Here is a 70,299-nt window from a genome sequence, read left to right as displayed (position 1 = left end):
GTTTAAATAAAGGCTTTCAATTTGTGCCTGGAAATAATGCAACCAAAGGAAAAAGAACACAATCTTGACTTGAAATTCCAGTGTTTCGAGATGATATAAGAGCTGATTCTGTTGCTAAACGCTGGTATTGAAATTAAGACTGATGAGTAAGTATTAGAAGAAAATAACTTGGAGTTACATGCAATAGCATTTAATTGCATCATTTAAATTCTTCAGCATTTCAATTTTATATTCATTCAGGGTTTTCCATAATTAATTTGCAGATTTCCAGAATGCATTAGGATGAAACTTTTAAATGGCTGGATGGTTATTAATGGATGACATAAATATATTATTCATTGTTTTTGGTTGTCATGGTAAACAGCACCGAGTACTTCTGACTGAATATTAAATTAAACATCATCCCGTGAATTCAAAAGCAAAATGCATCCCAAGTAATAATTGGTTGAAATACAGAATACTCAAGGTGTCATCTTTTATGCAAAGCCCTTTCTTTAGGATTTTTCCTCCTGAGAAGCTGAGAGGCCTCAGGAGCAAAATGTAAACAACGATTATCTGCTGCTGTGGAATGCAACAGGTAAATCTGTGGGTGGTCTCATGTGGTTGTTTCTAATTAATGGCCAATCACAGTCAGCTGGCTCAGACTCTCTGTCCAAGACAGAAGCCTTTGTTATCATTCCTTTCTATTCTTAGCCAGCCTTCTGATGAAACCTTATCTTCTATTCTTTAAGTACAGTTTTAATGTAATATATATCATAAAACAATAAATCAAGCCTTCTGAAACATGGAGTCAGATCCTCGTCTTTTCCCTCATCCAAGAACCCCTGTGAACACGGTCACAATTTCATAATAAATACTCTGTAACAAAATGTTAAAAATGGCTAATATCACACTTTCCTTTTCCCTAGAAAATGGCAGGATCACCCAGGCAAAACTGAATTTCAAGCAGCCAACCTTTTCAAAGATGTCAACACCAGCAGATCTACTCCAGTCCAGAAATACATTCTCAAAGCTCTGATTACCTAAGCAATACTAAAACCTGCAGCCCAACTGAATGCTGCATTGGAGAATAATGGCATTGATACCAAAAAGCACCAGAGAACATGCGTGAGAAGATTGCCTCAGAGAAGCTCCACTGACTCAGGAACAAGCCATTTTTAAACCTCTTACATCACACAGTCTCTAATGAACAATCACCCTCTCACCGCCAGTTTTATGCCCTCACTTTTCTCCTTTAGAGGATGGCCAAATATTTCCCCAAGCTGCCACTTCTGGCCCATCAATCGATCCAGCAGTTTGGCATTGACACAACCAAGTTCAGCAGTGCTTGGAAGTTTCCTGTGTGATGATGGCCTGGGTGCTGTGGCTGCAGGGAAAGCCTTTCCCTCACGTGTGGCTGCACTGCTCGAGCAGCCTTCAGGGACACCCACAGCTAAAGCCAGAGAGCTGTTCCTTACATTCCTCATTTCTCTTCTTCTCCTCCTTTTGGCACCACCCCCTGCACTTCCCATGTCCACACTCCTGACCTACTCCACCTACAAGTGACTGTTATGGTTTCTGTGCACAGGAAATGGATTCAGCAGACCTAGAGTGCAATGCCACTGCCAATCTGCACAGGTAACACTGGAGGGATGAAATGGTTACACGTTAAGCTTTCACACAAAATTGTCTCACCAAGACTCTCCAAAAAGGCTTTCCTGAACTAGGGGATTCCAACATGGAATTCATGGACAGGGTTTCAAAAGGACATTACATATCTGTTAGTACACAGTAAGGTTTTTGACAGAACCAATAAACCGAGGTAGACCTACTTTGCAACACATGAATTTTAACCCAAGTTTTTGTTTTTTGTGAATGAAAAGCAGAGTATTAAACCCAGTTATCAGTATAAAATTGATCTAAAGGTTTTTCAGAACCTGAGAGAGTATTACAAATCTCATAAGATCTTTCCTCTACAGTTAGATGAAACTCATACTCTAGACCAGACAATTTCTTCTCTGGAAACTTTTCAAATCTAGCAAGAACCTTTGAAAACACACTGGAATTATGTAGAATGTTAGGTCAGCAACATGCAAGCAAAGAAAAACAAACAAACAAACAACCCAAACAACCCAAACCTTCTTTCCACACACACTCATAGACCACAGTAAACTTCTTTAAGAGTGAGGAATTACCACAGACTTTTAAAAATAAGCTTTTTGCTTTAAACTAGCAGCCTTCCCCTCTGTTCTGTGCTCATTAGGAATGCAAAGAAAACACATCTCACAGTTCCATCAGCACAGAGCTAAACTGAACTGGTTAAACGGCTGGGCAGAAGCTTCCCATGTTCCTACACTGGTATTTCCAGCTGTGTTTCCCATGTTTGGGACACATACAAGGAAAACGATGCCTTGAACGACAGGGAAGCTTTAGAGTTACTAAAAGCTTCCTTGTATCTGCTGTTAGACACAACGATCTATCAGTGTAGCACTGCAGCTCATTCTCCTGAACCTGGACCAGGAGCTCAGGGCAAAAGTGAAGAGACAGCACAAAAAAGAAAAGCACACATTTATTTGGAATTAGAGCAACACCTTGGGGTAAAATAACCTACTCCATCTATCATTAATACCTCAGCTGCTAGAAACAAGTGCCAGTTTTATATACCAAGATAGTACTTTCATTAATATCTGGGAAATCTAAGAGGTGCTGGGGAATGCTTAGGTCAGGAAATGACATCTGGCTGGGAATCATCATGAATAAAACTACCCCTTTAAAAAGTAAAGTTAGTTGGGTCTGAATGGAGAAAAATCACAAATGCAGAATATAATGGGTAAAACACTAACAGAGATGTTTGAGAAGCAATCAAAAGCAAGAGCACATTTTTAAATATGTGAAAAGCAGCCAGACTGAAGTAAAAAGGATTTGCTTGCAACACCATCAGAGAAAAATGGGACATGCAAACCAATTCCTTGTCTTTTACTAAAGATGAGAGCCTGTGAGACTGCAACAAAGCAACTCTGCCATGAAACTGCCACAGACTGCTGCAGGTTCAGACTGAAAATGGGGACAATTGGGGTTTAAGTAAGATGATTCGTAAACCATGTAGAAGAAATTTCCTAGAATCCTCCAGACTTCTAACTATAGAGCAGTCATTAAACATGCAGGAGATGGATAATAGACAGCACGTGTCAAAATGTATTGGTTAAATTACTTAGGAAAGCAAACATTGCATAAGATAGCATTTGGTGTTGGAGATGCTACGTTAGATTTAAAGCGGATTGTCAGTTTCTGCTTTTCCCCATTTCTTCAAGTTTTTAAAATAAAATTCATGCTTTATAAATATAACTTGCTTTACGAAAAACCCCACAGAATAAACACCTGCACACATTCTATAAATCAACCCATTTCTTTCCTAAGTTCCACACCAATGCTGCCATGGTATTTCTCTGTTCCATTTCAACAGTTTTCTACAACAAAGAAACCCATTCACACTTGTTCTAGCAGACTTTGCACAAGCAATGCAAATCATTGTTATCACTCTCTTCATATTTTCTCAGAGCTTACTTAGACTGAGAATCTAGTGATGCCAACTTGGTTTTAAACCACTTTTTTGTGCTGATTGGCCTTCTACCATTTGAGGAACAGTTCTTATATTCGAGAAATATTGGAAAAGATTCTCCTGAAATATTCTAAGAACACCTGAAAGGCCGTTCTGTTCGTTGTGTTTAACAAGGCTTTCTGAGGGTGTTTTATTTTGGTTTGGGGTCTGAGGGAGGCACCCCACGGAAGGGTTGGTTCACCCTCACCTCCGTCAGGACGGACCCGGCTCCCCCCGCAGGGCTCTGAGGAGGCTTTGGGGGCAAAACTCAAAAACAAACCAAAACAAAAATCCAAACACACAGAAAAAAAAAAACGCACAAAAAGATAGCAAAAAAAATTAACTTGCCATGCGCAGACACCCGGAAGTCTCCGCCGGTCCGTGTCCATCTGTTCGCCGACCCGGAGGCGAGGCTGAGGGCGGAAACGCTGCCCCCTCACGGCTTCCCGCCCGTTTTCAGGCCTCTGAGGGCGGGAAGAGCCCTCCCCTCACGGGTGCCCGCCCTCAGAAATCCTCAGCAGGGTGGGGACCTGTGGGGCGCAGCTGTTCCTCGTTCTTTTGAGGACTTCTGCGGGGGTGGGCGGCAGCTGTGAGCGGGCGGCGTTCCGTCCCTTTTAGAGGCTTTTTAGCTCCTTTGCTCAGTGCTGCTCGACTGTGAGGGTGTGGCTGGGGCCCCGTTCCTCACGCCTGCCGGAAGGTGCTGGCGGGCTCCGGCAGCTTGGTGGGTCTTTGTTCGCTGGGAACGCGTGCGGCTGGCAGGTGCTTCTTCCGTCCTGTTTCTCAGGAAAGTTATGTTTCGTGTTTTAAGAGGAGAACGTCTCTGAGGGGGTGTTTACGGCCCGCCCGTGCTGCTTCCCCTTGCGGCTCCTTTGCTTTTGGCTGTGGCGCGGGGTGAGGTGTGAGGTAATACTTTCCTTTCTGCTTGTGGTTTTATATATATGCCTATTATTTTTCAAGTACTTGTATATATATCTGTATATGCTGTACATGTGTAGATACATTTATGCTTGTCAGTCTCCGAGGCTGGCAAAAATACTCTGCTGAGCACTTTCAGGGAGGTGAGGGTTAACCCTGCTTGTGAACCTGATGTGTGAGGGATAATTGTTTCACTTATCTCATATACTTAATAACAAGCAGGAAAAATGTGTTTGTGCTGTGTAAGATGATCTAGATACATTTTTATGGTTTGAGTAATCTGCTGATCTAGTTACAAGGTAGTTAAATCATATTAGAGAACTGCACATTAAAAATCTCCTCCAGTAATGTAGCCCTTTGCCCATGAGGGTGAATGTATCTTCATTAAAAAATATTATGTTTCTTTTACACTCTACAGTGTAAACCAAGAAGCGTTATTTTGGTTATTTTGGCCACTCTGCAAAAGTAAACATAACTAAAATAATGTGTTTTACCGTGTTCAGTCTGGATTTAATATCTCCCTTGCTCCTTAAGTAAAAGTGAGGTAAAATGGCAAGAGCTTCTGTCTCTAGGATAGATCTATTATTAACTCTGCTCCTGATGTCCTTGATAGTGTTGCAAGCCTGAAGTTATCATTACTGGGTAGCAAGGGTATAAATGCTCTATGATATGCAGATACTCATTTCTTCCATCCACCAGCTCAAATCAAGGTTAACAACAGAGCCTCCTAGAGAATATGTTGCAGTGTATTATTTTGGGGCAGAAAGGGCTCTGAATGGGTAACAGCTTTAGACTTTGCTCCTTCTGAAAAATACAGCATTAGCTGCTATATTGTTTATTTGGTGGTGGACTAAATACTCTTTAAGGGCTCCTTCCAAACCAAACTACTCCATGATTTCCATCAGTGCTATGCTTGCAGTGGTGTAATCTTAACAGTGTATTTCTTTTTTTTTAGGGCTGAACCAGTGCTCACCAGGATAAAAGAAAACAGGAAAAGAGTAATTTCTCCATCATTCGATAACATTAAGTATGATAATTTTGAAATAGAGGAGTATCCCCTCTCAGCACAAGGCTTTGACTGGGAGCTGTGGTGCAGGTATCTGAACCCTCCTAAGTCCTGGTGGAAACTGGAGAACACAACTGCTCCAATAAGGTAATAAATAACTAAATTACAGTGTCTAAAAGCTCTCCTGGGTGTGACAGGGGGCAAGTGGGCTCAGCTGTGATAGGTTTTACTGACTGTAAACTTCAAATACTTAAATGTCCTTGATGCCTACACAGTCATCAAGAAAACTCCTGTTTTCAGTAGATGTTTTTAAAGGAAACTTTTGTTTTCAGTAGATCTTTTTAAACAGGTTTCCTGCCCAAGTGGAGTGGTAGGCAGGGCTGCTCAGCAGCACTCCGTTCTCCAAATGTCTTGCCTGCTAATTTAGTGCTTACGGGCCAGAAATGGAATTTTCTTTGCAGTTACATTGCATAAGCAGAGCTGACCTGACAGCTGTGTTCTTTATAGTGTTGTCACATAGGTGCACAGCTGTGCTGTGTCCCAGGAGTTAATGTCTGGTCAGTGACACTGTGAGCAAAGGCTGCATTGGGTCCTTGCTTTGGGACAGTCTGGGTCTGCACTTTGTTCCCATGTCCAGAGTGTTGTCAGACTGGTACAGAACAATCCCTTTGTCTCAGGGAGGGGAGTAGTACCCTCTGAACCCACTGAGCAGCTCTGCTGAGAGTACAGGCCTTGCTTGTAGACACACATTCATTCCAAGGAGGGCACTGGTACCTGTGCTCCAGCTCCCTGCAGAAAGGAAGTGTGAATGCTGTTCTTACCTCCTGAAAGCAGAACCTCAAACAGCACTGGCAGCTGTTTTTCATCCAGCAGCTATCTTGGCAGGCAGGCACTTTTCTCAGGTTCTGTCAGTTTAACACCCTCTGAACTGCACTGACCTATGAACAGAACCTAGAATTGGAAAGCAGGAGATAAAAATTAACAGGTTTGCCAAAGACAAACGTGAAAAGGGGTTAATTTCCACAGCATTAGAAATAGTTATTGCTGTTAATGAACTCTGTTGACACTATAAAAATGTTCCTGTGAAGACAGGTTGAGAGAGTTTGGGTTGTCCAGCCTGGAGAAGAAAAGGCTCCAGGGAGGTTTACAGCACCTTCCAGTACCTAAATGGTGATTCCAAGAAAACTGGTAAGGGACAGAAGTAGGTAGTGATAGGGCAAGAGGGAACAGCTCTAAACTGACAGAAGGCAGGGTTATGTTAGGTATTGAGATGAAATTCTCTCTGTGAGTGTGGTGAGGCACTGGAACAGGTTGCCAGGGAGGTTATGGATGTCCATTCATGGAGGTGTTCAAAGCCAGGCTGAATGGGGCTCTGAGCAACCTCATCTGTTTGAAGATGTACCTGCTCATGGCTGGGGTTTGGAATGAGATGATCTTTCAAGTCCTTTCCAGCCCAAGCCATTCTATGATCCTGTGATTAATTATACAGAGTAACCATTATGATTTTTAAAATTAAAAGTAGTGAAACACAAAGTAATGACTTTTCCATTTTACCCCCAAACTCTGTTCCACATGAGGACTGGGCAGTGCATGTACTTTATGAATTTCAGGTTTGTTCCCTAGCTCTTTCCCTGGCACATTTTTTAATTCAGTGCAATATGCTGCATGTGTGTGTTGGATAATTAAAACAAGCACACCAACAAACAAAGCCATGTGTCTTGATGGATGGTTTCTATCTGCCTCCATTATTCTTTTAGAATTATAGCAAAGGGAAGCAGGTGCACTGAGAAACACTTAAAAACAACAACAAAGGCAAAAGTACCTATCATAAATGAAGCATAAGTTTTGTATTGATGTTAACTGCTATTTTCTTCATTAATAAATACATCAAAGATGGTCTTTCATTGTTATAAAACGGGTACTATAGCACTTGGAGGCATATATAGATTTCTGTAGAACTGTAGAATTTGTGATTAAGACAGCCTATGATCTGTTTGAAAGCAGATGTGTCCACTAGCTGTAGCTTGAGTGTTCTCCATAAAAGCAGGGTGATTTCTTCTGTACTGCTAATTAATATCTTGTCATTACCAGAGTGCCAGCATAATAATCTGAAAAGACATATTTATTTCTTGCAATTGTGGATTATAAGGTAGGAGAAAAATGAAAAGGCTAAATGACTCTGTATCCTTCTCTACTCATAAGGTGAAATTGTACCCTCTGTGGCTGAACTCTTACCTGACTAAAATTTGCTCTGTGTAGCAAAAATTGGTTGGTTCCCACCATGACATAAGTAGAGTTTACTGATCCAGTAAAGCTATGTGATTTGTTTAGGTTTGGCTCAGGGTAATGGACTAATGTTATGCTGGTAAAGGCAGGCTTTGCTTGATTCTGTATTAAAAAAATGTATCTGGATGGTCCTATTCAAGAAATAATCTCTTTCTTTAGGTAAGCTTACAGACACAAGTTTTTAGCTCTAGCTGAACCTGGCTTCTGGCTAAACACACAGAACTGCACATCATTTGCAATTGTCACAGGCAAGAGCCTTGAGGACTTAGCAAGGACAGAGGCTACACTGGCTGGTGCCCCAGAAACAAAACTGGGGCACCTGGATCTCACACTACTAGCACTGAAATCCTTACTGCTCTGGTGAATATTTATGTCCAATAATTTGACTCTAATTTCCTTCAATGGTGCTCATTTCACTTTAGAATTAGGAATGTCAGAAGGCAAGGCTCAATAAAGCTCTTTGAGAAATACTTTCTTAAGAATCTGTTTTGCTGCATCATTTTACCTAGCAATGATAAATACAGTCTGTGCCTGAAAAATAAAATTCTTCATAATTTATCTGCTAATTTTGGTTGCTGATGATTTATTCTTCCAGAAGTCCTGCACTGCTTGGATGCTTCATAGTGGACAGAGAATACTTCCAAGAGATTGGATTGCTGGATGAAGGCATGGAAGTATACGGAGGAGAGAATGTGGAGCTTGGAATCAGGGTAAGGAAGGAAAACAATTAGCCCATACTGGTGGCTTACATTTAAAATATAGCTTACTTCTTATTGCAGAGGGGGAAAGCAGTCCAAACCATGGATGATGGCATGGAAAGGAGATCCACAGCTCTGCAGACATGTACATTTATTTGAGGAGAGAGGAGGGAAAAAAGAGCAATAGCTCTCTTCACAGAACTTAATCTGGGACAAGGGTAGATGTGTAGAATTTGGGATTGTTCTTTCAACAGAGTTTTGCAGAGTTGATAGCTAAATTTCCCTGCTTACCTGTGGTCCCAGACTCAGTAAGAACAGTTTCTCACAGGTGTGATGAGAAAAACCTTTCTAGATTACTTGGTTTATTTAAATTAGGAAAATCACTGTGGAGCAAAGTAGAATATAGGGACATTTATGCTGCCTTCCAGACAGAAGGGAATTAAGGTATTCATAATGTGAATATATTGTGAGTGCATATATTTTCTTTTTCCATTGTACACTCTTCACCTGTTTACTATAATGCAGTATTGTGTGTGATTTGTGTACTTCTTTCTGTATCTCTTCACAGTTTAACACCTTTCTGTTCTCTTTGAGAATCTCTCAGGTTTTTGATAAGAGTGGAATTCCTAGGTAGATAATGGTAGTGAAAAATGGGGTGGTGTGTTATAAAAATAAATTGTGAGCCCTGCTAGGAAAGGTAAGGGAGAGGTAACATTGTGTTTTGAGCCTTTTAGCTGCCAGAATATCAGCATACCGTTGTACAATAGCAAAAAAAGGGGAACTTACTGTAAGAATAGATAATTATCTCCTGAGACAGCAAGATAGAACACAAAATACTCATTTTTATTTCTGGCTTCTTGAAATTCTTTTTCTTCCGCCTGTTAGAGATAAAGAGGTTTTTCAGCCAGAGTGAAGCACAGACCCTCTTTCAGCTTTCTCTCTCCCTCTTTCACTTGTTTAAGGAAAGGGAGAGAGAAATGCAAGGCTGCTTCTTTTAATAACATTGTTCTTCTCACTGTAAGGGCCAGAGAGCTGCCTTCTGCTCCCAAAAACTTATTTTGCAGCTCAGTGTTGCAATGAGTTGAAAATTACCATCACTTTGATTTTTCTGTTCTTTTTCCAACTGACAAAACATTATTGTTTCCTCATGAGTGCAAGGAGTTGTCTCTGGGTTTGCATCATGAGATGTCTCCTGTCTGGGCTGCAGCACTTAGCCTTGGAGGAGTTGATGTTGGTATGTTGGTAGACAAGGCCAGAGAGACACAATCTCTGCATAATTGAAATTTTGGAGTATGCTGGATCACTGAAATAAGGCCTGACACTGCTCTGATTTCCTTATGGCTTTTTCTCTGTCTCCAGGGAAGCAGTGCCTGACCTACATAAAATACTCTCATCTGTAACAGATTGTAGTGTGCAAGGTAACATAATACGTGCTTCCTTATCTGAATTTATGCTGGCTTGGATCTGCCTGTATGAAAACAAATTCCAGAGCTGTAATAAATTACAGATTGTTTAACAGTTTATTAATGCTCTTCTGACAATCCTCAGTGTGTCTGAGATCATCCAAGGGTGAGACTCAGTGAGGGGAGACCTCAGTGTGGTCTTCAATATCCTCACCAGGGGAGGTGGAGGTGCAGGCACTGATCTCTTCACTCGCGTGGCCAGGGGCAGGACCCAAGGGAATGGCCTCCAGCTGTGTCACAGAAGGTTTAGGTTGGATATCAGGAAAAGGTTTTTCACTCACAGGGGTGGTTGGGCACTGGAACATCTCTACATTACTTGTGGTGCTTTCAGCTGTGGGGCTGCTGATGAATGCCTTAATCAAAATAGTCATTGTTCTACAAAAATGACATTGTAATTACAGTATTAGTGCAATAAATAATGTTTCCCTTTTAAAATGCTGCTCTCCAATCTGTGACTATGTAGGCTCACTGCACCTCCTCTTTCATTGTCGTTTTCCTTTTTTTTAAAGAAGTGTCTAGATTTTTTTAGTATTCTGCTGTGTGAAAAGCATTCTCATTCAGGATAATGGACAAGCAGACACTGTCTGTCCAAAATGGCCTGCTAGGGAAATTTTATGCAAATGCTTGTAAGAGCAAACATCTAGAGGAAGAACTGGAGAGTTTATTTTTGACTGCAGAAATAGCACATGTTAGAATCATTTGAGCTACCTGTTTATCTGAAACACAGTGGGTAGAACATGGTCCCATGTCCATCTATCACTGATTTTGTTCCAGAGGATGTAAAACTTCTGTGAGGAATTAGACCCTGACAAATGGAGACTTTTCCCACTATCCTCACCCAGGAGTTATGTTTGTCACCTCATCATCTGCACAAATATCTAGTTATTTATGTTATAGGAGTGCAAGAAAATCACCAACTATTGGAAACTGTATTTGAAGGATCCATTGCTGGCAAACCATTACAAGCCACAGAGAGCAGGACTTTGGAGGATTGTTCTCTTGATTCTGAATTTGCTTCAGAGCTGCTACTCAGCTCTGTTGGTCTCTGATTTGGAATACTGTTTTAACTTCTAAGATTTTTACCCTTGTCTATGGATTTGCAACAGCATTTGTAAAATACTAAACATGTATTATTAAATAAATATTAATAGAAATCTTTTGCCTTGAGCTAGAAGCTGGCAGATGAGTTCAAAACATGAATGGATTTGATTCTTAGAAGAAACTCTTTACTTTTCAACCAAATGTTTTCTTGTAAATCTGTTTATTTGCCTCATAAGACAAAAAAGGCAGGCTGGTTGATGCAGGACTTAATAGAATCCTCTTTGAGCAGTTCAATCATTTTAACTGGGGTTTAGAAAGATTCATTTACTGTCAAGAAGCATCATATTTATAAAATCAAGTTAGAATGAGTGGTGCTTCTTTTTTGTTCAATCATTCCCAATTGAATGGACTTAAGTGTGCTTTTAAATTACCAGGTTGCATTTGGAGGGCAGATTGGAATCACATTTTCATCCATGTGCCCAAGCAGGAACTGTGTTGGTAACTGCCTTAAAAGAATGTGAGTGTAAGGCTGGTGTTTCTCAGTGTCATTTGGGCTCAGCTTCTGGCTTGGGCCTGCACAAGCAGTTCTTGTGGCCGTGGAAGACCCTACAAATCCTCTGCCATCAGTTGCATTCATTCAGCCAGGTTCTGCTTTGCATGGTTCATGTCTGGTTTGCAGTAGGCTTCTTAAAGGCCTCTTCCAATTCCTACTGAAGTCAGAAGAAGATTTTCTATCAAAAGCAACCCTGTAGCAATTCTTTTGTCTTTTAAAGCAGCCTACATACTTGATAAAGCTCTGGAATATCTGTTACAAGAAGTTATTTGTGCCACTTTTAGGGATGCCCTAACAAATACTCCGTGATTTGCCTCAGGTCCCAGACTAAGTCATCATCAGAGTCCTGGGAATGCAAGCCCAGGCTTTGACTTAGAGTAATTCTGTGTGTCACAAAGACTTTGTGCTTGCAGATGAATTCGTGTTCACTAGGATATAATGGCCCTCTTAAGTGGGTAAGAGGAAAATTTATTAGAAGCTAAAAGCTCTTTAAGGGATTGGGTCTTGTTCCAACTAAATGCTATATCAGGACTTTACATCAGGTGACCCAGGAGGAAAATTGCATTTATAGTTAGACTGAGTGTGGCGCACTACTTTTGTGTAGTATATTTCTGTAGTGAAATTAATTGCTTCATTTCTTGCTAGTCGGGTGGTTTGTCTGCAGACCTTTTGTGAATCTCATGCTGTTTCTGATGGTGGAGAACTGGAGGAATGCAGTTAATGAATAGAGATGGAGAAATTAGTTACTTGAGCAAAAAATAGTCCTAGGGTTCTTTGGGGTATTTTCCATACATGAGGGTCCCTCTGTGGCAAAGCAAGCAGATGTGAAGTCTGTCATGGCTCTCTCTGATCTATTGTTTTGGAATTCCAGAAGTTAATATTTGTTTGTTAGTTTTGGGCTGGGTCTTTGGGTCTTACCTATCTTGTCTTTTCTTTAACCCCCTCCCCACAACATGCTTCTGGGATCGTGATTTTTCATTGCTTTTTTCATTGCTTCTTAGTTAAGTGAGTCTCTCCCATTTGGTGCCTAGAAACTGATGGCTGCTTACATGTTCCAGCCATTTCCAGTCCACAGTGTGTGTGTATCCTTATTGTTTCTCACCTGAGATCTTTCTTACAATATTGCCCTTGGGATAGTGTTCTTTTTGTTAATCACAGGCAAGTGAAGGTACTTACACTTGGCCCCAAATCTCCATATTTATGGGGAAACATTTCACCCTTTTTCCTCTTTACCTGGAAGTTTCCAGCAATTTTACCTGTCGGTGTTCCTAACACAGGCCATAAATGACACGAAACTGTGACTATATTGCATGTAAATAGATGTCTGACTTTATTAAGGAAAGCCTTTGCACAGCTGTCCTGGCCATGGCTGGGGTGGAGATAATTTTGTTCCTAGAAGCTGGTACAGTGCTGTGTTTTGGGTTTAGGATGAGGATAATGTTAAACTGCACCAACAGTGTTGAAGCTCAAGTGAAGTTTCACAGCACATAGGCTACACTGGGTTACATTTTCTCCTTCTCCTTGCCATGCTCTTGTTCTAGCTCCTGCAGCAGCTCACCAGTGCTTTGGCCCTGCCAGCACAGTGGTCTGCCCCACACTGCTGCCTCTGAACACCTCTGCTTCAGTAAACTTTTATTTTCTTTCAGATACAGGGTTAATTGTAATGCTAATCAGCTCGTGATTTGCCCTGCTGCCTCACAAACTGTTTTGTTAGGCAGATTGACGGGCTGGCGTGCCAGTGTGATAAATATGGCCAGGAGACTCCTTTAAAAAGGCCTTTATTACCCGAGGGGTTGCGCACAGCGCCGCTGCTCCCACAGCACGGTGCTGAGGAGGAGGAGGAGGAGGAGTGCAGCAGGAGGGTGCGTGCAGCTTTGTCTCTCGGCAGAGCTGGGGCTTCCACCCTCAAGAGAATCCTTAGGAAGATGATGTTGGCTTGTAGTCCAGGGGTATCACCCAAGCTGAGCACTATTAAAGTTATGGTGGCAGGACGGAATCCGGCTCTGGTCAAGGGTGGGTGATTTAGTGTGGTTCTGGGGGGTTAAAGTCAGAGTTCATGTGCTGGTTTGTTGTTTTGAGAGGGTTCATATAGTTCCCACAGCCTCTCATTTGAATTCAGTCCGGGTGCAAGGCCTGGGAGCAGGGGAGCAGGGGAAGTGGTTCCTGACAGGAATGGATACAAATCTAAGGTGAGATGGAAAGGGGCACAAATGCAGAGTATGACAGAGAGAGGTACAAATACAGGGTAAGATGGTAACATAGAACAACAGCAACTCAAGGCAAGTCCTAGAACTCTGACATTCGATGTTTAACAACAGACCAACACTTCAAATTAAGACCCTATCCATTTCATTAACATCAACTAGCAATTACTTCTCTAAAAAAGAGCTCTCATCTCCAGGGTTTCATTTCTCACACCAAGAGGTAGAAATGTCAGGAAAGGAACCAAGAAGATTGAAGGGATTTTTCACCCAACTGCTGTGTTGTGGGACTGTTTGCATGGAGAGGGAGTAGTGGGCTGTGCCATGTGTGCCTGGTGTCCCTTTCTGTCCTTGCTGCTGGGCCTACCTCCGTTGCACTCCACTGAGCAATGGAGATCTTCCCCAAATATGCCTCAGGAAAATTAATCAAGATGTTCCCCATTTTTGCACTTGCAGCTATCATCACTTCTTGTAGTCTTAAAGCCATGTTTTTAGCTTGTTTTCAGTAAGAAGGCCAATATCCTTTGCCACTAGGGAATGATTTGCTCTACAGAAAACATCCTCAGTACGTGATCACAAGTGCTGCCAACAGTACAAGGTTGGTGATGTGTAAAGGCAAAGGGCTGAGAAGTCCAAAAATAGAAATATCCTTAGTTGTTACTCTGAGATAACTTTTAAATACTGCTTTTTCATATAATGATTCTCTTTAAATTTTCGTTAAAGCTTTAAATAGAGAGAAGTTTATTTTGCTTTTATCCATTTTGTGAATTAAGAGGAGACTATTTCTAGATTGAAGCCTGAAAGAAAAAGATGGTAAAGATTGACCAAATGTTGCTTCTTACAAGATGTAGCCAATGCTTTTCATAGCTCACACTTTCACCAAGACAAAAAGAATTCCTTAGCAGTGCAAGTGTGGCATAAGCACTTGCCTAGCACCCTGTGTAACCAGCAGTGGCTTATCTGTGTGCACAGGATTATTCCTGAGGTTAATTTTGTTTTGCAAAGTACCTCACTGTGTCAACAATTTGAATCCCAAGATGACACAGACTAAAATTCTCTCTTTACAGGATTGTAATTCCAACAGGTTAAAAAAAGAAAGGCTCTATTGAGAACAAAACAAGTAATTGCCATGCCTCCAAATTCTGCCAGTCATGACACTACTGAGTTTTTTGGCTTGCTCTGGTTTCAGTCACTCCTACATTGGAATAATTGTTTTTCCCTCTGTTCTTATGAATGCCTCAGCAGGTAATCTGCAGCTACAGCATGTGTAATTATACATTACCAGTGAATCAGTTTTGTGGTTTTGCTGTTTCTGGGGAGAGAACATGTTATTAGCTGCTCCCACAGGAAAGAAAAGTATTACAGCAGCAGCTAACATGGGACATCACTATACCCTACAAGGAAGGATGAGGAGGCACTTGGAGATTTCTCACAAGTGTTTTTTCACCAACTGTGCATGTGTAGTTGCACATTACCAACTGGGAAGTAATACAGATATATTTATGTTTTATGAGAGGAAAGTGTTATTTATAGCGGTATGGGAAATAGTAAAACAGTTTAACTCAATATACACTTACACATCAATGGACTCAGGTGAGATGCAAGTTAATTAGTGCATTATTAGCCTCATGTTTAATGCTCTCCTGCACTTTCAAGTCATAGTGTAATTGCCATTGTACCTTCTTATATTCCAAGTCTTCACGGCCTAAGCTGGGAAGATTCCATATTTGTGGCTTTCCTCTAGAATTTAATTTCCTTGAGATATTTTAATATTGCAAGACTGATTTAGTAATCTAACAAAGATTAGAGGAAGACCAGTGAGGGAGAGCAAGGGGTTGTTGTGGTAGTGCAGAAGTGAGTAGATGACTGAGATGGGTTCACCAGGATGGATGCAGCATGTTCAGGTCACAGATGTGAAGGCCAGACACCTTTATGTGTGTGACAGCACCTTATGTTGTAAGGCAAGGCAGTGAGGCAAAAGACCAGCCTGGCTGAACAGGGAATTCTTCAGGAGCTCTTGCCTCAGTCTTTAATAGTACTGATAGAATTTGGGCTACTGTGCTGTGGAAAGGGACCTGGGGCTCCTGCCAATGGCAAACTGAATGTGGGTCAGCAGTGCCCTGCAGCCAGGAGGGCCAGGCCTGTCCTGAGGCCCAGCCAGGAGGGCCAGGCCTGTCCTGAGGCCCAGCCAGGAGGGCCAGGCCTGTCCTGAGGCACAGCCAGGAGAGCCAGGCCTGTCCTGAGGCACAGCCAGGAGGGCCAGGCCTGTCCTGAGGCACAGCCAGGAGGGCCTGCCCTGTCTGGGGACATCAGGTGTGAGGGTTTCCAGGATGAGGTGAGACATTCATCTGACTCTATATATTTTACAAGGTTGATTTATTATATTATGATGTTATGTTATATGATATGAAAATGATATATTAAAACTATACTAAAGAAAGAGAAAGACATCAGAAGGCTAGCAAAGAATGAATAATAAAAACCCATGACTGACTAGAGTCTTGACACAGCTGGCTGTGATTGGTCATTAATTAAAAACAATTCACATGGCAGCAATCAAAGATGCACTTGTTGGTAAGCAACCTCCAGACCCCATTCCAAGCAATCAGATAATTATTGTTTGCATTTCTTTTCTGAGGCTTCTCAGCTTCTCAAGAGAAAATCCTGGTGAAGGGATTTTTCATAAAATATAACCGTGACAACAGAGGTGGCTGGCACTGGAACAGGCTCCCCAGGGAAGTGGCCACCACAGCGAGTCTGACAGAGTTGAGGAAGTGTTTGGGCCATGCTCTCAGACACGTGGTGTGACTCTTGTGGTGTCCTGTGCAGGGCCAGTGATTGAACTTTGATGATCCTTGTGGGTCCCTCCCACCCCAGCATGTTGTATTCTATGATCAGGCTTTAGGCACAGGGCAAGATGAACAAGACTGATCAGGCTAAGTGTAGCTGTGGTAAGGAGAGAAAGGTAAAGCCATAAAAGATGGCCAGCACAGTACATTGCTCCATGAATACTAAACCAGTGGCAATCCTGTTTTTCAGTCTCCTTTTGTGCTTTTTAAGACAAAAAGTGATTTCTTTTACTTCCTGTTGCTAACATCAACTTGGCAACGCAGTGATTGATGTGTGGGTTCTTGACTGTGCCTGGCAATGAGATGGACACACTTGGCAGAGAACTGGATGGGGCCCTAAGTGACCCTTGCCATGTGTTACCTCCAAGTAACACAGGTGGAGAGTGGTTCCTGCAGTTCCAAGGAGCAGCACACCATGCATAGTTTAACAGTACACTCTAACAGTTTCACAGCTCATGAAGATACATGCAAAATTAATCCCTGCAGAACAAAACAATTGAAAAAGTACATAATGAAGCAATTAGCTAAAAGAGGAAGACAAGTAATGACCATTTAATTTGTGAAGAATCCTTACATGGATTAGGTTTTCAATAAGAGTGTTCTATGAAGGCACAATTAATGTAAAATGAGGCCTGTGAGGCAATTAATGATGACTTCAAAAGTTAGATTTAAGGGATAATTTACATATTAAAACTGAAGAGCAGCTCTAGTTATGTTAAAGTCTTTTATTTTTCTTTTAAAAAGCCTTTTAGATTGTGAGGGGGTGTTTTTGTAGGTTACTTAGAGTTTCACATTAATCTGTCAGCTTGGTTATGAAAAAAGGCTGTTCTTCCATACAAATAAATAAGTTTACCTGAAAGTAAGTATGACAGGATTGTGTGATGATCAGACATTATTAATAAAGGTTAACTGAATTCAGCGGAGATATTACCTAAATAAATATTAACATATTCCATCCAGTGGGTATAGTTTCTAGCTCTGCAGAGGCAGATACCCAGTAACAAATGTGCACGACAATCCAAAAACTTCCAGGGTGTGATGGAAAAGCCACTGATAGCAACTAGAAATATGAGCCTTGATTTCAGTGATCTTTGTGTCTGACACTCTCTCTGTCCTTTCTGCAGTCACCTGTCCAGATACCAAAATAAAAATGCAGATTCAAAATGATTATGGTATTAAATGCACATAGCTTATTCCTACTTGTCTGTAGAACATCAGGCTCATTACTTTTATCAGTAAACAATTAATGGTAATGACAAAGGATGACAAGATTTTACAATAAATTGTTCCCAAAAATATATTTCAAAGATACTGGTAACTAATTAGTTTGTATCCACAGTAGTAATTAATTTACACTGACTGTTTTTTTAACTCTGGGGCATCTTTAATGAGTACTTCTAATTTTGTAATCTGATAAAAGCAGCTCAGCCACGAGGGTTTGCAGGCACACTGCCTTCTCTGTGCAGACCTCAGGCCACAGAATGCACTTCTCAGAGTTACAGCCAAGCCTGCTCATCTGTTTCCAGCAACTGATATGTGTAATTAAGAAAACAATGCAACCCCCCTTTATGTTCTTACATCATGTTTTCTGTAGTGACAACATGCTGAAATGGAATATCCCTTCCTGTTAGTTAAAAATTTAAATAACCAACAATTTCCCTTTATGTTTTCTAGTCGTAATTTCAGGTAAGAGGTAAACGAGCTGCAAGAATCATCTGTAGGGTGTCCTAACAATCCCTTTGTAAGATCATCTTGACCTTTTAGCCTTGCTCGGTCACTACCTCAGTTTCTCCAAAAAAAAAAAATGTCTAACTAGATCATATACATGTCTAAAATAGTTCTCTGGGCCTGTCTAGAAAGTGCATTCTTCATGTTTAACAGTTTTCTAAGGCATCAGTTTTGTTTGCAGGAATGTTAATAACCTGAGTTGTGGATGCAGAGTGATCTTGTTATAGTTCTTAGAGTTTACTTCAGTCATAACCATCCATTCTGGAAATGTGCTCTGCCAGTTCCTTTATTACCCTGCTCTCCTCCTGTGGGGCATGACTAAACTATTGAGCTTTTCTCTGTTCAACCTCTTAAAACTTCCACTCACCTCACTTCAGCCAGCTCAAGCTTGTTACTGTTTCTGTGGGGTGAAAACAATGAAACTTCATTAAGGGGGCAAAACCTGGGCTTAGTCTAAACCATTAATGGTAACGTAATTAACTTGAGTGCAGCTCTGGCAGGTTACATCTGCCCTGGCAGTGCTACAGGAGGGTAAACTGGGCACACAGTCTTGCCCAGAACACCACCATTTGTTGTGGTTGTATTCAATCCCTGAATTGACTACTTACAGCATTCCATTTTTTTTTTAATTTTATTTTATTTATTACATGAAGCTCCGAAATCTTTCATCAGACCTGGCTTGTTCTGCTTTTCTGCTTTCTCTCTTATTTTACCAGAGTGTTCACAAAGGAGAACACTCACACATAAAACAGTTCACAACACCAACAATGAACAAATACCAGGAAAATCTGGGCACCAAAAAGATTCCCAAATACACCCAGCAGAATTTCCAGTTTCCCTTTTGTTACAGACAAATAGAATAGTTACAGTAAATGGCAGGGGCATTAATTTGGTGCTTCTGTCCACTCTTGTCTGTTGTGACTCTGCCACCACTGAGTTACCACAGACTTAAAACCTGGAGCACGATGTTTCCCTTTAATCTTTCTCATGGTCCTTCCAAGAAAAAGGTCTGATTGTAGCAAAATAAATTCTATTTGTGATTAGCAATCAGGCAGTCCTGGTATAATCCTGTGTTACCTTCCTGGGCTTACACGTAACCTGCCAATCTGAAAGGGGACATATCCCCTCCATCCTTCCCCTTCTTTCCTTTCTTCCAGAGAAACCTTCCACATATCTTTGTAGTCAAACAGAGTAGAAAGAATTTGTATAACATAATGAACTCATGTCTTTGGTCCCAGGTGTAATCCCCGAGGCCTTTGAGGGCCCTTCTTTGCTAGAAATACAGAGCAGCCAGTGTCTGTCCCTTGTCCTTGTCTCTTGTATCTGTGTGTATTGTCTTAGAAAATGTAAAATGAGAACAAATGCCTTGAAATGTGGCCATTCTGTTCTCTCTCATGCCTGTATCTGTCACCAGTTGCTAACAACTTTTTCTTTCTATAGTATCTATATATATATATCTTCTTTCTATAGTATCTGCTTCAAGTGTGGATTTTAGCATTTGTTTGCAGAAAACCTTAATGTATCTTTGTATCTGTCCTATAAAAGACGGAGATGCTCTGAACTCCTGTGCTGCTGTTCTCTTTTTTTACCTCTCCAGTGAGGTGTTATCCTCAGATGAAACAGTCTAATCAGAGCTGATGGCCATATTCAAGCCAGTCCCAGGGGCTCTATCGTCCTCTTTGAAGACCCTCAGAAACAGAAGGAAAAAGTCCCATGATGAGACAATAATCAGTTGTATTTGCATATTTCCTCTTAAATACTTAACCAATATTTAAGCAGTTAATTGTTAATTTAGACCAACTTTTAAAATGTTGTCTTGCTTCCTGCATGAAAGGAGATCCTTTCAAAGCCACCATGGGGTCAGCCTATTCAGCATATTTATCTTTGCCATTAGCTTTTGGGTGAAAGTGCTGCTTCTGTGTAGAGGCCACAAATGCTGTTTGTGCTTCCTGTTGCAGAATGTTCATTACACGAGCAGTCAGCAGCTCCACGTGGGTGTTCTGAGCCCCACCATCGACGACGATGACAACAGATGCCTGGTGGATGTCAGCAGCAGGCCCAGGCTCATTGAATGCAATTATGCCAAAGCCAAGAGAATGAAGCTTTACTGGCAATTTACTCAGGTAATTTTTGCCCAGCAGCCATTTCAGAAAGTTTTGAAGCTCTGTTTCTGTGTTGAAGTGTGAGTAATCTGTTTATTAGCAGAACAGAACCAGATTTATCCTCGCTTGCTTTGCACAGAGCCAGGAAGCTCTGTGCAGGTTTCGTTTTGATCCCAATGTCAGCTACCTCAGTAGGGTACAAAACTTGTATTATATTTTCTGAGTTCACCATGAATAACTCCTAAGGCACAGCACTGTTATGGGGAGTGGGAAAAAAAGGTTATTTCAGTGGAGTCAAATGCAAAGTAACCTATTTAGGAAAGAGGAACAGAAATCTGTTTGGTTTTCTTTTAGAAGTAGCTGTCACAAATGGTGGTAGTGGCTCATTGGTGCTAACAGCCTCATAATGAGCTAGTTCTGCAGTTTCTTTTGTAAAAAGGCTCAGGCTTTTACACATGAGTGTGAGAGAGGCAGAAAGAGGCTCGAGGAAAGGCTGGGAGGTGCTTTCACAGGGATGAGAATGCTGATAGGACACTAAGGCCAGGCCTGGTGTCTGCATTCCTAACTGATTTAGAAACATGAGGGAGAGTAAAGAATCCACACAAGTTCTGGGGCTGGAAAAGGTGCTCCAACACTTAGGGAGATCACTCTGGTTTAGCTAAGAGGAAACAGCAGGGTGACTCAAGGCATCTCAGTGCTTCCACAGTGGAACACTTCCAACCACTGGAACCTGTTTTGGCTTCAGGCTAACCTATACCCTGAGGACAAAACAGGTTCCAATGGTTGGAAGCCAAAGACAGTCAAATTCTGTTTTTCAAAGAAAGATGAGTTTTTCCCAAGGTAAGTTTAACACAGTGGAACTTTGCCATGTCCGGTGCTGGCAAGCAGATTTGTGGTGGTTAGTGGTGAAAAAGCCATTTTCAATAACTAGACACTATGATCAGAGTCCCAGGGAGCTCAGCCTAAATTCCGTGTTAGAATATGCAGATCAATTGAAATACTGGTGCAAATTCATTTCCTAATTTTCTTCACTTTGCACTCAATTTATTTCTTAGGCCCTAGAGACTGGTTTAATCATAAGCATATAATGATAATGCAAGTAGTTCAGTTTCTGGGTTAAAATGCATTAATCCTCCTTCTTATGAAGCATTCAGATTAGAAAACTTAGATTACTTAAATACAACACACACACAAACGAAATAAAATCATCATTCAGTATTTTTGTTTTCCAAGGGAGTTATTTCTCACAAATAATCTCATCTAAACCCCATAAACCTTTGGAAGTCTGTTAACATGTCTGGGAAAGAGATAAAAATCTTGGGTTTCCTAGTTGTGCTGAAAGGAGTTTCTCATTTATCTGGCTGAAGAAGAGTACCTAGGTATAACCTATGCTAAGGCTGGTAAATAGCAATGTGAAGTTGTGTTCCTCACATCACTTGTGCTATATTAGGACAATATTTTCATCCATGGAGAGAAAAAGAGAAAGAGCAAGGCAGTGAGGTGCTCCTAGGCATGAGCTGCAGCTGCAGGATGTGAATGTGTATAGGTTTGGACCCCTCACTGTCAGCAGGACATGGAGATGCTGGGAGGTGCCCAGAGCAGGGCAGCAGAGCTGGTGACAGGTCTGGAGCACGAGGCTGAGGGAGATGGGGATGTGGTGTTTGTGAGGGTCCCCAGGACGAGGTGAGAGATGAAAATCTGACTCCATGTTCCCAGAGGGCTGATTTATTATGATAGGCTATGCTGTTATTCTATTCTATTCTATTCTAGAATGCTATACTAAAACTATACTAAAGAAAGAGAAAGGATACATCAGAAGGCTTCACAAGAATGAATAATAATAAAAACTTGAGACTCCTCAGAGCCTCAGCACAGCTGGACCATGATTGGCCATTAAATTAAAACAATTCACGTGGAACCAATCAAACATTCACCTGTTGGTAAACAATGCCCAAGCCACATTCCAAAGCAGCAAACACAGGAGCAGCCATCAGATAATTATTGTTTTCCTTCCTCCCTGAGGCTTCTCAGCTTCCCAGGAGAAAATCCTGGGCAAAGAGGATTTTTCAGAAAATGCCATGGTGGCACGGGGGTGTATAGTCAGAAGAAAAGGAGGCTCCTGGGGCCCTCATTGCTCTTTGTGAGGGGAGGCTGTAGCCAGGTGGGTGTTGGTATCTTTTCTCAGAGCTAGGAGGAGAGGAAATGGCCTCGAGCTGTGCCAGAGGAGGTTTAGATTGGATATCAGGGAAGGGTTGTCAGGCAGGGGAATAGGCTGCCCAGGGAAGTGGTGCAGTCCCCATTCCTGGATATTGAAAAGACACCTAAAAGTGGCACTTAGGGACATGGTTTGGTTTGGTTATGAAATTGATAGTGTTGAATTAATAGTTGAACTCAATGATCTAAAAGGACACTTCTGTAATTCTATGTACCACAGTGATATTACTTTTATTAAAACCAAATAGGAAGGCAAAACCTAGGAATATACAATTTGCTGCATCACAGATCACAAAATTAATGAAGTGGATTATTTACCTAATCCAGAAGACTGTCCCAGGCAATGGGCAGTGCTTGCAGTTTCACAGAAATGAGCTGTTGTGAGCCAGCAATTCACTGTAAGTCCAGGAGGAGGATTTCCTTCTTGACCCCTGATTTGCTCTCTTGGAGAAGATTGAGGCTTGATTTGTCTGAATGATCATCTCAGCATGCCTAAAAAGAGCTATCAGCACTCTTAAAATTAACTCAGCCATCAGAAACATCTAGTCAGTCACTGAACACTGATGTCTGGGACAGGGAATTCAACAGGTTTCCTGTACTCTGATAAATCACCAATAGCTGTAGCAAATTTTTAACCTAACACTTATTTTTTCCTTAGAAGCTTTGTTCACCAGTTCCTCACTGCTATTCACAGGTATGCATCCTTTGGAATGCTAAAGGCAGGTCCCACTGATGTCCATTCCCCTACTAAGCAAAGTTCTGGTTTTATTTCATGTTACTGTATTTTGTAATTCCCCACCATCTGAACAGTCCATCGCACTTCAAAACAGCTTTGTTGCCTTCCTCTGTCTTACACTTTGAACATCTTGAAGCAGGCCTAGATCACAGCAGATAAATCAAGCCTGAGTTGTTTGCAGAAATAATTTATGTAATCTCAGAATGAAAAAGGTAACTTTTCTGAGAGTTTCACAAAATGCAGTGCTAAAACAAATAAAGCAAATGTCTCCAGCACTCCTGTTTTTTTCTTGGTTGTATCAAGGTATTGTCTCACTACAAAAGCAGCTGTTGCATGGCACAATAAATGAAAAGATAGGAAAGAATTCTGGGTTTAGTTAGAGAAGAATTACCCTGCAGAAAACATTGGGCAAAGCATTAACTTTGGATATTTTCCATAGGTTGAGTCTCACATATGACTCCAGAAGTGTTTAAAATGCAGGATTTGCCTATATCCAACTCTTCTACTAGAGGGAGTATAAAATGTAGCAGTTGTTGCTGTGAACTGACATAGTTTAGAAACACATCTTAAGTTCTAATTTAGTGCTTGAGTATCAGAGCTGGAGCACAGAGTAGCCAGTGAGCCCTGAATGTGGTGGGCTCTGCATATGGAGGTTTCTGAGTGCTGCCCAGTAGCATAAGCAGGCAGATTAGGGCAAGGGAGGACACAAAAGACAAGTGTGAACATCCTCTCCTTTAGTGATGAGGAAAATAAAATCAGAAATACCCATCTGTGAATCATCCCCCATCAGCATGCATCTCTGCAGCTTACTCCTTCAAGTTCCCAAACAGGCAGTTCTTGCTGAGTGCTGGTAGGGGTTGCTCAGGACAGCTGTGGTCAGAAAAGCCCAGCACAGCATCCGCAGCTGCAGGGCATGGAGCCAGTCCTTCCTTTTCACAAACGGCTTGCTAGGCAACCCTGGCTCTCAGAGCATCAACACAACCCAGCATCATCTGGGTTTGCTGCCCCAGAAAAACCAACAATGCATGCAGCTCTAAGTTCTGCATTTCCCATCATTATCAGGGCCATGTAGGGATAAAGGATTCCCTTTTTAATCTGCTTTCCACTCTGCCACAGCCACCCCCCAGCCCTGAGACAGTGTTCAGTAATTAATTACAAAAATCTCATCATACACCTAGAATAGCTGTTTCTGCGTGTTTTTCTAGCATGTCAGGAAGATTTCCTGGCCACTGCTGATTGAGTAATAATTCATGTTTACTTTCTGTAAAATATCTTAGTCTGGCTCATGTATTCTTCTCCAAAACTTCTGGTTTTGTAGTCTTATCCCAATTTTCTGTAGTGAAACACATTTCCAGCTGTGATATCCTGAAGAGCTTCTTGGTATTTCAGTAAAGGCTTGAATTTAATTATTTTCAGGTTATTATTTTTCTTAATCTTGCTATTACCAGGACTGCAACCTGTTATAAATCTGTGATAATTTTTTTTATATGTGGAGAAATGTTAGTGATAGGTAGAGATCCACGTGTTCCATTTCTGATTTTTATGCTGCATCTCTCTAATTTCTTTTCTATTCCAATTACATTCTCTGAATGAAGCTGCATTTCCTTGTACCAGGTTTAATTGCTTTTATTTTAAAACCTTAATTAACAGTATAGTGTATTTCTACATCCTGGAGAGAGTAAGCAAATCAGACCATCCAGTCTAGAGTAAAGAAAACAGAAAATGATTGCACAGATGTCTAGTTATTAAATCCTGCTCTGGACATGCAGATGAGGCTGCTTCATTTGATTTGTCACAGCTGCAGTATTAAAAATTTAGTGCAGCATTAGGAAAATGTAGCATTTATGATCATGTAAAACCTGAACACTCAGATGTCTTGGGAAAGGAATGAGACAAAATTGTGATGCAGACATTGAAGCTGTGTAACTGTTGAATGGTGTGCCTGATCCCTCTGTCAGAGGATGTTTCACAGTGTTTACACACTGAGTACCAGCAAGTGGATGCCAGTGCTTGGGTGGCTACCTGACAACAGAACTGGAGTGCAGGAGGAGGGAAAGAGTTTACATTTCCCTTAAGAAATGGTTTGGCTGATCCCTACTATAGCACTACTTAAGTTTACATTGTACATCATAATTAGTTTTGTTTAGTACTGGAAAAATGAATTCAGATTTTAAGTGAGTCTTGTAAAAATTCTCATGTGCTTAGCTACCCTTTAAACAAAGATTCAAATAGCTGAACAGATAACGATATATTTTTAATATATAAACCTGCTGTATATGATACTTCATATACATAAAAGCAGTTAAATGCACCTCATTTTCACAGTACTCATCTAAAATATATTAGGAAGCATGTGTTTGAGTAAGGGCAGCTATCAATATACTTGAGTGAGAAATATTTGAATTAAAATAGTTCAAGTTAATTGATGAAACATTTGAACAGGAAAGGATATGTTAAAGAGCCTGCTTTACTTCCAGCACACCTGTTAGACAAAGAGTTGGAAAATTTGTCATACTTCTTTGCATTCAAGAAGAAGTTAATTCATTTCCTCTATGTTATATATATCTGTGTCCTTTATACAGCTAAAAAGCAGAAAATTTAAACTGAATAACATCATCCAATATTTCTAAGAAATGGGCAATACTGAAAATGCATAAATTACTGGATGGGATAAATTATTCCCTTCTTCCTGTGAACATTTTTTTATTGCTTCCACATCCATACAGAGGTGAATCACACGGAGGAAAAAAATAGATATCTTTTTTGTATAATTTGAGTAATTTTCTTTAGGTTTAAATTTGGTGTACTAAGAGTCACTGAAAATGTAGCCCAGTATTCCTGGGAAATGCACAAGGAGATCAAGTGTTCTGTTTGAAGTGGAGATTGTCTCATACACCTCACCATAATTCTTTGATTCAAATGTATCAAAGCAACAGCAAAGATTAGAGTTTCTGCCTCAAAGGCAGAGTGAACATGTAAATATTTGAGGTCACTGGTTGAGGTCCACATAGAAAATTAATAGACTGGAGAATGCAGTGATCTATACAGTGTATGTGATAGGAGGCTGGATATACTTATTAACCTTTAAGGACCTTTTTCTGAAAAATCCAGGTTTAGGCGAGCATGTTTTTTCTCTTTCAGGCAGAATAACAGGAGCTTTAATACGATGAGCAAACAGCAGGTGTAAACTCTGAAAGGAAAAGTGTTCCCTTTAGAGTAAGTCCTTAAAAACAGCCATCAGTCTGATTTGCAGTAATGCTGACAACCTCCAGCCCTCATCCTTCTTCTCTGCAAGTGACCGGGCCTTACAGAGTGATCAGGTTTGGTACCTGTGCATCTGCCACCCCCAGTAAACCAAAACAGATCCCATAGAACAGTTCAGCAAAAACTAGCCTGTCTAAACTGTCTGATTGCTTTGCACAACTTTGTACTGCAAGGGGTTGCAGGCACAGCAGATGGTGTCCTTAAATGCCATGGTCCTGGATAAATTCTGCTTTAGTGAAGGACTGGGAAGGAACCCCCTTCCATCCAGTAGAAATGCAGAAAGTGCAGTAACTCTGAAGGAAGTCAGAAGCGTTGCTTTCCACTCTGTGTACCAGGATGTTGACTTGGGACAGTGTTAGCATTAGCAGTACACTTACAAATCACCCAGTCAGCCTTCTGTGTGTCTGAGTACCAGCAGGAGCTGAGAACATTTGTGTTTCTCACAGGAATTGCTTCAATTTGCTTTGCAAAAACCATGCAGTTCCCAGTCAAACCTGTTAGTGCTGACACGTTCAGTCCATTTTTTACAGAAGAGTTGACCTGGATGCTTATTTATCCTCTTGAGACTCCTTCTGCCATTGAGCTGTCTCTCATCATCAGTGCTCTTAATCCTAATTCTGTTCAATTGCCCACAATGCCTCTTGAAACTTCTTTCAGTCTACAGAATTATGTTTAATGTTTCATGCTTAAAGACATTACTCTAGGCTATCAAGTTTTGCCTTTAAATTGGAAAGTAGAGATCTTGCCTAGAATGGGGGAAGGAACCCAGATGGGCATCTCTCCTTTCAGTGAGCATGAAGTGTAGTAACACAATAAACCCTTTTGCCAAGCATGCAGTAAATCCAATTATGAGAGTTTTATACAAGTTTGGATAACTGCTTACTATAAAAAAAGGCAAAAAATAATTCACTTAAAGGGCACCTTTGCTTGCATTTGGCTTTAGGGTTCCAAATGCTAATGATGGCAACAGACTGCAGAAACCATTCAGGAATGCTGGAATTTGGAGGCCAGGCCAGTTAGAGGAGCACAAGACAGTGTTAGCTTTTGATGCCTCAGTCCTGCCTGCTCATTTTTTTCCTGGAGTTACTCAGTTTGTGTGCTTTAATCCTTACACAGCTCACTAGTTCAGGCTTTGCAGCCTGTCTTAGGTGCACTGTCAGCAGTCCAGAGCTGACAGGACAGTACCACTGTCCCAGGCTTGGATTGGGCATATGAAGGGGTGAAAACAGACACAGTAAGTAGAAAAATAACAGGAAATTTTAAGTAATGTGTGTGAATTGAGTATAGAAACCTTCCTCCCTGTACTTCAGAGCAGTTCTAAAGCCAAAGCAGAGGCAGAGCTGAACCAGGCACTGCTCTTGTTCCTCCCTGTCTGTGTGGATCTGAGAGCCAGCCGTGCTCATCCTGCCTTTCTTCCTTGCTGCACCCCAGGCCATTGCTGTAGGACACATTCAAGGCCCTGTGCAGAGGAGAACAAGTGGCTCTGTGGGGGTTTAAATGATCTGCCCAGTGCCCTGAAGAGCTGCTGTGCAGGTGAGCTGGGAGTGCTCATCCAGCTGTGCTGCAGCCCCGTCCTCACACGTTCACCACAGCTGGATTTCACCAGAGCCCCCGGGGCAGAGTGCAGCCACTGGCTTTCAAAACACTTGCAGAATGTTTGGGCCTAACTCTTTGGGGAGGATTTAATTTTCTTAATGACTCTGAGTAAAGTGTGCACTGCACCCACTCTGAAGGCTGAGGCTCTGCACAGGCCTCTCATCTCTTGGAAACAGAACAGCTTAGCTCCTCACAGGGCTTGAGCCTTCACATTTCCCTTTTGTGGTTAAAAAAAGCACATCTTGCTAGAAGCATCTGTGCTCCCTACAATACTCAATTCACACACATGAACCACGACTTAATTTTGGTGTCTCTTTGTATTCCATACAGCAGCTCCAATGTACTCAGCTGGCTGGTTTTCAGTAGCCAATGCAGAGCACTTTCCCCACATCAAAAAGAGCTTCCTTGGCTTTAATCTCCCAACTCCCTTGTTTCTGTTAAATAAAAGCCAGATTTTACATGAGGGCACTTCAGAGAGAGTGAAGGAGTGTGAGGGGGCTTTAAATATGGTTTTTTGGTTGCTTGTTTGTTTTGTTTTTCCTTAGGAATGGTTTACACTTAGTTTGTGTAGCTGCCTGTATTAGTGTTTCTCATGAACACATTTACTATAACACCTAGGTCTGCTCTACAAAATTTAGAAAAAAGGAAAAAACGTTGTCTCCACAGTGAACATCCTCCTTCCTCCTCCGCCCCCAAATCCACATGGCATTTCAGCCCATTCAAGTGAAAGAAACCCTTAACCACTGACACAAATGGGAATTAAGCAGAAAAATTCCAACTCCTCATGGCAGTCTTTAAGTTTTAACCCTGTGCCTTCCTCTACCTAACAGAGCTCCAAGTGCTGTACTTCACAAAAACATGGAGAGAGGGAATTCTGTTCCTGTTCTTACGCCAGTAAATTAGAAATGACAGGAGAAGCCTAAGAGTGCCATGCACAGAGTCATATCCCAAGTCCAGAAATCAGGCAAATAATGGACCCCAACTAAGGCAGTTTTCTACCAAGACAAAGTGGGACAACTTTCCTCAGCTTCAGTGCAGGTTCCGAGCTGAGAATGTCTCAAGCACCAGAAGTCGGATGAGAGACAACCAATAAATGGAAGATGCAAAACTGCTTTACATAGCTAACAGCGACACAAGCACCTCCAGCATCAGCTGAGAACACAGGGAAGTTCATCTTGATTTTGGCTTTAGGCAGAAACACTTGTAAGGTGTAATTCCCAATTGCCAGTTTAAGCCAAGAGAGCTGAGCCTGGGTGCCATGCAACCCTGAGTCTCCCCAGTGGAAAACCACACTCTACAGCTTTCATCAAGGATAGAAATGTTATTCTGGAAGAAAACAGGATAACTGTTCCTTTCACAATGAGAAAATATCCATTACCTCAGAGTTTCACATGTGAATAATCTGGTTCAGAGCTCATTAACTTGGAGAAAAAAAAATCAACCTCGCTGCAGTGATCTCCAGAAGGCCAAAGTAACAAAGGGAATGGGGGAATGAGATTGGTGGAGGGGCAGGGATAAAGTGTGAGTGTCTAGGATAAGACAAGAAATGGCATATAATACAGAACTGAAAAAATTTTCATCTTAGTTTCTTCAAATTTCTTGTATGTCATGCAGTGTTATTACTTTTGGATAGTTTGGAGTTTATTTTCCCACCAGGCAGCCAAATGTAACTACTGTTATTAATACAAATGTCAATAACAGTTACACAGCAGTGGGAAAATACAGTTCATTCAGCATTTCATTATGGAGGTGTATTAAATGCCTCTGCAAGCCTGTCTGTCTGGTAAAGTAATCAGTGGGAGTTTTATCAAGGCTGCACATAGGCCTACCAGGAGGATTTATGGGAGCCACACGTTTCAAATTTTTGTGGATTATTCTAGAAATGTCCCTCTTGTCCAAAGCTATATTTAAAATGTGGAGCTTTCAAACCTAATTCTGTATTTCATTAACCAGGTCCAAAATGGTATTTTAGAAGTCCCATCTCAGAGAAAGTTCTCGCTAAGCATTACTGGTGGGATAGGAGGGGACCCTGAGCCACCTGTGTGCGTGAAGCAGAACCTGCCCTGAGTGGCACAAGCTGCCCCTGGCTGGGGAACAGCACACAGCCTTTCTGTGGGGTTTGTGCCAATGTCCTTCCACTTTGTAATGACTTTATAATACAAGGGACAACACAGACTTGAACAGAGCTATGAGGTGGTGGGCTTTTGCATGGAATTGGGTATTCAGTTTGGGTTTTTTACAGAAACTCTTTTTTCCCATCGTACCTATAAGCGATTTGAATGCTTCTGCTCCTTCCATACTTCAGGTGTACCAATCTGCACCAAATCCTTTCTTTGATTTACAGATTCAGCCAGTGATTCTCTACACAAGCCCAAGGTCCTTTTTAGAGAAAGCCACTTTCAGACCTGTGTGCAATTTACTCTATCTCCATGTATCTTGGCAGAAACCTCCCAGACCCTGATGTGTACACGTTATCTGTTGCCTTCCTTAGACAGGAGAGAGGAGGAGAGAACCAACTGAAAATAGATTTCAAGAGGGGGAAATGTAATTTATGTCACCTGCATGACAATTTAATTGTAATTGAGGTCTATAGGTTTTTGTGCGATAGCAGAGATTTAAAGCTTGATGCAACTCAACAATGAAGGCAAGGCTTTAATAAGGCAGCATTAAGCTGGGAATTGAACAGAATCAATACTGAGAATTAGCAAGAAAAGATTATAAAAGACATTTCAGTATTCAAGGAAAAAACAGTTTTTGCATTTGATCATTTATGCAGCATACCATGGCTGTGTTTTGCCTTATTTTGGTGTTCAGAAGTGCAGCAGAACCACAAAATCAGGGAACTCAAGCAAACAGGAAAGCTTTTGGCTTTTTTATGGTTAAAATGCATGGGTAGAAACACAGCTCCATTCCAGAAATCCCATTTGCTGAAATGGAAACCAGGCAATTGAGACTATTGCAAACTGCATCAGAGATTAAACCAGCCTGCAACAAAGGAACCTTCATTCCAAATCCAGCAAATCCTCACCTTGTCTCTAACTGTAAAGGTTTTCACAGTAGATGGACACTGGAATGTTCTATAACTTCTGTTACCCCGCAGGAGCAATGCAACAAGGTCAGTGTTTAACACAAACCCCTCTTTTTCTTTTTCTTCTTCTTTTTGCCCCAATCTCTACAGGGAGGTCCTATCCAGAACCGAAAATCCAAGCGCTGCCTGGAATTGCAGGAGAACAATGAAAATGAATTTGGATTTCAAGTGGTCCTTCAGAAGTGCACTGGACAACGCTGGTCCATAACAAATGTCCTGAGAAGCTTGTCATTATAGCAGACTAAATTTTGTACCCATTTCTTTTGCTACTGTGTAGCAAGTACTGCATTGTCGCCTGCTGTACTGTATCCCCCCGCTCCCCATCCCCCCAGCTCCTTCTCTCCCCTTTTTGTCTCTGATTTGATTTTGTGAGTGTGTGGAAATAGGGTTTGTGGGCTGGAAATAAGAAGTTTTTATTTCACCATGATGTTTTCACGACATTTATAGAGATGCTGAGTGACAGGTGACGGGTAGGCTATCCTAAAATATTTTACAACTGTAACTATTAAGCAAATGGAGAATATTTATATCTCAAACTTTTATTGAATAAAAAAGCCCAAACACTATTACTGGGTAGGTGTCTCCATGGAAATCAATTTGGAAGCTAAGTGCTGGTTTCATTGCTTCATTAACCCAAGCCTGATCCTGGCATGTTGCTGCAGAGCATCAGAATTCTGCAGACTTTGGATAAAGAGTTCTACCTGCACACCAGCAGCTACAGCAAGGGAGGATTTTCTCCAGTCTCCCTCCAGAGCTCTGTCTAGGCCACGGTAGGTACCGGTGTGCAAATACGGGGAAAGGTCTGGGGTGTGGAGGTGTTATGTCCCCAAGTATTTTTCCTCTCCAGTACCACTTAATAAAACCCCAGAGAAAGCTCCAGGGCTCAAGTGAGGCAGGGAAGAGAATTTATTAAAAAGAAGGGAAAAAATATCCCAAGAGAAAAGCAGCAGCTACTGGAAGAAAAGTAAAATATAAACCCTGACATTTCACAGTGGGCTGGCCTCCATTTCAGTGGCTGAACCTTCCTTCCAATTCTTCATTGTTCTTACAAGTCTTTTTTTTTTAATGCAGTTGTTCCCCGGGTGCTGCAGACTTGGGTAAAAGTGGCTCCATCCAAGAGAAAAAGGGATGAATTCACTCTGCTTTTCTTCCTGCCTTGAAGGAGGTGTGAATGCAATTCCACATCTCTTCATCTCTGCTCAGACTGGCGAGGAGAGGAAATTTGATGAGGTAAACCAGAGCACTGGGATTACTAGAGTTCATTTCCAGCAGCTTTTATTTGTATGTAAATTCCCCCGTATTTTGATCAGTTTTTCTTGACAATAACAGTACACCTACCACATCTACCAGCTGATAAGGAGATACTGACAATTAAAGGAAATAGAACATTGCAAGAAACCCCAAGCCGCCTTCCTACAGTACTTGCTTAAATATTTATGGACAGCAAATATCTTGTCAGGTATCATCCCTCGTGCCAGGATATCACCTAGGGTGCTTTCCCAAGGTCTCCCACTGTGTGTTCTCTCACCACATTTGCACCTGGGGCAAGCCACCAGCACCAAGGAGGAAAAAGTTGTGCTGGTGATGTGAGGAGAGCCTGCAGAGTATCTCCACATCCTCAGGGAAAAGCTGTTAGGGCTTGGTTGCTATCAGAGACCCTGGGTAATACTTTTGAAGATGGGCTGTTCAGAAGGGATCCAGCTTCCAGGAATTTATTCATTGATCTGTTTATATACTTATTTTTACAAAGCTACCGGTTTCAGGAGCACAGATGACTGACACCATACCCAGTCATTCCCAGCTGGAACTCTGACAGGAGAATTCCTGATTATCCTTGCCTGCCTGATCTTTCCAGGCTGGCCAACATCTGCTGGGAGTGACTGTGCAGGGCATGGTTTAGGATTGTCCTCTTTTGCTGGGGAAGGTTCTTTGGCTTCATCTTTCTGAAGGACCAGAATTTCATCCTCCAACACCATGTGTCTTTTTCTGTGTCTTTTATAAACAGAAGTTAATCAGTCAAAACTAATCACTGAGCCTTTTTGTGTATGGTAATCAAGAGGTAGTTGCAAAAATTATAATTAAGCAAGTAGCTGTCATATGTCATTTTATACTGGGTAGCACTGAATACTTATTTAGCTGGAGATATAAAGGGAAACAGATTTTAGAAGGTCACACTTACATTTTACAATCAATGTAAAAATGTGTCTGTAAGCATCATTTTGTTTGCAGACCTAAATTATGTGTATTTGTGTGTGTGTATCTCTACATCATCAAATACATGTAAATTTATATGTAAAACATCAGCATGCATGTACACAGACAGCTCACTGGCCAACCACAACAGAAGCAAAATTACATTAAAGTGCACTTTCTCCAACTAGAGCCTTTTGAGACGTGCAGATAAGACACCAAAATGTCAGCTTTGGTTCACAATTACATCACTGCTACACAGATCACCTTCAGCACTGCAGCTATTTTTAATGCTGACAAAAAACACAGAACACATGATCCTTTTTCAACATTTTTTCAAGTGCATGTTGGAAGTTTTCCACAATAACTTCTCCAACCAGAATACAAAATAGCTGTGTTCACGCAGAGGCTCTGGAGGCAATTAGCAAGGCTTTTATCTAACAGTGCATTTTCTACTGATTTTCTAAACTTTCCCCCTGCTGCACACCTTGCTTTAAAAATACTTAAAAGTGCAAAAGTTGAGTCTCAGGTCTGTCCTTCATGGCTACATTTTGACAGCAAAGCAGTGTATTGTTGTTTACTGGCTAAGATGAGCTTTGCATTGTCACATGAAATGAGAGTTTTACCTGAATTCAGTCTTGTTCTGAACAGTCTGAGGGGATTTTTGTGATAAACCAGCTGAAAACTGTTTAGCACTACAAAAACATACTTTTCATGATAATATATTGTTTCCAGTGAAGTCGTCTCATTTGAGGTGCATATATGATAGGATAGTTTTTCAATTGAAGAATATAATCTTAGGATATGAAAACAACAAATATATATTAGTTCAAAAGGCCAAAGGTGCATGAAATTTTAATTCCAATTTTAAAAGGAAAGAAACTGAGTAGTCTAAATAAACTAGACCACAGTTTAGAAGGTGGTGACTGCTCAGGCCTAAAAGTATGAAGAGTTCAGCCTTTAAACTCTGCTGACATTCTTGATCAGAAGTCTGTGTGGGTGGCAGTTTTGGGGTTTCTTTAATCAACAATAGCAGGCAAACATTTTAACATAGAGACTCTTTCTTACTCCTAGAGAACCAAAGCTCCTGTAAGCACACACAAAGAATGGTGTGAGCCCCAGCTTGTCATTTGGACTGATAGTCCCTTAGCTTCTCTCATTGCTAAAATCACTTGATTTCAGTGTTTTATTTCCCCATCTGCTCTAGAAGTGGCATACCAACAGCTAACCTCAGGAAGATCTGCCCATTTTCTGCAAACACAGATAGTAAAGAACCATATTTAAGTGCCCATAAATGCCAGTTATTCTCATAGCAGTTAGGAATATTTTGCTGCAGATGACAAGAGCACTCATTCAAATTCAAAACAAGCCACCAAAGGTTACATTCTTATTTTCAGCATCTGTTAATAAGGGTCTTCTGTGCATCATATTTTTGTGATTTACCATTATTTTATAGTTTTCTGTATTCTCCTAGACATTGTTCAGCTGTTAACACAAGAAGTATCACTTGAGTTAAATGCTCTGGAAATGCTCACAATTAAAGAGGAGATTCTAAAAATATGTCCCAAACTTGTGGACAGATCACCTTGAATAAGCACTGACAACCACAAAAAGCATCCTGTTGCACAAAAAGGACCTTGCCACCAATATTGGATGCCGAGACCTTTCTAAACAGTAGAAAAAGTACAACACAAGCAGTGCAAAGACAAGAATCAAAAGCTGTGCATGGGCAGCACTTTCCAGAACAGGTCTCGTGCTTTAGGCATTTTTGCTGACCATATCTCATCAGATCTGGCAGCCATTCAGAGAGAGCTTCTTTTATTAAGAGATGAAGAAAGATCATCACACTAAAGAAGTGAATTGCCTTGACTTTTAGTGTGCCTCACATACTTTGCTATTGAACACCTTTTACCTGGGCATGCATTGCAGGAGGGAAAAAAATACCACGAAACCACCAAACCTGTATCAAAGGTAGCTTTACATTTCTGGCAGGCATCACTTTCCTAATCTGCCTCACTTTCCTGTTCTTAGAAATCAGAGTCCAAAGTTCAATTGAATATCTTGGAAGGCACATTGGGTATGTGTGAGGTAGCTAATCCTTCTGCCTGCAGCTGAATGCAATGTGTACCACCTCCATTTTTCTAACCTGTGTGTATTGTGCCTAGGCACTTCAATGTTAGATTTCTGTGTATTTAGCAATGAACAAAGTTAAACCCCTCTCTTACACCCAATTTTTTTAGCAGAGAGACAGGAACATTCAAAGTGTCAGTTCAGGCTTGAACCAGTTCATATTTAAATCATTTTATTGTTCCGCAGCATGACTTCCTCTACTTGGTCTCACAATCACAACTCCTGTCAAGGATGGCAAATTTAAATGATTCTTCTTGAGAGTAAAGCTTTCAGATATTAAACCCTTGACTGAATTTTCCTAGGAGAGATTGAATCACTTGGAGATTTCATCATCTGGGGAAGGGCTTGGGGGAAGCGCTGCGCTGCTGTCCAGGGCAGTCGGACTCGTTCGGAGCCTTCTTTGGGGGTCAGGGAAAGGGGGGGTGAGGGCTCGGGGCTCTGATGCCGTTGGGGGCACCCCAAGGTGCCCGGGAGAGGGAGCCCCACGGCGGTGCAGGAGCAGGTGGGGGGCGGGCGAGGGGCGGGGGTCACGCTGGGTGCCGTCCCCCAGAGGGACCCAAAGCTGCCACCAAATGCACAGGGAAATTGCATTCCAATGTCTTGGAACAGAGGCTCATCGGAAGTTTTCTCAGCTATCCAAGCACAGAGCCCTGGAGCCAAGTCAGCCTGAGCTGCTGCGTGCTTGCTGTGAGCCTTGAGGTGAGCGCGCATCATTGCGGGCTCAGGATCGATTGAAATGCGCTAAGGAAACCAGCTCTGGGGAGGGAGGGAGGGAGGGAGGCAGGGAAATGCTCTCTTAACATGTGCCAATGCTTCTGTCAAACTCATCAGGGCAGGACAGCGTTCAGACTGAAAGTGTAAGAAGATGTGGAGTGAGACAGAGAACCTGACAGGAGCACCGGACTCACAAGTGCACGAATTTTGCTTTTGGCTTGGATTGAAACTCAGAAGTTGTAAGGAATTTGGAAAGGAGAAGGGACGTTTCAGAAGGAGAAGAAGAAAAAGAAGTTGTTGGTTTTTTTTACAGCCCTGGCAAAATCTTTGGTTCTAGCTAATAAAGGAAGTTAGTTGAAATAAAAAAAAGAAAAAAACATGGGTTTTTCTCCTTCATTGTTGTATTTGTTGGTGGTAGATGGTGTGTTGTTTTATTTCTTGGTCTTATTAACTCTGTGTAAATAGTTTTTTGAGTGAAGCTAACTTTCTGGACAGGTTGGTTTGTATTTGAGGTAGGATTAATTTCAAGAGGTTTCTTTCCTAGACTTCTGATAGGTATTCCTGGGATTTTGGTTTTATTTACTGCATGTATCAACAGAGAGATTTGGTAGGGCCAGCTGGGCTGCTGAAGTTCTGGGTGTTAATTTATTAGATGGCTTTTGTTAAACACAGATTAATTAAGTAAGTTAACAGCAAATTACCCAATTTATCTAGGTATGCTACCTAAACACAATGCTTTATGTCTTACCATTTTTCTGTTGTTCTGCTCCAAGTAGTTGTGTCAAAAAAGAAAGCGCTGTTATTTTTCTGAAGAGCTTTCTTCTATAACAAGACCTTTACTCCCTTTGGATTTGAATCAGAGGAGCCAAACAGCTGCAGCTGCTCTGAGGGCTTTTATATTTGGTGGGATTAGCCCCCTCCCTTTTCCCAGGCATCATGGGAATGGGAGGCGGGCACCATCAGGGGTATATTAACCCCAGCCTTTGCTGAGGGGTTTCATTTGCTCTCTGGGGTGTGCTGGGGTGAGGGCTCTCCTGTCATTTCAGTGACGAGGCTCTTTCAGCTTATCTCAGCTTGCTTTCAGCAGGTGTTTCTGGGCATCTAAAGCAATAGAGGCTTGGAAGATCCTGTGAAGAAAATGGCATGGAATACAGGGAGTATTTAAGGTGACAATGTCAGATTTTGTGTTTAGGGGTGATAAAGTGCATTTGCAATTTCTGGTTTTGTTCTTGTTTTGTGTTTTTATTGTTTTTAGGAGGTGTACAGCTTCCAGAGATCCCAGGTTGTGTCCAGCACAGCACTTCTTTCAGCAGATTGATCATGTCACAGGAGGCATCTGCCCAGTGTCAAAAATGATGTTTGAGATGGAGGCTTCAGGTGAGTTGAGGGTTGTGACTGGGAGAGGGAGGGTGAGCAGGTGTCCAGTTAGGAGTTATTGGGGGGCAGGGGGGTTTGCAGGCAGCAGGGTGAGAAAGGGTGTTTATTTGAGGGCCCCCCACACAGGGCTTTTCAGAAGCACAGCAGAGGCATTCCCATGTCTTCCTCACACAAGGTCCACTGCACTCACAGGAATGCCATTGAACTTTGCTTTTCTCTAACCCAGGTGTCACTCATAATAATGCCCACAGCCTTGGAATCAGGATGAAGGTGGAGCCTGAAGGAGCCAGGCACACTCAGGAGAGGGCAAGTAGCTGACTTGCTGGGATTTGGCCCACATAACTCTGAACTCATACGTTGGTTTTGGTTTTCTTTATTGTAGCTGACCGAGAGGCTAACAGGCGATCACAGGGCCCTCCGAGGCAGACTCATTTCAGGTGCAACGTGGATTCACATCACTGATCATCCAAAAGATAAGTCTGGGTCACGGCCTGGAGAAGGGAGAGCAGCGGGTTGGGAGTTCCTGGGACAGATTGAAAAATTAGCAGAGGGAAAAGCAATCTTCTCCAAGGGGCCTCTTAGGACAGCTAAGGGGAGAGACTCCACATTTGATGGCAGCGTGCAGGCGGGCAGGGCAGAGCAGTTCCGGTCCACGTCGTGTTGTCGGGTGTACCGTGTTACCTACTGTGTCTTTGGGGTCCCTTTTGCCTTTTCCCCTCGAGGCCCTCACCACAAGCATAATGTGTCGTGTTTAACGTCCCCCTGTTGGTCACGTTCTGTGTCACGGGTGTCTGCACATATTTGTGCCGGAGCTGCTCTGCCCTGCTGCAGAGGCTGCTGCAACAGGACAAGGCTCAGGGACACGCAGTTTGTGGGGTGTGGCCAGACTCTAGATGATATTCCTAGATAGACAGAAGATGTTTGGAGCTGTGAAGATATCTTGCAGCCCTTTGACGTTTGTCCTCGCTTTCTTTCAGATGCAGAAGGATAAAATCCAGGGCAAAATCCATCCGCCCATCCCGAGTGAGGAGGTTCCCCTGAGCAGGTCAGTCACCGTTTGTCTCTGCAGGGGGAGTGTCAAGTGTGACTCTGTTACAGCTCTGTTCTTTTCCTTTTTAGGAAGCTGGACATCAGCAGGCAAGGTGAGATGGGCAAGGTGAGCATTGAGTAGCGTACAGAAGCAGTTAGTTGTTATTGCTCCAGTCTCACTTTGCGGTGCAGCTCTAAGCATCCGTTCCTGTTTCTGCGCTTCAGGCAATCCACTCGGAGTACGCCAAGCCCCAGTCACCAACCGGCCGACGCGCTGGGTTTGCCGCTCTCCCGAGCCCTGGGGAAGAATCCCGGGACTCGGCGATGAAGCCTCTGCCTTTTCTGTTTAAAGGTGTCACCAGGGTAGCCTTCAGCAATGGCCGAGGAGTTGCGGTGAGTCAGGGAAGTAGGGAGGAGGAGCGAGGCTCCGCTCAGGTTTCAGCAGCGCCACATCACCTCGTCTCCTCTTAGCCCAGGCGTGCCCCACGACGATGGCGTCAGCCTCCGAGTGCGGCTGAAGCGTGCGGCCCCAGGAGCCGGGCATTCTTGGGAAAAGAGTGAGTGGCAGAATTGTTGGGTTTTGGCCAATGTGCTGCTGAGGTTATGCATTGATATTTTGTTTACTTTATTGGAGCAGATGAAGAAACAACAGGAAGTTGTTGAACAAGAGTGCCAGCAGGACCTTCCCAGCTGTCGAGGCAGCCTTCCTTTGCACCTGACACAGACCGGCATCCCCAGATGTCTGAGAGATAAGTAGAGGGCCACGACCCACAGAGGGGATGAAACCAGGGCGCAGGGCAGGGACCCACCGGGAGGGGTTTTTGAGTCCACTTTGGAGACGGGGGTGTGCACGAAGCGGCCCCTTAGGCCTGGGGGGGAAATAAAAGCAAAGTCTCACTTTTGATCACAGTGCTGAGGTGCGCAGGGCAGAGCAGTGCCGGTGTGTACTGTGTCATTTGTCTATTGTGTGTTCTGTGTGGTTGGATGTGTCATGTCCTTTACCTTAGGCCTTTGAGGAGCCTAGCAGAAACCCTGGCATCATTGTTAGCATCTGTAATCTCTGCATTCCTTGGCCTGGTACCCAGGCCATTGACCTTTTGACTCGGGAGCTCAGACAGGCATCAGAATTGCATCTCTCTTTGGAAGCATCCAGTCAGGTGGCTTGTCAGGTCTTGTTCTGAGCTGCACGGACAGCCGTGCTCCTCAGTGCTCCGTTATGACGGATTAGGCTTTGTAAGAATGCGAGGTTAGGGAGAGGATTCTGACCGTAGGATTCCTGGGTGTCCATCTTTGCAGTTCTTGGAATAAATCTTTCAGCCAGCATCTTCCTCCAGGGTTCTCTGAGCCTCATCAGTTTGCCATCAGTCTCACCTCGGTCATCTCCTTTTGCATTCTCTCAGTCCTTGCAGCCACTTTCCTTGCCAGGAGATTTCTGTTCCTGTTGTGTCCCCCCTGTCTGTCACGTCCCGTCCCGTGTCACGGGTGTCAGCACACACATTTGTGCCGGAGCTGCTCTGCCCTGCCACATAGCCTGGTGCAGTAGGAGAAGTCCCTGGGAGTTTGTAATGTGGGGTGTAGTGGGACTCTAGATGGGATTTGTAGATGGACACAAGACGTCTGGAGCTCTTAAATTATCCTGCAACAGTTTGAGTTTTGTCCTAACTTTTTTTTCAGATTCAGATGGATTAAATGTGTGCCAGAGGGCCCCATCCCGGGTGAGGGGTTTCCCCCGTGCAGGTGAGGCCCCGTTTGTCTCTGCAGCAGAAGTGTATATGGTGACTCTGTTACAGCACTGTTCTTTGTCTTTCTTTTTAGGAAGTAAATGTGGATACCAGCAGTCAAGGTGAGCAGTGGAGAGAAGTAGTTGTTATTGCTCAGGTCTCAATTTCTGGTGCAGCTCTAAGCTTCCATTCTCGTTTGTGTACTTTAGGCAATCCACTCGGAGTATGCCAAGCCCCCGTCACCAGCCGGCCGATGCTCCGGGTTTCCTGCAAATGTGAAGCCTGTGGATGTATTACAGGACTTGGTGATGAAGCCCTAAACTTTTCTATTTAAAGGTGCCATCCGGGTGGCCTCCGGCAGCTGCCCAGGAGTTGTGGTGAGTCAGGGATGTAGGGGGGAGGAGCGAGGGTCCACTCAGGTTTCAGCCGTGCCAAATCACCTCATCTCCTCTTAACCCAGGCGTCCCCTGTGGCAACGGCCTCGGTCTCTGAGTGTGCCCGAAGCGTGCGGCCCAAGCAGCTGAGCGTTCTTAAGAGAAGGGTGAGGAGCAGACTTGTGGGGTTTTGGCCGATGTGGTGCCACGATCAGGCATTGATGTTTGGTTTTCTTTAATACAGCTGTCGAAGAGACACCAGCCCGGTGCCAGCAGGACCTTCCCGGCTGACGAGGTGGCCTTTCTTTGCACCTGAGACCGGCATCCCCAGATGTCTGAGAGAGAAGTAGAGGGCTATGTCCCCCAGGGGGGATGAAAGCAGGGTGCTGGTTTGGGAAATACTGCGACGGGTTTTTGAGTCCCCTTTGGAGGTGGGGGGGTGTCCATGAAGTGGCCCCTTAGGCCCCATAAAAGCAAAATCTCACTTTTGATCCCAGTGCTGAGGTGCGCTGGGCAGAGCGGTCCCGGTGTGTATTGTGTCCCTTGTCTATTGTGCATTATGTGTTGTTTGGGTATCTCATGTCTCTTACCTTAGCCTTTTCAGGGTCCTGTCAGAAACCTTGGCATTGTTCTTATCGTCTGTGATCTCTGCATTTCTTGGCCTGGCACCCATGCCTTACAACCTTTGCCTGGGGAGCTCAGACATGTATCAGAATTGCATCTCTCTTTGGAAGCATCCAGTCAGATGTCTTTTCAGGTCTTGTTCTGAGCTGTATGGACAGCTATGCCCTGCCAGGATCCATTATGGCAGATTAGGACTTGAAAGAATGTGAGGACCGGTGGAGGCTTCTGACCGGTCTGATTCTCGGGCATCCATCTTTGCAGGTTCTTGGAATAAATCATTCAGTTAGCATCTTCTTCCATCAGTGTTTTCTGAGCCACATCAGCTTGCCATCAGTCTCACCTCAGTCATCTCATTTGGCATGCTCTCGTTGCTCGCAGTAATCCTTTTTGCCAAGAGATTTCTGTCTGTGTTGTGTGCCCATTGTTTGTTGTGTCCTGTCTGTCCTGTGTCACGGGTGTCTGCACATATTTGTGCCGGAGCTGCTCTGCCCTGCTGCATAGCCTTTTGTAATAGGACAAGCCCTGGGGAGTTGAAATTTTTCATGTGGGGTGTACTTGGACTCTAGATGCTGTTCCTAGATTGATATAAGGTGTTTGCAGCTTTTGAGTCATCCTGCAGGTGTTTGACATATGTTCTAACTCTCTTGCAGGTGCAGATGCATTGCATCCATGGCAGAGCACCCCATCCCGGGTGAGGGGGTTCCCCATAGCGGGTCAGTCACCATTTGTCTGTGCAGGGGATGTGTCAAGTGTGACCCTGTTACAGCGCTGTTCTTTGTCTTTATTTTTAGCAAGTATAGCAGGATCTCAGCAGTCAAGTTCAAGAGGGTAAGGCGAGCAGTAGCCTTTCTTGTTGCTGAGGTCTCAATTCCTGGGGCAAGTCTAAGTCTCCATTCTCATTTTTGTGCCTTAGGCCATCTGCTCGGAGCATGCCAAGCTCCCATCCCCAACGGGCCGCCAGATCGGGTTTGCCGCTCTCGCGAGCCCCGCGTTCCGGGCAGCCGTCAGGAACCGCCGAGGAGTTGTGGTGAGTCAGGGATGTAGGGGGGAGGAGCGAGTGTCCACTCAGGTTTCAGCAATGCCACGTCACCTCCTGTCCACTTAACCCAGGCGCACCCCACGACGATGGCATCGGCCTCCGAGCGCGGCCGGAGCGTGCGACCCGAAGAGCCGGGCCTTCTTAGGAGAAGGGTGAGTAGCAGACTTGTGGGGTTTTGGCCAATGTGGTGCCAGGATCAGGCATTGATGTTTGGTTTCCTTTGATATAGCTGTCTAAGAGACAACGGCCCGGTGCCAGCAGGACCTTCCCAGCTGACAAGGCGGCCTTCCTTCGCACCTGACATGGACTGGGATTTCCATATGTCCAAGAGATAAGTCAAGGGCTACGACCCACAGAGGGGATGAAAGCAGGGTGCTGGGTTGGGGCTCCTGGGGGGGAGGGGGTTGAGTTGTCTCTGGAGATGAGGGTAGCCAAGATGTGGCCCCTTAGGCCACGTAAAAGGAAAGTCTCACTTTTGATCACAGTGCTGAGGTGTGCAGGGCAGAGCAGTCCCGGTGTGTATCGTGTCCCTTGTCTTTTGTGTATTATGTGATGTTTGGGTATCTCATGTCTCTTATCTTAGCCCTGTGAAGGGCCTGTCAGAAACCTTGGCACCATTCTTAGAATCTGTGATCTCAGTGTTCCTCAGCCTGGTGCCCAGGCCATGGAACCTTTGACTCAGGAGCTCCGACAGGCATCAGAATTGCATCTCTCTTTGGAAGCATCCAGTCAGGTGGCTTTTCAGGTCTTGTTCTGAGCTGCACGGACAGCCGTGCTCCGCAATGCTCCATTTCAACGGATTAGGCTTTGTAAGAATGAGAGGTTAGGGTGAGGATTCTGACCGTAGGATTCCTGGGTATCCATCTTTGCAGTTCTTGGAATAAATCATTCAGCCAGCATCTTCCTCTAGGGTTCTCTGAGCCTCATCAGTTTGCCATCTGTCTCATCTTGGTCATCTCCTTTTGCATTCTCTGAGTCCTTGCAGCCACTTTCCTTGCCAGGAGCTTTCTGTTCCTGTTGTGTCCCCCCTGTCTGTCACGTCCTGTCCCGTGTCACGGGTGTCAGCACACACATTTGTGCCGGAGCTGCTCTGCCCTGCCACATAGCCTGGTGCAGTAGGAGAAGTCCCTGGGAGTTTGTAATGTGGGGTGTAGTGGGACTCTAGATGGGATTTGTAGATGGACACAAGACGTCTGGAGCTCTTAAATTATCCTGCAACAGTTTGAGTTTTGTCCTAACTTTTTTTTCAGATTCAGATGGATTAAATGGGGCCCCATCCCGGGTGAGGGGTTTCCCCCGTGCAGGTGAGGCACCGTTTGTCTCTGCACCAGAAGTGTACATGGTGACTCTGTTACAGCACTGTTCTTTGTCTTTCTTTTTAGGAAGTAAATGTGGATACCAGCAGTCAAGGTGAGCAGTGGAGAGAAGTAGTTGTTATTGCTCAGGTCTCAATTTCTGGTGCAGCTCTAAGCTTCCGTTCTTGTTTGTGTACTTTAGGCAATCCACTCGGAGTATGCCAAGCCCCTGTCACCAGCCGGCCGATGCACCGGGTTTCCTGCAAATGTGAGCCCTGTGGATGTATTACAGGACTTGGTGATGAAACCCTGAACTTTTCTATTTAAAGGTGCCATCCAGGTGGCCTCCGGCAGCTGCCCAGGAGTTGTGGTGAGTCAGGGATGTAGGGGGGAGGAGCGAGGGTCCACTCAGGTTTCAGCCGTGCCAGATCACCTCATCTCCTCTTAACCCAGGCGTCCCCTGTGGCAACGGCCTCGGTCTCTGAGTGTGCCCGAAGCGTGCGGCCCAAGCAGCTGAGCGTTCTTAAGAGAAGGGTGAGGAGCAGACTTGTGGGGTTTTGGCCGATGTGGTGCCACGATCAGGCATTGATGTTTGGTTTTCTTTAATACAGCTGTCGAAGAGACACCAGCCCGGTGCCAGCAGGACCTTCCCGGCTGACGAGGTGGCCTTTCTTTGCACCTGAGACCGGCATCCCCAGATGTCTGAGAGAGAAGTAGAGGGCCACGACCCCCAGGGGGGATGAAAGCAGGGTGCTGGGTTGGGAATTACTGGGAGGGGGGGATTTGAGTCTGCTTTGGAGGTGAGTAGCTTTGGAGGTGGGGGGGTGTCCATGAAGTGGCCCCTTAGGCCCCATAAAAGCAAAATCTCACTTTTGATCCCAGTGCTGAGGTGAGCGGGGCAGAGCAGTCCCAGTGTGTATTGTGTCACTTGTCTTTTGTGTATTATGTGTTGTTGGATATCTCATGTCTTTTATCATAGCCCTTTGAGGGGCCTGTCAGAAACCTTGGCACCAGTCTTAGTATCTGTACTCTCAGCGTTCCTTGCCCTGGCACCGATGCCATGGAACTTTTAACTCGGCAGCTCAGACAGGTATCAGAATGGCAACTCTTTTTCGAAGCATCCGGTCAGATGTCTTTTCAGGTCTTGTTCTGAGCTGTATGGACAGCTGCACCCTGCAAAGTTCTGTTATGATGGATTAGGACTTGTAAGAATGTGGGGACAGGTAGAGGCTTCTGACCGTAGGATTCTCGGGCATCCATCTTTGCAGTTCTTGGAATAAATCATTCAGTTAGCATCTTGTTCCTCCAGGGTTCTCTGAACTTCATCAGCCTGCCATCAGTTTCACCTCGGTCCTCTAATTTTGCATCCTCTTGGTGCTCGCTGTCATTTTCCTTACCCAGAGATTTCTGTTCCTGTTGTGTCCCCGTTGTTTGTCCTGTCCTGTGTCACGGGTGTCTGCACACATTGGTGCTGGAGCTGCTCTGCCTTGCTGCATAGCCTGGTGCAATAGGAGAAGTCCCGGGGACTTGATGTTTGTAATGTGGGGTGTCGTTGGACTCTAGGTGGGATTTGCAGATGGGCACAAGATGTCTGGAGCTCTTAAGTTATCCTGCAGCTCTTGATTTTTGTCCTTTCTTTCAGGTGCAGAAGGATGAAATCCAGGGCAGAGCCCCCCATCCCGGGTGAGGGGATTCCCCCGAGCAGGTCAGTCACTGTTTGTCTCTGTAGAGAGAGCATAAATGATGGCTCTCTTTTTAGGAAGTCAAGGCCGAGTGGGCGAGGTGAGCATTGAGTAGTGTACAGAAGCAGTTGTTTTTGCTGATGTCTCAGTTTCTGGTGCAGCTCTTAGCATCTCCACTTTTTATTTTAGGTGGTCCACTTGCCGTCTATCCTGGCCGGGCATGCCCATTCCAGCTGTGTGCAGCTTAAGGTATCAGTGTGGCATCCTTGTCAGATTTGGGAGGTTGTGTTTTCACAGTGTCTCAGCATGCTTTTCTGCTTTGTTTCTTTGCAGGTGCTGTCGCTGCCCTAGGCATGCCAAGGAACAGAGGAGGGCAGGTGAGTCGGTGTTTAGGCAGGCTGACTCACAGGTGAGTGTTACACAGCAGCATGCTAAGTGTGTACCTATTCTTTTTGCAGGTATCTTCTGGGCACCCTCTGGAGTCAAATCAAGATTTGAGGTGGGCCGGGGCAGGGGTGCGGAGGAGCCCTGGGGATTACTGTTTTTGACGGCAATAGTCACCTTTTCTGTTTTGTCTTAGGTACCCTGAGGAGCCTCGTAGCCAAAGGTTGGAAACGACAGCACCGAGGCACACACGGAGCACATTTCACCATCCACGTCCGACCGAGGATGGATTTTGTCTGCTCCTTTTCCAAAAGCTAAGTGTCGGGGCCAGCAGTTGGGAGAAGGGGAAAAACCTTTACTATCACAGAGGGCAATTTGATGTCAGCTTAGCGGAGAGGTCTGTAGTGGGACCAGCTCTCTGGAAGAAAAGGGAGAGGGTTTCTCCTCAGCCTGACCAGAGCCTTTGCTGGGCAGGGCAGTTCCGACCCATCTCAGCATTCTCGTGAACTTTGCGTTGTCCGCCTTCCTCGGCCCGACGTCGTCACGGATCATTCCCCCGAGGAGCTCGCCTTCACGTCCGGAGCTACAGCCACGGTCACCCGGCCGTCGGCTTCCTTCTCTAGGCTCGCTGAGCCTCTCGAGCATCCTCTTAACTGCTTTGGCACTAACTTCTTTTAACGAGTTACATTTCATCATCACATGCTATCGTCATAGGGCTTCCTCTCCTTTGGCATCATCAGCCTCTGGCACATCTTGCGCTAGGCATCTCGGGTGCCTAAGGGGACAGTGCCAGGCAGTTGCCACTTGTCTCTGTGTCTATGTTGTCCGTGTCTGTGTTGTCCGTGTCTGTGTCCGTTGTCTTCCACGTCATAGGCCTTTGTTACGTCTCAATGCTTTATCGGCACTATTCTGTGCCATCTAGGCTGTATTCTACTCACATTCCTTTCTGGATATCCCTTATTCTGGCATCTTTACATTTTTACTCTTTGAGACAGGAATGTCTCAAACAGACAAGATGTTCTCATCCATCTTCCTTCTCACTACCAGCTTTGGTAGTGCCTTTTTTTCCATGCCATTTTCTTGGACTGCTAGAGGGAGTGTCTTGCACCCTCCTCATGTGACTGCAGTACTTCTATAGGTTCCATCTTCTCAAGGGTATAGGACTCAAGAATTCATCTTCCAGCGAGTTATCTCAAGTCCTGGCTTATATTGTGTGTACCTGTGCTGGCTTATACTGTATGTACCTACCCTCTATGTACACTTGCACTGTATGCATCGACTTAGATTGTTGTGTGTACTTATATTGTACCACTTATGGTTGGAGCTGCCCTGCCCGGGCACGTAGTCACAGTCAGGTAGAAGAGTTATAAAAACTTTACTGTTCATCTGTCTTTTATGGGATTTTGGGTAGAAAACTTATTGGTCCAGAGTGGAGACAAGTCCTAGCTGTCAGATAGCCACTCGTTGACCGCTTCCTGTCGTCTCACAGGTCCCCGAGGCTACCGATTTCCCCAGAACCTACCAACTGACGTCAAGGAGCGCAGCCAGAAGATGTGTGGCAGCACGTTCTTCAGCGTCTCGAGTAAGGGCCACAGCGAGTGTGTAAGTGGGAAGAGCGTGTGAGCGTGTGTGAGAGCATGTGTCTGTGTCTGTCTGCGTCTGCTCATCTCTGCATGTGTCAGCGCATGCCGACTGGATTACTGGATTTAACCTTGTGTGTGTGACTTTTGCTTTTCAAGTTTTTCAACTCATTTTCAAATTTAGAATAAAAAATCCCCAGCTGGGTTCCCCCCCCCCCCGGCTGTTTTTTTTTTCTCGGTCCCGGTCGGTCTGTGAGGTGATGTTCATCACCAGAGTTTGGGCGCGGACTGTCCAGGGACCGGGGTTTTTGTCAGGCAGGAAGATTTTTTTGAGGCTCCCGGGAACCACGTTCCCGAGGACCAATGATTGCTGGGGTGTAATTTAGCAGTTGTGATGAGAGGGATGGTGACTTCGTGTGTCATCTGAAGGGGGTGTTAATTGTAGATGAGTGTTGTTTTTTGCGTGCTTTTGTTGTTTTGGGTTTCCTGTAACAATAAATCCACATGTAAAGAAAATAGAAAAAGGTTATCATCTTGTGTTAATATGTGTGTTGTGTTGTATTGCTCTGTATTGCAGGGTGAGCACAGGGTGAACTCTCTCCTCCTTGCTGTGACACCTGGGCTGGCAGGGATGACACAGTGACCTCGGCCGGCCGATGCTGCCTGTGCCATCACCTGGCACTGACGTGTTTGATGAAAATCCTTTTGCTGGGATTTTTCTCCTGAGAAGCCTCAGAACAGAAATGGAACCAATAACGATCTGCTGGCTGTGGAGTGTGGGCTGGAGATGGTTTAGCAACAGGGGCATCTTGGATTGGTCTCCTGTGCAGTGTCTACTTGATGACCAATCATGGTCCAGCTGTGTCGGGGCTGTGAGCAGTCCCAGGTTTTTATTATTCATTCCTTTCCAGCTTTCTGATGTCTCCTTGCTCTTTTAGTATAGTTCTACTATCTCATTTTCTTTTAATATAATAGAGATCATAAAATAATATTTCAGCCTTCTGAGAGGTGGAGTCAAGATTCTCGTCTCTTCCCTCGTCCTGGGGACCCTCAAACACCGCCACAATCAGCGGCCGAGCGGGTTTGTGTGAGCCTCCCAGTAACCCTCGGCCGGTCCCGAGTCGGCAGACACCGGGGGGCAGCCCTGACACGGCCGAGAGCGGGGAGACACTGTCTGTGCCCCGAGGGTGCTGAGGGCACCTGGGCTGGGGGGAGACACTCTCTGTGTGTGCCCCGAGGGAACTGAGGGCACCTGGGCTGGGGGGAGACACTCTCTGTCTGTGCCCCGAGGGTGCTGAGGGCACCTGGGCTGGCAGGGAGACACTCTCTGTCTGTGCCCCGAGGGTGCTGAGGGCACCTGGGCTGGCAGGGAGACACTCTCTGTGCCCCGAGGGTGCTGAGGGCACCTGGGCTGGGCCCCTGTGCAGCACAAGAGACACCAGAGACAGCGGTAGATGATAAAGGGCCGACTCTTAGCAGGGGTTAATCCAAGGTTTTATTAGGAGTCCCAAAGGAGCTCCTGCACCTCAGGGGCCTCCTGCCACGAGCCCCAGGGAGATGTGCCAAGGTTACATTTAAAGGGAGGTGGAAACCCAAAGTAGATAACATTTTACCAACCATTAAGTGACCCTAAGGGATGGATGCTGGGGCATAGACATACAGGACAGCGTATGGGGCAAGGCTCGGGGGGCTGACCCCTGGCCTCTGGCTGATCACTGGACGACTTGGACCGAAACTTCTGCATGGAGGGGATGGGAGGCTGAGTGATTGACAGAGAGCCAGGGTCGGGGTTTGGGGATGATCTCATCCCGGGAGAGGGATAACACAGGGAGAAGGAGGGGGGTACAGTTTGGGATAAACCATTTGGGAAAAAGATGGGGATACAAAACAAAATGACTTCAAAGTATTATAAAGTATAAAAATGCACTACAGCAGGTTTGGGCAGCACCAAATGAAATGTAATAAAATGCTTTAAAAATAGAAAAATTAAAAATAAAAATTAAATAAAAGTAAAAAAACAAAATTAATTTAAAATAAATGAAAAAAAAAACAAAAACTGTAAAGTGCTGTAAAGTGCTGTAAGAGTTCCATAGAAGGTAGTGCCGTAATGCAAGACCCTCAAACACCACCACAATCACCAGCTTGAGTTGGTCTGGGCAGCACTGAATAAAAAAAAAATAAAAACCTTTAAAAATAGAAAAATTAAAAATAAAAAATAAATAAAAAATAAAATTAGAAAAATAAAATAAAAGCTTTAAAAATAGAAAAATAAAAAATAAAATTAAAAAATAAAATTAAAGCTCTAAAAATAAAAAATAAAAATCTTTAGAAATAGAAAAATTAAAAATAGTAAGTAAATTTAAAAAATAAAAAATAAAAACGTTAAATATAGAAAAATTAAAAATAATAAGTAAATAAAAATAAAATTAAAAACTAAAATAAAAATGCTTTAAAAATAGAAAAATTAAAAATAAAAATTAAATAAAAGTAAAAAAACAAAATTAATTTAAAATAAATGGAAAACAAAATAAAAACTGTGAAGTGCTGTAAGAGTTCCATAAAAGGTAGTGCCGTAATGCAAGACCCTCAAACACCACCACAATCACCAGCTTGAGTTGGTCTGGGCAGCACTACATAAAAAAAAAAATAAAAACTTTAAAAATAGAAAAAAATATAAATTTAATCAAAAATAAAATAAAAAAATAAAATAAATTCCTTATAAATATAAAAATTAAAAATAAAAATTAAATAAAAAATATAACTAGAAAAATAAAATAAGTGTTTTAAAAATTGAAAAATAAAATTAAAAAATAAAATTAAAGCCCTAAAAATAGAAAAACTTTTAAAGAATTAAATTAAAAAAAAAAGCTTTAGAAATAGAAAAAATAAAAATTAAATAAAAAATAAAATTAAAAAAAAAAAGCTTTAGAAATAGAAAAATGAAAAATAATAAGTAAATAAAAAATAGAATTAGAAAAATAAAAGCTTGAAAAATTAAAAATAAACATTAAGTAAAAAAAAAAATTTAAAAAAAATAAAAATAGATTAGAAACAAAATAAAAACCGTAAAGTGCTGTAAAGTACCATAAAAGTTCCATAAAGGGTAATGCCATTAAGCGCGACTGTCGCAAAAGGTGCCGTAAAGCGCGGCTGTCGCAAAAGGTGCCGTAAAGCGCGACTGTCGCAAAAGGCGCCGTAAAGCGCGACTGTCGCAAAACTGCCGTAAAGCACGACTGTCGCAACAGATGCCGTAAAGCGCGACTGTCGTAAAACTGCCGCAAAGCGCGGCTGTCGCAAAAGGTGCCGTAAAGCGCGACTGTCGCAAAAGGTGCCGTAAAGCGCGACTGTCGCAAAAGGTGTCGTAAAGCGCGGCTGTCGCAAAACTGCCGTAAAGCGCGACTGTCGTAAAACTGCCGCAAAGCGCGACTGTCGCAAAAGATGCCGTAAAGCGCGGCTGTCGCAAAAGGTGCCGTAAAGCACGACTGTCGCAACAGATGCCGTAAAGCGCGACTGTCGTAAAACTGCCGCAAAGCGCGACTGTCGCAAAAGATGCCGTAAAGCGCGGCTGTCGCAAAAGGTGCCGTAAAGCGCGACTGTCGTAAAACAGCCGCAAAGCGCGACTGTCGCAAAAGGTGTCGTAAAGCGCGACTGTCGTAAAGCTGCCGCAAAGCGCGACTGTCGCAAAAGGTGCCGCAAAGCGCGACTGTCGCAAAAGGTGCCGTAAAGCGCGGCTGTCGTAAAGCTGCCGCAAAGCGCGACTGTCGCAAAAGATGCCGTAAAGCGCGGCTGTCGCAAAAGGTGCCGTAAAGCGCGGCTGTCGCAAAACTGCCGTAAAGCGCGACTGTCGTAAAACTGCCGCAAACTGCGACTGTCGCAAAATGTGCCGTAAAGCGCGACTGCCGTAAAATTGTGCCGTACAGGCTGGCGGCACCCTGGCCGACACGGGGTGCCGTACAAGATGGCAACGGCCGCCCGAGTGGGCGTGTCCTGGTCGGGGCGCCGTGTCGACGGGCTGACGTCATTAGGCGGCACTCTGCCTGCAGTGCGCCCATGCAGACGGCAGGGGGCGCTGTGCCTGTAGTGCGCCAAAGCAAACGGCAGGGGGCGCTCTGCCTGCAGTGCGACAAAGCAGACGGCAGGGGGCGCTCTGCCTGCAGTGCGCCCATGCAGACGGCAGGGGGCGATGTATAAATAGAGTATAAAGTATAATCTATATAGAAGAAGAAATAAAAGCTCTATGTTACCTGCAGCTGTAGAAAATTTCAGGCTCCCATGGAGGAAATAGTTTTCCTAAAATCATTGCCGTTTTGGGGTTTTTTGCACTCCCCAGTCGCCTGAACGTTTCTACTGCTGCTTTTTTTTATTCTAAAGCTAGAATGGAAAGCCAAGATTAGAAATACAGCGAAAGAAAGAGAGAAAGAATTAAAGAAAGAGAGAGAGACAGAGAGACAGAGACAGAAAGAAAGAGAGAGACAGAAAGAGAGCGAAAGAAAGAGAGAGAGAGAGAGAGAAAGAAAGAGAGAAGAAGAGACAGAAAGAAAGAAAGAAAGAGAGACAGAAAGAAAAGGAAAAAGGAAAGGAAGAAAGAAAGAAAGAGAGAGAGAAAGAAATAAAGAGAGACAGAAAGAGAGCAAGAGAAAGAAATAGAGAAAGAAATAGAGAAAGAAATAGAGAGAGAAAGAAAGAAAGAGAGAGAGAGACAGGAAGAGAAAGAGAGAGAGAAAGAAATAGAGAAAGAAATAGAGAAAGAAAGAAAGAAAGAAAGAAAGAGAGAGACAGGAAGAGAAAGAGAGAGAGAAAGAAATAGAGAAAGAAATAGAGAAAGAAAGAAAGAAAGAAAGAAAGAAAGAGAGAGACAGGAAGAGAAAGAGAGAGAGAAAGAAATAGAGAAAGAAAGAAAGAAAGAAAGAAAGAAAGAAAGAAAGAAAGAAAGAAAGAAAGAAAGAAAGAAAGAAAGAAAGAAAGAAAGAAAGAGAGAGAAAGAAAGAAAGAAAGAAAGAGAGAGAGAGAGAAAGAAATAGAGAAAGACAGAAAGAAAGAAAGAGAGAGAGAGACAGGAAGAGAGCGAGAGAAAGAAAGAAAGAGACAGAGAGAGAGACAGAAAGAGAGACAGAGAGAAAGAAAGAAAGAGAGAGAGAGACAGAGAGAGAGACAGAGAGAGAGACAGAAAGAGAGACGGAGAGAAAGAAAGAAAGAGAGAGAGAGACAGAAAGAGAGACAGACAGAGACAGAAAGAGAGACAGAGAGAAAGAAAGAAAGAGAGAGAGAAAGAGAGAAAGAGAGAAAGAGAGAAAGAAAGAAAGAAAGAAAGAAAGAAAGAAAGAAAGAGAGACAGAGTGAAAGAGAGACAGAAAGAGAGACAGAGAGAAAGAAAGAGAGACAGAGAGAGAGAGACAGAGAGAAAGAAAGAAAGAGAGAAAGAAAGAAAGAGAGACAGAGAGAGAGAGACAGAAAGAGAGACAGAGAGAAAGAAAGAAAGAGAGAAAGAAAGAAAGAAAGAGAGACAGACGGAAAGAGAGACAGAAAGAGAGACAGAGAGACAAAGAGAGACAGAAAGAGAGACAGAGAGAAAGAAAGAGAGAGAGAAAGAAAGACAGAGAGAAAGAAAGAGAGACAAAGAGAGAGACAGAGAGAGAGACAGAGAGAGAGACAGAGAGAGATAGAGAGAAAGAAAGAGAGACAGAGAGAAAGAGAGAAAGAAAGAAAGAGAGAGAGAAAGAAATAGAGAAAGACAGACAGAAAGAAAGAAAGAGAGAGACAGGAAGAGAGCGAGAGAAAGAAAGAAATAGAGAAAGACAGAAAGAAAGAGCGAAAGAAAGAAAAGGAAACAGGAAAGGAAGAAAAAAAAAAGGAGGAAGAGAAAGGAAGAAAAAAAATGAAAAAGGAAAAGGGTGAGAGTGAAAAAGAAAGAGCGAAAGTGGAAAAGGGGGTGAAAAACAGAGTGAAAAAAAGAGTTGGAGTGGAAAAGAAAGGACATTCGGGAGGGGCGGTGCTGCCTAAGGTGCTTCCGCGCCCAGGAGCGAAGGAGCCGTTTGATCCCCTGGCGGGAGCGCAGCTCCCGGTGGCGGAGAACGGAGCGGTGGCTGTCAGTCCGAGACTACAACTCCCGGCAGGCCCTGCGGCCGTAAAGCGCGGCGTCTGACGCAACGGCCGACGCGCCGTAGGAGTGGCTGGCGGGCCGAGGCGGCCGCGTGCCGGGGGAGCGGGCTGGGCGCGGGGAGCTCCCGGCGCCTGTGCCGCGCGGGACGGAGCCGCGGCAGCGACGCTGGAGGGGCGAAGCCTCCCTCCGGCCGCCCTCACGGAGCCGAGCGGCGCGGAAGGGGCGTCCGCCCGGTGCCTCGGCCTCGCTCAGCGGTCCCGGTGGCGGGGGCTCAGCTCGGGCGGGGCGCGCTGCCGCCCGCCGATGGCGGAGCGCCAGGCGGTGCTTTGCTGCCGCGGGCCGGGAGCTGCAGGAGCCGCCCCGGGCGAGCGGCGCCGGGCGCTGCCGCGGTCACTGTGCGGCGGCTGCCCTCGGGCTGGCGGAGGCGCGGCAGCCGCCGAGCTGCAGCCGTCTCCCTCGGGCCGCTGCCGCTGCTGCGGGCGGGGGCGGACGAGCGGCTGCGGAGGCGGCTCCGCGGCGGGCTCAGCCTTGCGAGCAGAGAGCGCTCGACATCGCTGGCATGACACGGCTGCTGAGTGCCTCAGTGCTCGTGGCTCTTCCTTCCACGCAAACGGATGGAGCGGCATCGCTGAGCAGTAAAACACAGCGATGGCCCGGAGAATGGCGAGCGCAAGGAGCGCCGGGCAGGATCCTTCTGATGGCACAGGTGCGATCGGCAAACTCAGCCCCTTGTGCCCCTGCCCTCCCGACCCCCAGGGGAAATGCTCTCCAGCCTCGAGCTGCTGAGAGACAAAACGTGTGATTTGACACTAGGGTCCGGAAAAGGTTTCCGTTTAGATTAGCAAATGCCTCAATTGTTCTCGGTTACATCCTAGGATCGGTTTTAGGCGGTGACTTTCTACCGCTTGTCGGATTTTCTTGTGCAATGGTAAGAAAATAGGCAGGTCTGATACTGGTTTCGCTTTTTTTCTACTTCATGTTCCATGAGCTGCTTTTATCCAAGCAATTGGTTTAAAGTTCTACTGTAGGCGTTTCTGGTTCACTTTTTTTTTTTTTTTTTTTTCCCTCTAAATCGGCAGTAAATATAGCTGAGTAAAATTACCTTGGTTTTCTTCCTTCTTAAATGTTTTTATTGATAATCCTATTTGAATATGCAGAACACGTGGGTATGTCCTGTAATATATCCTAGCTTTTCTTGTTTACAGGGTACTCAGAAAATATTTTTCCCTTCGAGTCCCACTGAAACATTCTCCGTGCAATCTCCGTTAAGGTCTGTGTTTGCAAATAAGCCACCATCAGCTGAGATATTTGCCTGTGTACCTTTTCCTGTCATTCAGAGCTTGCGTTCTGTGGTTTTTATGATAAACCTATCAAACTTGCGAAACCGTTTTGCAAGTCTTAACCGTTGAAGGCAGCAAGAAGTGGTTTTAAAGCCTGTTCTTGAGCAGACAAAGGGAAAAAGTGTGAATTTGCTGCTGAACTTGTCCTTTTTCATTTGACGTGCCTTGAATTATTTAGGAAGAGAGAGCACTAGAAAAAAGAGAGAAATAGAATTGGTTCTTGAGCCCTCCTAAAATGCTCCCCGTGATTCCGTGTGGAGCCAAAGTGAAGGGTGATGGAACAGAGCCCCTGTGCTTTAGAAGGAAATCAATTTCAACCTGATCTCCACCCTGAGTCTCCCTAATTTCTGTTTTTAAAATGCAAACTCAGTTTAGGAAGTGTTGGGAGTTAGTATTTTGGGGAAGAAATGGCAGTTGCACAAACCGTTCCATTTCCCAGAGGCTCTGGGAAGGATTCATTTTGTAAGTGCTGTAACTGCCATCGGTTGGGGGTTCGGGGTTGGAATGTGCACTTGCCCTCCTATAAAGCACTCGTTCATTTGCATTTCAGTGCCAGGAGTCTGGAGAAACTGGAGAAGAGCCCAAGAGACATTTTTCATCCTGAGATACAAAAGGTAGGAAGTGACTTTTTTTGGTTTGGTTCTTTTTCTTTATGATTTCCTGGAAATAGAAGTAATTAAGTATAGATCCTACTGGTTTGTTTCTTCCAGTAGCTAATAAGAATAATAATAATAAGAATCTAATACTACTTAAACTGTCTCTTTATCCATTGAACTGGCCATTTCAAATCCAAACTTCTAAACACCAATAAAACCATCATCCTTGTAGAATCTTTAATAGAAGGGGGCTAAAGATGCTGTTTTTGTTGACAGGATTTATTGGTTCTTGAAGGGCAAGAGGTGAGTACAAGCCTGACTACTTCTTGCTCACAGACCCGTCCGGTGAATACGGCTTTGTATTTTGATGGGCTTTTGATGACTTCTAAATCAATTGCTCGTTACAGTAAAAAGAAGTCCTGTTTTTTTGAACCTGACAGCAAAAATAACTTGAAGCACCAACTAAATAATAATAGATCACCAATTTAAGTTAATGATTTTATGCTATACTATCAAAGTTTAAAGGTAAATCATTATGTATTAGGAGATGGTATAAAATGTATGTTCTAATGTGTAGGATGTATGCAAAGATTAGAGGAAACAAATTTTTATGTCTTCTGTTTGACTGTTTACCAAATAATATTTGGTTTTATTTTCCAGGGATCGGTGAATTTTAAATTTGGAGTCCTCTATGCTAAGGATGGTCAGCTTACAGGTGATGAAATGTTCAGTCATGGTGAGGTTTTCACCTTCTCCTTAATTGTTTTGCTCATCTGAAAAAAAAAAAAAAAAAAGGCAAGTTAAAAAAGGTATGTTTATTATTTGTTACCCTGTTCTGATCGTTTCCTCAGTATTTGCTGGAGCTCTGCTTACCCAAGCTTTGGGTAAAACAAGCTTTGGGTTCCTTCTGTCCCACTGGGTGTTGCCCAGTTTGGTTGCATCTGGTGAAATTCAGCCTGAGCCCTTACAGAACCAGCTCAAACCAGGTGAGAGCCATTCGCAGCTCTCTCAGGACACCCGGAGGAGGATGGGTGACGTTTCTGAGCATCTGGCAAGTGCACTTCTATCAAAACTCGGCCTGTGACATTGCTGGGGAAAACCCTTCTGTATCCTGAAGAGTTCCTCAAAGTCTGTTGAGGATCCGGTTAGCAGTTGCTCACCTGGATGGTTCCAGCTCCTCAAGTTAACACTTGTACTCTTGCCATGTAGTTTAGATCTATTGTAGTTTTGTTATTTTGCAAGATTTTACGTCTTTGGACAATAACGTGCATTTCACTCTTTGGAACCTCTGGGATCATTCCTTGGTGCAGCACCACCTAATGGGACACTTGGCTGCTGTGCTGAAGGGCTTGGTTACTGGAATTGTAAATCCCGGAGAGTTTGTAAGTCTTCTGTCCCCAGGGAGGTGTCACGCTTTGTTCACCGTTGCTCTGTTTGTCGGGTGCTGCTTCTTGTCGGAAGTATTAACTTCAAACTGCCCTGTTCTTTTTTGAACTTTTTTTCCTGGTTCTCTCCGTAGGGCAGGGAAGGACTCTCGTATCCCGGTCGTCAGACTCAGCGCTGCCCGAGAAGATACAGAGACTGTAAAAATCATAAGAAGCAACTAGGACTGCAGAGGAAACAAACTGGAGAGAACAAAAGGTGATATTGTTCTCCTTCCCCTGGATTAGAAACATCCACTGCGCTTTGATGCCGGTGGCTGCCAGGGGCTCGTTAGGTCTCTTGAGGCAGGTGTAGGTGTTCACTTGTAGGTTCTATTTTTTGGCAAAGGACCACGAGAGAAGTTTATTTATAGATCCAAATAAACATTCATCTTATCTGAACATAACCTGTCATCCCCTTTCTGACATTAAGGACTCCTGTATAAATACTTGGGGAGGTTTTCTCTGTCATTTCTGAATGGTTCCATTTTGGTTCCATCTACCTGCCGGATACTTGAACAAGTCTGAGTGGTTTAAGTGCATACTGCTTCCTTGAAATTCTGTTGGTCTCTGATTGGAACCCTTCTTGTACTGCTTAATGAAAGACTTCTGATGGTGTTTTCTTGCCTGTTTGTGGTTAAGGTCGTGCTCTGATGCATTTACAGAAGCCATGGCAGGAGAGAGTCAGCTGCTGGAGAAGAGGAGACAGTACTATCCCTGTGCAGCACAGAACTGTGCTGCTGCTGTGTCATCAGCTGTGTCTGCACTGAAAGTAGCCACCTTCACTTGTAGGTAGCTCCTTGGTGCTTTAGGACACGCTGAGGGATTTATTCCTTTTGGGATCCACGATGAGAATTCCCAAGAGAGGTAGTAGTAATAAGGTATGAGACTGGAAAAAAGCCTGTGTCCTTGGAATGTTGTTGTTGTCGTCAAAAGTTAATTTTTCCTTCTTTCTTAGCCAGTAGTCAGCTTTTTGCTTTATTTTTTGTGGTATCAGTATTTGATTGTTTAAAAAATTGCTTCAAAAGAACTGCAGTGGCTGGCCACCAGGACCTTGTTCCGATTTGCCTATTTGCTTGTAGCTAAAACGTTTCCATATTGTTTATCATTCTATTGAAGAAACTGCTGCCCAGTCAACTAAGAACTGAACATCTCTCCGTCTAGGACATGGGGAGAGGATTTAGGTCGTGTCTTTGTTTCCAGAACAAAGTTCCAGTGTAGTTTCTAACTAGAGGAAAAGGGGGGGGGGGGTGAAGACTCGGGGCTCTGATGCCGTTGGGGGCACCCCGAGGTGCCCAGGAGAGGGAGCCCCACTGCGGTGCAGGAGCAGGTATGTTATCACGTACTAGAGAGCAAATTATAAATAGAAATATGAAAATTATAAATATAAAAATATTTTTTAAGTCGTTAAATAAAGCGTGTTTCTTTTACTTGTCAATAGGCAGGGTTTTGATGATAAAAATTATAAATACAAAGAATATGAAGGTAGAAATCTAAGTCTAGAAATATATCATAAATACATACAGATAACGTTTAAAACTAGAAAAAAAATCAGTTGCAGCAGTAGATACGATACATAATATAAATAATAATTTAAATACATGTCTAGAATTTTATAGATATTATAGATAATTATTAATAGATTGCATCAAAAGAAACTATAAATATAAATGTGAATATAATTATACAAAGTATAAAAATATTTCGATATCGTTTAAAAGAAGGTGTTTTCTTGTATTTATTTGGTTAGAGATGGGGTTTTTCTTTGGATTAATAGAAGTATTCTAGAAATATAAATCTAACTGTAGAGAGATACAATCGATAGAGGAGGATATTTCTAAAAACACAACCGAACGCCGCCGCCTTCGGGGGAATCGCACGAGCTCGGCCGAAGCAAAGGCGAGAGCGGCCGACCCTGACGGCCTCGAGCGAACCGAGGCGAGGCTTCCGAGGCTGCCTGAAGCGAAGCGAGCCGAGCTCAGGCGAAGCGAGCCTGCTGCTCTCGTGCGCGCTGCTTAGCGCCAGTGCGCTCCCAGCCTAATGAGCTCCTGCCCGAGCCCGCGCTCCCGGTCGTGTCCGCGCCGTGGCCGGGCCGCCCGCGGGACGCGGCAGCGGGAGAGCCCCGAGCCGGGCGAGCTGAACGGGAGGCGGCGGCGCTTGCCCGCCCGCCGTCGGGGAGCCGAGGCGAGGCGAGCGGAGCCGAGGCGCGCCGAAGGCACAGAGCGGCTGGGAGTTGGGCCGAAGCGAGGCGAGCTCGGCCGAAGAGGCGAATGCAGGCGCCAAGAGCCGAGTGGAGGCGCCAAGAGCCGACTGGAGCCGAGCGTCTCCGGAGCGAGCCGAGCTCCGCCGAGCGCCGCAGCATCCCGGGCAGGGCGAGGCGCCGGGCCGGGCTCGGGGTGCAGCCGGGGCTCTGGGAGGCTTCCCCGCCTGTCCCTCTCTCTAGCCCTCCTTCCTTCTCCCCGTCTTCGCCTTCTCTCGCTCCCTTTCCCCCATTCCCTCTCCCCCCGCAAAGCCGGCTCCTTCCTGTCCTGTCCCTAGCCCGCTACTCCCTTCTGTTCCCCCTGTCTCCTTCCTGTGCCCAGCCTCCGTGTACCCTCGTCCCGGGCTTTCCCTTCCCGTGCCGCTTTCCTGCACAGCCCGAGCTCCCTCGCCGCCCTTTGTCGTGCCCTGCTCTCGCTCCTCTCTTCCCGTGCCCCCTTTCCTTCTTTGCCCCGCAGCCGCGGGGCTCGGGCTGCCGGAGAATAAAGCCCCGAGGGCCGGAGCCCGGCGCCCCTGGGCCCTTGCGGGAGTCCCCGCGCGGGGCCGGAGGCTCTCGGCGGATCCCCCCGTGCCGCTCAAGCAGCGCGGCCGACAGCGCCGGAGCTGCGGCTTTGCCGGCATCGCGCTGAGAGCGGCCCCCGCTCCGTGCCGGGCCGTCGCCGCCGTCTGTGCCGCTCCCTCTCTCGCTGCCCCTGGCCCGTGACAGCGAGGCTGGGCAGGAACCTCAAGCCTTCTGGGGGCTGCCCCCCCTTTCTTGTTGCAGCAGAATCCCTTGCTGGGGCCATGCACGTATGGGAAGGGCTTGGTTTAGTTTAAAAAATAAAAAAGACAAAAAAAGTGGGTTTTCTTCCTTCACTGCTGTATTCGCTGGTGGTAGATGGTGTGTTGTTTTATTTCTTGGTCTTATTAACTCTGTGTAAATAGTTTTTTGAGTGAAGCTCACTTTCTGCACGGGTTGGTTTGTATTTGAGGTAGGCTTAATTTCAAGAGGTTTCTTTCCTAGACTTCTGATAGGTATTCCTGGGATTTTGGTTTTGTTTACTGCATGTATCAACAGAGAGATTTGGTAGGGCCAGCTGGGCTGCTGGAGTTTTGGGTGTTAATTTATGAGATGGCTTTTGTTCAATGCAGTTTTGAATTGTTGAAAGGGTTTTAATTGTAGTTGTTTTAAGGCAGTTTTTAAGAATTGTTTGTATCGTTTCACGTTGTTTGTAGTTGGTGTATGATCAGGGATATGGTGGAACTTCTTGAACGTTCTGGTTTTAGCGTTCCTAAGTTCCGATTTCTTTCTGGTTTGTTTTTTTTTTTAGTTTTAGTTTTAGAGACAGGGGCATTTATATGGTGGGTTTTTATAGGCAATATGTTTCTAAATTAGGATAGTGATATTTTTTAGTATTTTAGTAGTTTAGATTTTTTATTTTCATGCTTTTATTTATTTTTTTAATTTTTAAAAATAATTTTTATAGATTATTGGTTATTATTTGTGAGTTAGCATAAAGGTAGACCTTTGGAGGCTTTTTTAGTAATGTTTAGGGTCAGTTGTAGGGTTTTGAGTTTAGTGAGTTGGTTGGATTTAATTTTTCATGGGTGTTTGTTTTTACTAGCAGTTCTGTCATTTTCCATGTGTATCTGAGTTTTTTGGGGTTTTGAGCCATTGGTTTAGGAGGAAGTTTATGATGAGAATGTACGGAGCTTTTGGGCTAGTTATAGTGGGATTTAAAGTTTCTTTACAGTTAGGTTGGTTTGAGTTTTCCTTAGGGTTAAATGTCGTGGGGTCTTTGTTCTGTTAGTCCTAGAAATAGGTTTGGTTTGGATATGCTGCGATGGGATGAGCGTGGGCTGCGTACCGGTGCTGACGAAGGTGCGGTATTTGTGTGGTTCTGATGTGTTGGGTTAATGAATTGATATGGTCTAATATATAGATTAAAGTAGAAATAAATACAAATATAAAAATAAATATAAAATGATAGTGGTAAACATAAATATAGAAAATAGATAGATAAATATAAAAAACTATAATATATAGTATATTATTGTAACACACCATAATATATATAAATGATGGTCTATTTTATATATATATCTAAAGATATATAAATATAGATTGTAAATATAAAAATATTTAAATATAGTTAAAATAAATTGGGTTTTTTTGGATTTGATTTGGTTATAGGCTGGGGTTTTTTATAAATAATATAAATAACATAAAAATAGAAATACAAATATACAAATATACAAATATATATTATATATACTGATATCTATAAATATTTATTATAAATAAATATAAGAAATATACACTATAAAAATGATATATCTATTTTTATATTATTTATATTATTTCTAAAAACCCCCCTTCTCTGTGCAGTCTGTCACAGTTGCCCACAGTCTGTCGTGCTGCTTACAGAAGTGCCAAGAGCCAAAACCTTGAGGAACAGACCTTAATGTGACTCTATAAATGGCTTTAATAATCCCCTCCTTTCTTGTTTTCTTTTTGAGGCAATCCTGATTGCCTTTGGTTTTCTCCAGCCAGAGTTAATCCAAAATCTGTCTCTTTGGGCCCCTTTCTGACCTTGCCTAGAGCACAGCACACTTTGTTCCCCCTTGAATGTTTCTCCTGGCTGGTGAGGCCATGAAAGGAGTGGGAGATGATGTGAGAGGAGCTCAGTGCGGGGCAATTGCAGAGTTCCTCGCTCTCCCCTGTGCAATAAGGAGGGGAGCAGTGCCCAGCAGGCAGACGATGGAACGAGTGGAGATGCCTTGTGAGGAAGGCAGAAGGAATTAATGTCTGCAGGAGCCCAGGGAGCGCTGGGGCTGTAACTGGGAGATGCACAGCAGACATTCTCCCCACACAGGGCAGGGCCGGTTTCTCCTGTTTCTGGGCAATGCCGGGGTGGCTGTCACTGCTGCTGCCACTGGAACTCTCAGCCCAGGGCTCAGGCCATCAGCGCCAGCAATCATCTCTGCCAGCTCATGGGCATTGCTGAATGTCTCCTGTGCTGCTCAGTGACGCTCAGCAGCCTCCGTTCTGCTCAAAATCATTTCAGTGGGAGCTATGAGGCACAAAAATGCTGAGACCGATTTCACAGAGCCACCTGTCCCTCGTGAGTGCAGGGTGCAATCCCAGCAGAGCAGGGGCAGCTCTCCCTGGCTGTGCTTTCTCTCAGCACCTGAATGACCCTCAGTGGTTGGCAGGAAAGGGGCTCCAGTAAAGTGCCTCCTTTCTCCTCTTCCTGGAGTCCCAGCTGCAGAAAGAACTGAGCAGTGGGGTGCAATCCTTGTTTGAAATGGCTGAGAATGAACCTCGATCCCAGCCTCAGAACTGAGCCCCGATCGTTGCGTTTGCCTTCTCCTGGGTGCGCTGCAGTCGCTGCCGTGCCCCAGGGCAGGGATTTGTGTGCCAGCCTTAGCAGGCTGAAGTGTTGGAGATCTCTCGGTGGGCAGGAAATGGAATGGGCTGCCTTGGCCGCACCTGCTCCTGCCAGCTGGATCCAATATCCATGGGGGACTTTGCAGGCACCGCGTGCCTCAGTCCCGCTCCTTAGGACAGGCTCCCAGCTCTGCCCTGGCACTGATCCGGGAGCTCTGGGACACCAAGGGTTTGGAGCGGCCCCTGAGCCTCGGCAATGCCTGCAGGGCTGGAGGCTTCCCTGGGCCAGGGCAGGGAATCCCTGCTCGTTCCCAGGCGGGAATGCCCGGGCTGGAGCAGCTGGGAGGCGTGGCCCATGGAAAGGGACGCGAGCTGAAGGCCGAGAGCTCCGGGGAAAGCAGCGGCTGCCAAGGGAGCTGAGCCAGAGGCAGCCCGGGCAGGGCAGAGGATGGGAATCCTGAAAGGTGAACGCGCCCAGACCGGCAGAGGGCAGAAAGCAAAAGTCCAAGCCAGCAAAAGACAACGTAAACCGTGGAGATAAAAAGACTCTTGAATTTGCCTTTTCATAATGAAATAAATCCAGCTGGAACAACATCAATAAAAGCAGTGGGAAGGATCATAGCAACAGGTGGGGTTTTGCTCAGCTCTGCTTTGCTTTGATTCCACTACAAAAGATCAAGGCTTCTCAGGAAGATGGAAATGAACACATAGGTTGATCCAAGAGCAGTGAAAAGTGGGAATGAGGCACTTTTAGCCCCAGGAATGGCTCTTCCCTTGTGCGCTAAGAGAGCTTCAGCAGCAATTCCCGCTTTGGTGACATTTTCCAACAACGTGGATTTTCTACAGGGGCAGACTTGGAAAAGAGCAGCTCCACGTTGAGATCATGTTGAGAGCTGCTCATGATTGTCACAGCTGCAGCTCCCCAGAAGCTGAACTGTTCACTGCAGAAAGAAGGAGAGGCAATTTGTTTTGCCATTCTCAGTGTGCTAACAATGTGTGCCATGCAAAGGTCACGAGCAGAGATGGCAGCAGGCTTTGCTCTGAGAAGCAGAACAGGTTGGATTTAGGGCATCCTAAGGAGATTGGAGTGAGACAAAAGCTCAGCTGCTAGGAGCAGAGGAGCACGTGGATCCATCCAGGGATTTCTGTCATGGAAAGCTAAATAGGCAAAGATCTGGCATCAGCTTTAATTGATGGCTGTCATCTTTCCGCTTTTGAGACCTAGTCAGTGGCACGGTATTGGCCAGAGTTTTAAAAAGAAAATGGCATCAGGTGTTATGAATCTTAGCTAGGTGTGATTGCGTAAAGAAGGAAAGGAGAACAGCGCTGTTTCTCTTTGTTTTGGAGCCTGCAGCCATGGTGGCTGCTTTGCACAGTGCACGTTGGTAGCGGTCGGTGTGCGAGAGTCTGTCAAATGAATATGAAAGCTTCTGGCCATGCCTTGATCCCGCGCAAGGAGCACAGAGCGAGTTCTCCCCTCAGGAGCAGCCCTGTCGGCCGGCAGTGCCGGCTCCTCCCGGGCACTGCCATGCGCCTCCTCCTCCTGGCGGAGCCCGAGCAGAGAGCCCGCGTCCCCGAGTCCCCGGGCGGGATGCGAGTCCCGGGCTCGGGCCCGTCCCTCTGCTCCCGCTCAGTGCAAGGGGCTCGGTGCCGGCTGCTGCCGAGCCCCGGCCGCTGGGGCTCCGCTTCCTCTGCCAAAGCTGCCGCTGTCCCTGAGCGAGGCGGGGCAGCTGCCATGGCCCGGGAGCGCGGCCATCCTTGGCGAGCTGCTCCTTCCCGGCGGCGGCAGCTGGGAGCTGCCTCAGCCTGAGCTCAGGAGCCGGGCAGGAGCGCCCGGATCGTCACCCGCTGCTGCCCGCTCCGGCCCGGGCACCGGGCACCCCTTGGCTTCCCCCGGGCCGAGCGGATCCGGGGCTGTTCCCCGCGCCGCGGCAGCGCCTGGGGAGCCACGAGCGGCATCGCTCCGTGAGCCGGAGGCGGCGCAACAAACCCGGCTGGGGATAATGGGATATCGCAGTGCTGGGATAACGCGGTATTGCAGACAGGCTGCATTTGATGGCATCCTTTCAGGGCAGGCTTCCTACCTTCTAATGCCACGGGTGGGTTTTTTGCTAGCCTGCAGCAGTTCTCCCAGGAGAATCAAATGTGTGAGAGGTCCATTCCCTGTGACCATCTGTGGGGATGGCCGCAGTCAATTCCACCACCCTGTGAACTGAGACTAATAAATTGGGCATTTTTCTGGTCTCAGAATCGGGAGTCCTGTGGGTTGTTTGCTTGGTTTTTGGTGTTTTTTTTGTTGTTGTTGTTTTTTGGTGGTTTTTTTTTTGTTTTTTTTTGTTTTTGTTTTTTTTTTTTTTTGTTTTTTTTTTTTTTTTTTTTTGGTTTTTTTTTTTTTTTTTTGTGGTGGTGAAGGTGAGGAGGGCTCAGGGACAAAGTGCTCCGCTGCTGGCACTTGGACCCAGTCGCAGCTGGCCAGGCCGAGGGCTGTGAAGCCGGGACTTGAGCCCTGTGTTTCGGGGGTGCAGAACGAGGCTCGCCCAGGCCTGGAGCACAGAGGCCGAGTCTTGCATTTTGGGGCCCGGGGCCAGAGCCCAAATGCTGCGCGCGAGTGCTCGGAAGGCGGAGCCCCGGCCCGGCGCTGTCCGGGCCCGGCCCCGGCCTGACGGGGGCGGCTTCGGGGCTGAGAGAAGCGCTCAGGCGCTCCCTCGTGGCGCTCGGCAGCGGAGGCCGAGCTCCGGCCGAGGCTCTTCCCGGAGCCGGGACACTCGTGGGGCCTCTCCCCGGTGCCGATGGGCGGGGGGGTGAGGAGCCGGGAGCGCGGCGTTGCGGAGCCCGTGGGGCCGGCGTTCGGGGGCTCGGGCCCAGTCCCTGCCATGGTCTCGGGTGCCGGAGGCCCCGGGGCCGTTGCCGGGCGGGCGGGGAGGTGCCGGGGGCAGGAGGCGGGGCGGGAGCCGCGGTGTCCCCGGGCCTGGGCGGGTCCCGGCCGGGGCTCGGCGAGCCCGGGCCCGACGGAGCGGGACGGGAAGGCGGGGCCGGCGGTTGCCGCTCCCTGCCCGCCACTCCCGCCCGCGGCGCCGGGACACGGAAGGTGACACCGGGACGGGGCTCTGCGGGCTCAGGAGAGCCAGGCCCCTCCCGCCCCATAGCGATGCCAGTCCCGATGGCGACGGGGGAGAGGCGGCACCGCCCGGGGCCCCCCGGCAGAGCCAGGCAGCGCTCGGCCCCCGCAGCCCGGGCCGCGGTCACGGCCCCGCCGCAGCGGCCCAGGCTCCGAGCGGTCCCCGGCGGGAGCAGCCGTCGGGCGGGGCTCGCACAGCGCCGAGCGAGGCTCCCGAGCGATAGCCCCGGGACCGGGGGGGACAGGGGGGCGGGGCCGGCACAGGTGCGAGGGGCGGGGCCACGGAGCGCGGGCACGGGGCGATGCGACGGTGCCACCGCCACCGAGGCCGGGGGTGGCGGGCAGAGCGCCGCTGGGGTGTGCCGGGCGGTGCCGCCTCTCCCCCGTCGGGCGGATGGAAGCGGCAGCGGGCCCGGGACCGGTTTGGGGCCCGGGATGGCCGCGGGCACGGGGCGCTGCCGGGTGCGGGATCGCGGCCGTTCCCCGGTGCGGAGCCGCCGTGTGGGGCCGGCACCACGCAGGGCGCCCTCTGGCGGACACGGAGCGCGGTGCGAGCGCGGCGCCCCCGCCTGGCGGGGGAACGCGGTGCGGGGGGCAGAGCCTGAAAACAGGTGGCGGGGACAGGGGCGGAACCGGGCGGCACAAGGGACGGGGCCTGAGAGAACGGGGGCGGGGCCAGGCGGCACAAAGGGCGGGACCAGGGGCGGGGCCGGCTCAGGTGTGCACGGCGGGCGCGGCTCAGGTGTGCGGGGCCCCAGAGCGGCTGCGCGGGGCGGGGCCGAGGTGTTTTAGACCCCGGAAATCGCCTCGGCCGCCATTTGCTCACTCAGAGCACGGTGCGGACGGGAGCTCCGTGTGCGGGCTCCGCAGGTAAGGCGCGGAGGCTTCGGCCTCCCTTTCTGTCCCTCTCTCTAGCCCTCCTTCCTTCCCCGCGTATTCCCTTTCTTTCTCCCCCTTCCCTCTCGCCCTAAAACGCTCCTTTCCTCTCCTCCCAAACCCGACTCCCCCCACTCGTTCCTGTCGTGTCCCTTCCCCACTACTCCCTTCTATTGCTCCTCTTTCCACCGTCCCTCTTGTCCCCCCTCGGCCTTTCCCTTCCTGTCCCGCTTCCGTCGTCACTCCGACCCCTCTCCCTCCCCGTCCTCACCACCCCCATCTCTCCTGTCTCCCCGTCCTCCCGTTTCCTTCTTTTCTCGCAGCCGCGGGGCTCGGGGTGCCGGGCAAGAATAAAGCCCTGAGGGCCGGAGCCCGGCGCCCCCGGCCTCGCTGGGGTCCCCACACGGGGCCGGAGCCGCTCTGCGGGTCCCCCCATTGCAGTCCAACACACCGCCCGACACCGCCGGGGCTCCGGCTTTCCCAACATCACACTGGGGGGGGTCCTGGGGCGGGGGGCCCGAGTTACAGGGGCCCCCTCATTAGGAGGGGGTCCCAGGGGGGAGGGGGGTTTAGGAGGGGCCCCCTCGTTAGGAGGGGGTCCCAGTGGGGAGGGGGGGGATAGGAGGGGCCCCCTCGTTAGGAGGGGGTCCCAGGGGGGAGGGGGGGTTAGGAGGGGCCCCCTCGTTAGGAGGGGGTCCCAGTGGGGAGGGGGGGGATAGGAGGGGCCCCCTCGTTAGGAGGGGGTCCCAGGGGGGAGGGGGGGTTAGGAGGGGCCCCCTCCGGAGGAGGGGGTCCCTGGAGGGGGGTGGGGGAGGGCCCCCTCCGGAGGAGGGGGTCCAGGGGAGGGGGCGGGGCCTGGGGGGGGCGTAATCCCCCTCCAGGCTCCGCCCCCTTCCCCGGACCCCCTCCTCCGGAGGGGGCCCTCCCCCACCCCCCTCCAGGGACCCCCTCCTCCGGACCGGGGCCCGGGAGGGGGGGGGAGGGCGGGTGGGGTGGGGGGGAAGCAGGGGCGGGCACGTCACTCTGCAGCGTGAGCTCACGTAAAAAAAAAAATTGCCAGACACACGACCGTCCCCTGCCGTCCTGTCCCCGCCCGCCCCACCCTCCCCCGGGCCCCGGTCCGGAGGAGGGGGTCCCTGGAGGGGGCCGGGGCGGGACCCCGTCCGGAGGAGGGCGTCCAGGGGAGGGGGCGGGGCCTGGGGGTAATACCCCCCAGGCCCCGCCCCCTCCCCACTGGGACCCCCTCCTCCGGAGGGGGCCCTCCCCCACCCCCCCCCAGGGACCCCCTCCTCCGGAGGGGGCCCCTCCTAACCCCCCCTCCCCCCTGGGACCCCCTCCTAACGAGGGGGCCCCTCCTATCCCCCCCCTCCCCCCTGGGACCCCCTCCTAATGAGGGGGCCCCTGTAACTCGGGCCCCCCACCCCAGGACCCCCCCAGTGTGATGTTGGGAAAGCCGGAGCCCCGGCGGTGTCGGGCGGTGTGTTGGACTGCAATGGGGGGACCCGCAGAGCGGCTCCGGCCCCGTGTGGGGACCCCAGCGAGGCCGGGGGCGCCGGGCTCCGGCCCTCAGGGCTTTATTCTTGCCCGGCACCCCGAGCCCCGCGGCTGCGAGAAAAGGAGGACAGTGGGGAATGGAAAACAAGAACAGGGGAACGGAGAAGAAGGTGGGGAGAGATCGGGGTGTGCAGGACAGCAGAGGACGGGGCTGGGGGGAAGGCAGGCTGGAGGAAGGAGCGGGATTGAGGGCGGGTGGGGAGCGACTGGTGGGGGGGAAGGGGGAGCTGGGAGCGGGGTCAGGGGGGAGTCCGGCTGGGGAGGGAAGGCAGAGGATGGGAAAGTAGGGTAGGGTAGGTGGGGTAGAGAACGAGAGAGGGGCGGCCGTAGGGGGGGAGGGAGGGGAGGGCTAGGGGGGAGAGGGAGGGGGGGGGGTTTGGGGGGGGGGAGGGTGTAGGGGGTGGGGGAGGGGTGGAAGGGAGGGTAGAGAGGAGAAATTCACAGAAATACAACACAACAGAAACGCAGGAGAAAAGAAACGCAGAGAAAAAGAAATATAGGGCCCCGGCCGGCAGCAACCTCCCTCACCCAACGCCGAGGAGCAAATGGCTCCGCCGGGGCCTCCCCGCGCCTTAAATCCCCCAAGGCCCCGCCCCGCGCAGCCGCACTGGGGTCCCTCACACCTGTGCAGACCCCGCCCCTCGCACCTGCTCCGGCCCCGCCCCCAGGGCCCCGCCTCCCCCCCGCCCCCCGCCCGCCCATAAATCCCGGCGGATCGGCGCCTGTCCCGTTTTCTGCGCGGGATGCTCATCCCGGGAGGCGGCGGGAGCGTCGGTCGGAGCGCTGTGCGGAGATCCGGATCGGGGGCTGCTGCTGGTGCTGCGCGGGGTCCACGGCGCTCGGCTGGGACCGGGACGGGGATGGGGATTTAGGCCTGGGAATTCGTATCCTGGTCCTGCCGGTATTTCTTGTCGAAGCTGGGCCGAGCTGCTTCTTTCTCGGCGGGCAGGGTATGGGTGCCAAGGCCAGAGAATCGAGGTAGGATTGGGGCTGGGATCGGGACCACTATCGCTGCGGTCGGGAAAAGCCGCTCCGGGACAGGCGCTGCCGCTCCGGTTGCGGCCAGCGCGGGGCTGGGTCTCGCCGGGGCTCCAGGCACGCTCCGGCTGCGGCGGCAGGGAGCCGGTGCCGTGCCGCTGCCATGGCCGCCAGGAGGACGACGCTTCCCCGGAGCAGCCTCTGGATCGCGGCTGGCAGCGGGAAGGACACCGAGACCGCCCGTACCGGCCCCGGGACCCCATGGGCATCGCCGCTCGCTCAGCGCCGCCGCCCGCCCCGCGGGGCGCCCCCTGGCGGACACGGCGCCGCCCCGCAGCCCCCCCGGCCCGGTAACGCCACGAGCGCCGCGCTCCCCTACGAGCCCCAGCGCCCGCAGCCCCTGCTCCGTGCCCGCAGCCCCTGCTGGGGGCTGCAGCTTCCCAGCCACGAGCAGCCGCTCTGGGACGGCCGCTGGGGCCGAGGCGTTGCTGCTCCCGCTGCCATTGTGCCTGGGGTGGGACTGGAGCCCCAGGGAAACGCTAGGAAAAACCCCATGGGTTAAAAAACCAGTGCAAACGATTTGTTCTTTATTTCCAGAGCCGTGGGAATCATCAAGTCAAATGTGAGAAGTGACTGGCCCAGCTGTGTATCAAACCCAGAATTTTGGCCTTCTCAGCACCCTGCTCCAAACACCTGGGCCAATCCCAGGGCTGTTCCAAAGGCCCTGTGTGGGATGGCAATGACTGCTGCCACTAAGAGAACTCCTCTGCAAATGCAGCTCCTTCCCTTCTGCTACTGCTGCTTTGCACAGCAGCCCCTGCAATGGCTGTGGGGCAGAACTGGCTGGCACTCAACATGGCAGCACCAAACTCTTCCCCATAGCCCTGATTGTTCTGCCCTTGCCAGGATTTCCCCAGCAGCTGTAAATGTGCTCCCACAATGTCCCTTTGTTTCCCCAGGAAGAAGCCAACAAGACAAGCCCTGAGGGTTACCTTGCTCCATGGCCAAAGCTCTTCTGGAGAGTGCCGGGGGGCGTTGCCTGCAGGTGAGTGTTGCCAGCTCCAAACCATGCTGGCTGCTGAGGCCAGGGCTGTTTTTCTGGCCCAGGGGCCTCGGTGTCTCCTGCTGGCTGCCAGCCATGCTCCTTGGTGTTCCCTGGCTGTGTCCCAGCTGGCTGGGAGCGCAGGGCAGGAGGAGGCCAGGAGCTCCTGAAAGGCAGCAGCACCTCGTG

General features: G+C 46.6%; 1 protein-coding gene and 2 long non-coding RNA genes across 3 annotated transcripts in view; 2 read left to right on the top strand and 1 right to left on the bottom strand.

Annotated features, from left to right (window-relative positions):
* Nucleotides 1-3,965: 3,965 nt before the first annotated feature.
* Nucleotides 3,966-8,460, top strand: LOC143696636 (uncharacterized). The gene is made up of 3 exons (XR_013186029.1): nt 3,966-4,480; nt 5,448-5,645; nt 8,380-8,460. It is a non-coding gene; the product is annotated as an uncharacterized LOC143696636 (long non-coding RNA).
* Nucleotides 8,461-39,081: 30,621 nt separating this feature from the next.
* LOC143696572 (uncharacterized) lies at nt 39,082-56,582 on the top strand. Its single transcript, XM_077193143.1, has 11 exons — nt 39,082-39,150; nt 42,390-42,503; nt 42,587-42,667; nt 45,682-45,760; nt 46,073-46,099; nt 47,366-47,458; nt 51,377-51,498; nt 53,621-54,262; nt 54,762-54,826; nt 55,447-55,510; nt 56,153-56,582. Exons 1-11 carry the CDS (start codon nt 39,082-39,084, stop codon nt 56,267-56,269), a joined length of 1,473 nt encoding a protein of 490 aa, XP_077049258.1. The 3' UTR covers nt 56,270-56,582.
* Nucleotides 56,583-69,626: 13,044 nt separating this feature from the next.
* The window catches only part of LOC143696584 (uncharacterized), an 8,950-nt gene continuing 8,277 nt past the window's right edge, over nt 69,627-70,299 (bottom strand). Inside the window, exon 2 of the long non-coding RNA XR_013185983.1 lies at nt 69,627-70,299. This exon is cut by the window's right edge and continues 4,569 nt beyond it. This is a non-coding gene — a long non-coding RNA (uncharacterized LOC143696584).

Source organism: Agelaius phoeniceus, chromosome W, assembly GCF_051311805.1.
Source record: "Agelaius phoeniceus isolate bAgePho1 chromosome W, bAgePho1.hap1, whole genome shotgun sequence".
NCBI lineage: Eukaryota > Metazoa > Chordata > Aves > Passeriformes > Icteridae > Agelaius > Agelaius phoeniceus.
This window is presented reverse-complemented; position numbering and strand designations above follow the sequence as displayed.

Coding starts and splice junctions, on each gene's coding strand:
- LOC143696572 (XM_077193143.1), top strand. CDS start 39,082: ATGAAGCCTCTGCCTTTTCTGTTTAAAGGTGTCACCAGGGTAGCCTTC. Junction 42,504..42,586: donor GGAACCGCCGAGGAGTTGTG/GTGAGTCAGGGA, acceptor CACTTAACCCAG/GCGCACCCCACGACGATGGC. Junction 45,761..46,072: donor GGTATCAGTGTGGCATCCTT/GTCAGATTTGGG, acceptor GTTTTGTCTTAG/GTACCCTGAGGAGCCTCGTA.